At 46.7% G+C, this 71706-nt stretch overlaps 1 protein-coding gene and 4 pseudogenes across 1 annotated transcript; 4 read left to right on the top strand and 1 right to left on the bottom strand.

Moving 5' to 3' along the window:
• The first annotated feature begins 10624 nt into the window (after window positions 1-10624).
• On the top strand, window positions 10625-18158 carry LOC138444962 (UL16-binding protein 2-like). Its single transcript, XM_069598710.1, has 5 exons — window positions 10625-10750; window positions 15399-15662; window positions 15896-16168; window positions 16800-16935; window positions 18062-18158. The coding sequence occupies exons 1-5, from the start codon at window positions 10687-10689 to the stop codon at window positions 18156-18158; spliced, it is 834 nt and encodes a 277-aa protein (XP_069454811.1). The 5' UTR covers window positions 10625-10686.
• On the top strand, window positions 11852-13022 carry LOC138445159 (tyrosine-protein kinase RYK-like; annotated as a pseudogene).
• A 15919-nt stretch (window positions 18159-34077) lies between the features above and the next one.
• On the top strand, window positions 34078-36041 carry LOC138444976 (protein phosphatase 1A pseudogene; annotated as a pseudogene).
• Window positions 36042-37255: 1214 nt separating this feature from the next.
• LOC138444957 (UL16-binding protein 1-like) lies at window positions 37256-47126 on the bottom strand (annotated as a pseudogene).
• A 17449-nt stretch (window positions 47127-64575) lies between these two features.
• On the top strand, window positions 64576-67940 carry LOC138444670 (homeobox protein NANOG pseudogene; annotated as a pseudogene).
• The last annotated feature ends 3766 nt before the right edge of the window (window positions 67941-71706 follow it).

Below are 71706 nucleotides of genomic sequence, written 5' to 3'. Positions count from 1 at the left end.
TCTTTTGTTCACAGATGTGTAATAGGAAGATTTCTGTGATGAAGATCTCATAGCTCACAACTTTCAGGGAGCATCGTAGTCACCTGAACTTCAGAAGCTCAATGTCTGGCTCTAGGTGAGTGACCACACCATCATGATTATCTTAGTTGTGAAGATCTTTTTTTTTTTTGTACAGTTCTGTGTATTCTTACCACCTCTTCTTAATATCTTCTGCTTCTGTTAGGTCCATACCATTTCTGTCCTTTATCAGGCCCATCTTTGCATGAAATGTTCCCTCGGTATCTCTAACTTTCTTGAAGAAATCTCCAGTCTTTCCCATTCTGTTGTTTTCCTCTATTTCTTTGCATTGATCACTGAGGAAGGCTTTCCTATGTCTCTCTTCTTGCTATTCTTTGGAACGCTGCATTCAGATGCTTAGGTCTTTCCTTTTCTCCTTTTCTATTCACTTCTCTTCTTTTCACAGCTATTTATAAGGCCTCCCCAGTAGCCATTTTACGTTTTTGCATTTCTTTCCCATGGGGATGGTCTTGACCCCTGTCTCCTGTACAATGTCACAAGCTTCTGTCCATAGTTCATCAGGCACTCTATCTATCACATCTAGTCCCTTAAATCTATTTCTCACTTCCACTGTATAATCATAAGGGATTTGATTTAGGTCATACTTAAATGGTCTAGTGGTTTCCCCTACTTTCTTCAATTTCAGTCTGAATTTGGCAATAAGGAGATCATGATATGAGCCACAGTCAGCTCCCGGTCTTGTTTTTGCTGACTGTATAGAGCTTTTCCACCTTTGGCTGCAAAGAATATAATCAATCTGATTTCAGTGTTGACCATCTGTGATGTCCATGTATAGAGTCTTCTCTTGTGTTATTGGAAGAGGGTGTTTGCTATGACCAGTGTGTTCTCTTGGGAAAACTCTATTAGCCTTTGCCCTGCTTCATTCCGTACTCCAAGGCCAAATTTTCCTGTTACTCCAGGTGTTTCTTGACTTCCTACTTTTGAATTCCAGTCCTCCATAATGAAAAGGACATCTTCTTTAGGTGTTAGTTCTAGCAGGTCTTGTAGGTCTTCGTAGAACCGTTCACCTTCAGCTTCTTCAGCGTTCCTGGTTGGGGCATAGGCTTGCCTTACTGTGATATTGAATGTTTGCCTTGGAAATGAACAGAGATCATTCTGTCATTTTTGATATTACATCCAAGTACTGCATTTTGGACTCTTGTAGACCATGATGGCTACTTCATTTCTTCTGAGGGATTCCTGCCCATAGCAGTAGATATAATGGTCACCTGAGTTAAATTCACCCGTTCCAGTCCATTTTAGTTGCTGATTCCTAGAATGTCGATATTCACTCTTGTCATCTCCTGTTTGACCACTTCCAATTTGCCTTGATTCATGGACCTAACATTCCAGGTTCCTATGCAATATTGCTCTTTACAGCATCCAACCTTGCTTCTATCACCCGTCCACAACTGGGTGTTGTTTTTCTTTGGCTCCATCCCTTCATTCTTTCTGGAGTTATTTCTCCACTGATCTCCAGTAGCATATTGGGCACCTGTGGACCTGGGGAGTTCATCTTTCAGTGTCCTTTCCTTTTGCTTTTTCACACTGTTCATGGGGTTCTCAAGGCAAGAATACTGAAGTGGTTTGCCATTCCCTTCTCCAGTGGATCATATTCTGTCAGACCTCTCCACCGTGACCCGCCCATCTTGGGTGGCCCAACACGGCATGGCTTGGTTTCACTGAGTTAGATGAGGCTGTGGTCTGTGTGATCAGATTGGCTAGTTGTCTGTGATTGTGGTTTCCATCTGTCTGCCCTCTGACACCTTCTCTTAGTGCCTACCATCTCACTTGGGTTTCTCTTACCTTGGACATGGGGTATCTCTTCACAGCTGCTCCAGCAAAGCACAGCCATTACTCCTTACCTTGGACGTGGGGTAACTCCTCTTGGCTATTTAATCAATAGAAATTGATAAGAGGCCAGATGAGAAATTCAGGCTGGTTTTATTGGTGTTCCTGAAACTAGGGTCTGGCTGCTTCCCACTCGAAAGCCATTAAAGAGGTCATGTTGATGGAAAGGAAAGTTTGCCTTATTTTGGATGCCAGCAATGGTGGAGGGGAAGGGGGTAGGGGATTTCCATGGTGGATCAGTGGTAAAGAATCTGCCCAGAATCCACCCGTCAGTGCAGGAGGTGTGGGTTCAATCCCTGCCTCCGAAAGATTCCTTGCAGAAGGAAATAGCAACCCACCCCAGTATTCTTGCCTGGAAAATCCCATGGACAGAGGAGTCTGGCAGGCTACAGTCCATGGGGTCACAAAGAGTCACACACTTAGCGACTAAACAACAAATGGAGGTGAGGGGGGTGTGGGAAGGATGGACATTGTCCAAAGGCTGACTCCCTCCAACTGACAATCAGCGGGCAAGAACTTTTATAGACAGAGGGAGGGGGCTGCATGCAGAAACAGCACAGTCAGCTCTGACAGTCATCTCCAGATTGGTCATGGATGGTCTGACCAGAGTCATCTTGATTGTTTCAAGTACAGTTAATCTTTGGTTCCATGGCTGGTTTGTTCTCATCTCCTTGAGGACAATTCTTGGAATTGTGGCAGCTTGTATCATGGCTATAGTCTGGTCATCATGTAGCAACTGGTAGGAATTTATGTATCTATAAGACAGCTCACAGGATAGAGCTCAGAATATTATCAACAGCCCTTGAGAAGGACCTCACAGTCCTTAACTACTCTTAATGACTACATTATTGTTATTTGGTCTCCGTTGACTATTTTCCTTAGTTTTTTCATTTTCTCAGTTCTCTGATTAAACTTAGTGTGTGGCTAAATCTTTTCCACGGACAAAAGGCAGGCTGAGGACATGGCGGGGCAAGGACCATAGGGTCCCGCTCTGTTTCATCAGAATTCTTGCTACAGTTTGAGGGAAGGGAAACAAGTTCCCTTGCTCGATCCTGAGGGGGACAAGCTGGTCCCTTATGTGGGCTGAGGGTGGGGTGGATCCGTGGGTGAGGCAGAAGGCGTAGCTTAGGTGGTCTGCCCACCCCGTTGGTGGCGCTGTGTGTCGGCTTATACTCACTACCTTGCTTTTGCTCGCAACACTTCAGTAGTGGCAGTTGGGGCTTGATTATTTTGTATCTTGTTGCTCATAATTGTCCCAACTGTGCCTGCATGCAGCACTTTTTCTCCCTTTATAGTGTCTTTGCATTTTGATGCTTGATGAGACCTTAGTCCTGGTCCCAGCCTGTCTCAGGTGTGACAGAAGCAGGAGGAGAAGAGGGAATTCTGGCTGGGACTCCCCGGTCATAAACTTTCCCACAGTCTATACTCAACACCCAGAAAATGAGTTCTCAGAATAACTGAACCCCCTTCCATCTGATTTCATCAATCTAGTTAATTGGAAGAACTGTATGGAGTTAATTTCACAGTGTGCAGTGAATTAACTTCTCATCCAGACATCTAAAACTGGTTCTGGTTACATGCCATCCTTGTGAGAATAACTGAGGAAATAGTCAGTGAACTCAATTACTGTGCTCCATGGTTCAGATGAAGAGTGTGGTTGACACGGAGAGAGATCCTGGCCACACTGTGTGAGGAGATGGTCAACAGGGGCAGCTGCTGTCTCCATGCCTGCCAAGTTCCCATTTCTCAGCAAGAGTCCAATAAATATTTATTGAATGACTACATGTTCAGTAACTGCTTGTTTCTAGAGTTAATGAATATGTTATCAGTCCAGGATCATCAATAGATGGTAAAATTATGGGCTGAAATATTGTCAGGGAACAGGATATTCCTGTCTTATGATAAAGGAATATTAAAATATTCCTATTATTATTACTATTTTATAATAGAGGAATATCCCTCTATTCTAACACAGAAATGAAGTTTCAACACACATGTTTTTTGTCGGTGCAAATATCAGAATCAAACTCACCTTTTATTTTTATCATCATCATTGTGATCACTTGCTAATCTGTATCTTATTGACATTCTGGAGACTTTGGTTTGACCTCCTTTATCCTGACTATTGAGGACTTTTTCTTCCTTAGGTGAGTTGCTGTGTGGTTTACACTGGCTTTTTTTGAGAAGTGTGACCAGGGTAACCTTAATATTTCTTTTAGCTGGACTAAACTTGAGATGAAGCTTGAGCTCATTCCTGGCTCTAGGCCTCTAACTTCCCTTTTCTTAGAACATTTTATTTCAAAATCTTGTTGTCACTTTTTCTCTTACCAGTTTTACAACTCAGGCCTGTTTTCTCAAAGCTCTGGGAGCCATCTGTTTCTTTTTTTCTCTTAAGGTGACTTATTAAGGCCATTTATTACTTAAATGTGCTAGCACACTCTATGACCAAGCCCACCCAGATGAAAGGAAGAATGAGAAAGTAAGACAAGCTATACACCTAGTGGAAAAGGAATCAGTGAAGTATAATGATTTGCCAGTCTATGTGACATGAGCTTTTCTACTGGGTATTATCAAATAAGCTATTACTTCCTTTGCTGCTGTTGGTGCTGTTTAGTCCCTAAGTCATGTCCAGCTCTTTCAGACCTCATGGACTGTAGCCAGCTAGGCTCCTATATCCAAGGGATTTCACAGGGAAGAATTTTGGAGTGGCATCTATTTACAGATTTTTGTTTTTGGTTGCCCTGGGTCTATGTTTCTGCGTGCAGGCTTTCTCCTGCTGCAGCTAGCAGGGGCTCCTCTCTAGTTGCAGTGCTTGGGCTTCTTACTCAGGTGGCTTTTCTTGCTGTGGAGCACTGGCCTTAGGCACGTGGGGTTCAGTAGTCACGGAATTGGGTTTGGCAGTTATGGCCTGCAGGCTCTAGAGCGCTGGACTTGGGAGCCATCTCTTTGAATCTGAAGTATTCAAGGAGATAGTACTGGCATCTCCCAGTCACTGTAGGAGTGTAGGAGCCTATATTTGGCTCCCAAGTAGCTCAGCTGGTAAAGAATCCACCTGCAAGGCAGGAGACCCTGGTTCGATTCCTGGATTGGGAAGATCCCTTGGAGGAGGGCCTGGCAACTCACTCCAGTATTCTTGCCTGGAGAATTCCTGTGGACAGAGGAGCCTGGAGGGCTATAGTACGTGGAGTCACAAAGAGTCAGACAGGACTGAGCAACTAGGCACAGCACAGCACAGGAGCCTATACTAGTCAGCTGGTCCTGCCATACAGAGGACCACAGACTGGATGGCTTACACAACAAACACAGGCTTTTCTACAGTTCTGTAGGGAGGAAGTCCAAGATCATGGTGCTGGAGGGTTTGTATCTTCATAAGATCAATGTATCTTATTTCTTGATGCATTTCAAACTTGAAGACAATACAACATTTTCCTCAAACACTTCATCATGTAGTTCAGTAACTAATGATCTTTTCTGCCTTTGAATCTGTACTGTTTCCCCATGTCACCTTGAACTTCTAATTTAATGAATATTGCTGCATTTTCTTTAATGGACTGTATTATTTTTTTAGTTTTAATATTTAAAGGTTAAGCTTTAAAATTTAGTTTCCCCAGATAGAAATTAAGATGCATCATTTTTAGTTTCTGGCTGTGCCATGAGGCATTTAGGATCTTGTTCCTTAACCAGGGATCAAACTCCTACCCCTAGAGTCTAAGCATGGAGTCTTTACCACTGGACCACCAGGGAAGCCCCCCGATCCACCATTTATATATATATTTATATTTATAACATAGATATTATACATATATTTTATATTTACCTTTTATCTCAGTAAGAGCTACATGATCACTAAAGGGAGTCTCCCCAACTGCGTAAATAGTACAAATTGAAGAGCTCTGGTCCATGGATGGAAATGAAGAAAGAACATAAGATAAAAATAGACATCAGGAATCAAGACAACCTTCCATTACTGTCCCTTTTGATTGTTGTTGTTAGTGTTAGTCCTGTTCAGAATGATCATCTCCAATACATTTTTAGGGGATATATCAACCAGGCTCCCCTCTAATTTTCAGAAAACAATAGGGACCTCAGCTCCAGAATTCTCCCAGGGGACTCATGAACGTGATGTTAGCAAGAACACAGTCATAGGAGAGAAAAACCTCTCCGTCCACCTGGACTTGAACCTCACACCATGGCTGTCCAGGTCTGGGCTGAGGACTGATGGTGAAATTATAGGAAAGAGAGTGAGCATGTGTGAAGGCAAAACAGTGAGGGTGAGGTTGGGAGAAAAAGACCCATAGGCCTCCTCCCCCAGTTATGTGAGAGCGGAGTAGGGCTGCAGGGCTGGCTGACAGAGCAGGACAGCCCTGTCTATGCCCCCTACCCAAAACACACCCTAGTTACTGGCTGAGGAAGAGGAGGAAGCCTTGATCAGGCGAAAAAATCACATGGCCCTGGATATGCCTGTCTCCAGTGTGTTCAAAAGCTCCACACCTAGCATGAACTGACACAATTTTTTCCAGAGGTGGGCCAGGCCAGCTCAGAAGGAGAGGCCTAAACACAGAGGACTTTGAGAATGTCTCTGAGTGTCGTGAGGAGAGATGAGGAGCCTTTGGGGGCTGCTCCTGAGGAAGCAGGATCACAGTGGGGGAGAATGAGAACAGAACCCAAAGCTGGGGAAGGGAGAGTTCACAATTAGGGGGACAGGACTTAGCAAGGCCAAGGAGATGCTGCTGATCTCACACTAGGATGGGTCTTGGAAGCCTGGAGAAAGACCTGGCCCAGCTGGCATGAAACAGAAAGTCCACAACTTCTGAAGCAGGTGGGAGAGGAGGGGATCCAAGGCTCAGAGAAGTGAATCTGCCAGGGCAGACATGGTATGAAAGGGTAGAAACGTGTGCAGTCCACCAGCTCCATGGGAGAGCATGATGGACTCCATGGAGCCCGAGAGGAAAGCGCGGATGAGAAACATGTCCAACAGCACCAGTGAGATCTGCCAGGACTTGAAACCTGGGATCTGTGGACCTTTGCTCTAGTGCTTGCACCTGGACAATGATCTCCTCCAGTAACAAAATACAAAGAAATTATAAGGGACTGAAAATAACTGCATGCATGCCAAGTTGGGGTTAATTATGAATGAAAAGATAAAAAACCCAACTGGAAAAGCAGGGTACATGGTATGATCCCTGCACAGGGCACTGCCATGACGGTGGGCAGGCCACCTAAGCCATCCTTCAGGTCCTAACCCTTGGCCCGCCCCTACACTCATCCCATATAAGGGGCCAGCCTGCCCCCCCCCCACCCTTCCCCTTAAGGGAATGAGCAAGGAGACCCCTTGTGCATGCTCGCGCCCTCACACTGCACCACGTGTCCCAGGGAAGCCTCGCCTGGATTTCTTATCTGGCCTCTTATCCACTTCTATTGATTAAGGTTCTGTTTGTGCCCTCCAAGAGTCTATTTGCCCAGTCCTGTGTACGTTCTGGCAGCTCTTTGTGGGATTAATGGCGACCTCCACGAGGAGGACTTATGCCATACCCATGTCTGCAGCACCAAGCCATACCCAAGTCTGCCGAACCCAGAGCCCCTGCCCCTGTGGCATCATTGACTCAATGGGCACGAGTTTGAGTAAACACTGTGAGTTGGACATGGACAGGGAGGCCTGGCATGCTGCAGTCCATGGGGTCGCAGAGAGTCAGACATGACTGAGCGACTGAATGAACTGAACTGAATGAACTGATTGATTAAGGAAGCCAAGAAGCCTGATCGTTAACATACTCTGTGGCAACCATGAAGGGCTACTGTCCCTTTTCTGCCAGAGCATCTGGGCATCTCTGTGACCTCAGGGTGCAACTTCCCCGTGGTGACAAGTGGCCGCCTGAACCTTGGCTCAGAGTCACCAGGTTTGGTTGGTCTGCCTTCCTGGCCCCTGGGGGCCTCAGGGCCCTCATTCAGGCATCACACTCCCCCTCACCCTTTGTCCCTTTCCCTCATCTATTATCTCTCCACTTCTCCTCTCTCTTTCTTATCCTTCTGAGAGAGTGGACCTCGGCAAGGACAGCATCACTCCTCTCAACTTAGGAGACAAAGCTCCCTCTGGCTGTCAATGGCTCACTTTGATGGGTGACAAGCTGGTGGGAGAGACCCACCTCATACCCTGCAGGTCTTGGTCCAGCAGGTTCTGCCTCATAGGAGATTTGTGAGAATGATAGAGGTTCAAACCTCTTATTAGATAGTGCCTGGATGTCTGATCATACCAATATTCTCACTTCTATTTTCCTGCCGCCAAGAGAAGTCCCGTTGGGAACTCAGTGAACTGGCAGATTTCTCTATATGCTAGTTTATGCGTGGGTGAGAATCCCACCTCTGGGCTGCAGGCCCACAGCCGATGTACAAAGGGCTGGTTTCTGGGCTTGATCACCCCAGTGGGCAGTGGCCAGGGTGCTCCCTCCCTCACTGGCCCTTTCTGGAAGCCTGCAGGTTGGTTCCTGAATAAATAGACACCTGCAGAGTGCAGGGGTTGAAAAGGCAATGGCTCCCTTTCTGTTTTTCAGCCTTTTCTGTCCCTCCTCCCTTTTGCTCCCCCTTGGTCCTCATACCTCCACTCCTGTCCTTTTCCATCCAAGAGACTCCCTGCTGGGTCACCTTTTTCACCACCACTTGTTTGTTTTGTGTTCCCACCTCAGGCTTGAGGTTCCCACTGGCCCCCTTGCAGAAGGCCCAGTTGAGAGATGAGTTGCACTGGGCTGGACAAAGTGCCCCAGAGGCCGCTTCCCAGTAAGACCCTCTCTTTGTTTCTTGTTTGTTAATTTTCTGTCATTGGTAGGTTCTCTCAGTCAGTGAATTTAAAAACATCTTTGTTTTATGTACTTTTCTCTGCCCAATTGCTCCTACAAAGCTCTGCTACAATTGTGGGCATGGGTTACTTGTTGTTCAGTCACTCAGGCATGTCTGACTCTTTGCAACCCGGTGGACTGCAGCAAACCAGGCTTCCTTGTCCTTCACCATCACGTGGAGCTTGCTCACACTCATGTTGATTGAGTCAGTGATGCCATCCAACCATCTTGTCCCCTGTCATCCCCTTCTCCTCCTGCCTTCAATCTTTCCCAGCATCTTTCCCAGGTCTTTTCCAATGAATCATCTCTTCGCATCAGGTGGCCAGTGTACTGGAGCTTCAACTGCAGCATCAGTCCTTCCAATGAATATTCAGGACTGATTTCCTTTAAGATTGACTGGTTTGATTTCCTTGCTGTCCAAGGGACTCTCAAGAGTCTTCCTCAACACCACAGCTCAAAAACATCAGTCCTTCAGTTCTCAGCCTTCTTATGGTCCAACTCTCACGTTGATACATGACTACTGAAAAAATCATAGCTTTGACTATAGGGACCTTTGTTGGGAAAGTGATGTCTCTGCTTTTTAGTATGCTGTCTAGGTTTGTCATAGCTTTTCTTCCAAGGAGCAAGCATATTTCAATTTCATGGCTTCAGTCACTGTTCACAATCATTTTGGAAGGCTTTAAAAACAAAACAAACAAAAAAGGGAGCTTCCATTTCTCCTCTCCAAAATGTAAGTCTTTCGCCTGGGTTCTCAGGAACCATCTGATCCATCTGTGGTCCCCCAGAGGGAGGGGGAAAAAATAGCATTTTTTAAACCGAAGCAGTAAAACAAGGAGATTACTGGTTCTGTCTTTAAATGAAAATGATTTTGTAACTGAGCTGGATATAATTGGGTTAAGGGAAAGTAAGTACTATATAAATAAACTCTCAGAAATATCAATAAAGCTCACCAGAACACATTTCTGACACCAGGGACGACCCTGAGTCAGAAAGATTGACCATAGATGACCCAGAAACTAATTCCATCACCAAAGACCCTGAGACTACAAATCATGTGGCAGAGCAGTGCTCCTGGGTTCCCTTACTCTACTGCTTTCCACCCTGTAGCCCCTTCCCAAAAAAGCCTCTTGCCTTGTCAGCATGCGTGTCTCGTGGATCCAATAATTTCCCAATGTTAGACAAAAGCTCACTCTCAGACCCTGCAAGGAGTCCCCCTTTCTGTAACAGATGGCGACTCTGGTGGGATTTCCTCACTGCGACTGATGCCCTGACCATTCAGGTACTTAGGGACAAGCTTGTCCGCTGACTGACCCGACCCAGTGGCCCGAACAAGAATTTTCTTTTGTTCCTTGTCTCCTCCCAACTCACATGACTGGCTTGAGTGCCCCCGATCTGATAAGGAACAAGAGACAAGACTGATAAGGGAAAAGGTGAGAAACAAGAGCCTTAAGTTCAGTGGCTCAGTCGTGTCTGACTCTTTGCGACCCCATGGACTGCAAGCCCATCACCAACTCCCGGATTTTACTCAAACTCATGTCCATCGAGTCGGTGATGCCTTCCAACCATCTCATCCTCTGTCATCCCCTTCTCCTACCGACTTCAATCCTTGCCAGCATCAGGGTCTTTTCCAATGAGTCACTTCTTCTTATCAGGTGGCCAAAGTACTGGCGTTTCAGCTTCAGCAACAAGAACTAGGCGGTCTCCTATCACCATTGCAAGCTGACGCACCGCGTAAACAAGTGGGCAGAGGAGTACACAGGGAAGCCAGGATAGAAAGGGAAAGAACTGTTAGGATGCCCCGCCCAGCCCCGGCGACGCGGGGGTTCCTAGTGGTTACTGCTAGGAAACCTGGGGCGGTGCAGCTGTGGGCTAGCGGGAGAGGATCGCGGGTTCTGGCTTGGCAGCCTCGCACTCCTAAAAAATTGGGATCCAGGTGGCAAAGGGAGAGATGGGTGGCTCCAAGACCAGTGTCGTTTTGATTTCGATGATCTTGTTCAGCGGAACGTCCAGCGGTGAGTTCGGGCATGACCCTGCGCGGGGCGTGGCGGGGGAACGCGAGGAGTTTGGAAGGGTTATGAGCCGGGAAGGAGATAGGGGCGGTGTCCTGGGGTTTCGCTAAACTTTTTACAGGGTGGGGCCGCCGCCCCCACCTCTTTCCCCTCCCTGGCCCATTTAGTCCTCGGAGGCTCCTCCCGGCTTCTTGCCTGCTCTCTGGGCCAGAACAAGGGTCACCTGGATGAAGTAGTAATGCCCGGGAATTTGGGAAGTGACGCTGGGAGAAGAGGGGGCCGGGACGCGGCAGGAAATAGGATTGAAACCCCCCAAGGGTCCAGACTGCCCCTGGGAAGTGGGAGCCCTGGAGCCGGGCCGTTTGGGACCAGTCGGCCATCCCGTGGAGAAGAGACCCAGACCCGCCCCGAAAAGCACACCCTCCCGCCCCGACCTAGGCAACAGAGACCCTTCTGGTCCCTCCATCTCCCGGCCCTTGAAGGACCAGCGCTCTTTCCCGGCCGTAAGTTATAAATGCAGAGTGGACACGAGTGCCCAGGAGGCGGCGGCGGCGCACTCCCGGCCTAACCGTTCTTGAGTGCTCTTGTCTGGCCGGCAGCTGCTGACTCCACCCCCGGCCCCAGGGCTTTGCATCACGGCTCCACCCCCAGCCCCAGGGCTCCGCCCCGCCCTGCCCCAGGGCTCCACCCCCGGTCCCCGGGCTCCACCCCTGGCCCCGGGCTCCACCCCCAGCCCCCGGGCCTCACCCGCGACCCCGGGGCCAGTGCGAGCCTCTTCTTGAGCAGGGACCAGGTGCCTGGGCCCATTGGTCTAGATGCAGAACTTTTTTAGTAGAGAAGTGGCTTTGTTGGGCACCACGTCTGTCCTTTAACCCAGCAAAACAGATGTCCTGCCTTTCACTTGGTCTGCAGAGTCCAAGTTGAATACAAGCAGGTTTCCAAGTAGACAATTTCGTGGACCTGCCCCGGGTCAGCATTTCTGCTTTGTGGGGGGGGGGGGGGGGGGCGCGGCGTGCGACGGGCACGGGGTGGGGGGACTTCCACGCACTATATTGGCTCTAGCTTTCCTTTTCTGCAAAGTAGATGATGAGGTTATGAGACTAGATGCAGCTCAACTTGACAGTAAATTCTTCAAAAACTTCCCTTCTTCAGAAATTTGAAAGGAAGGAAAATGTGCTACAAAAAACTTCGGTCTTAGACAAAGCCACTAGCAGAACTGTTTATGATCCTGTTCATGCAGCTCCAGCTACTTCTACCCGTGTGTTTTATATCAGCGCAGGGGTTTGCCGTGCAGTTATATTTCCTGTAGTAATAATATTAGCTGTTTTGCACCTTCATAATATGACAAGAATTGAACTCAAAGACAGCATCAGTGTCCAGTAGTTCCCAAAGGTGGTCTCAGCCATGTCCCAGATGACTCAGTATCTGAGAGGAGACACACCCAACAGTGGAACTTCCATCCCGTTATCCTGCCTTGTGGCTGGGCAGAGGAGTGTTTTGAGAAGTGCCACTCTTTTGGGGGCCAGAGCAAAGGTGAAGGATATCGAAATGTCCAAGGAGAGGATAACTCTATCCACAGACAGAATGTACTCCAAGAAGGTAGTTTAGGGCATATTTTCCATGGGATTTATGTAGATGAAAAAGATCCAAATAAAGAACAGCGATCGATTGTAAAAACAGAGATTAAGCTTCTGAAATTCAGGTGACAATGATTCTCACTGAACATTGTAAGCTATGAGATCTTCGTTACAGAAATCTTCCTCCTATTTCCCTTGTGTATATAGAAGATAGAGAAAACCCCTGGTGATATTGCCTTACATGAATTGGGAGACTCGTAAATAGTTTTCACAGCATTGCTAATTGTGTGTCTGTGTGTGTATTAGCCAGTCAGTCCTGTCCAACTCTTGCCACCCCATGGACTGTAGCCCACCAGGCTCTTCTGTCCGAGGAATTCTTCAGGCAAGAATAATGGAGTGGGTGGCTATTCTCTTCTCCAGGTGATCTTTCCAACCCAGGGATCAAACTCAGGTCTCCTGAATTGCAGGCAGATTCTTTACTGTCTGAGCCACCAGGGGAGCCTGCAGCTCAAAGTAGTAGAGGCCAATAATCCGCAGGCAATTTCTCAACAGGACCTGGTCCACAAGGTCAGATTGCCTGTGGAATGGATTACCTGGTCAGAAGAGAAGTCCTCCACAAAGACCCAGCTGCTAGGACATTCCATGACCAGAGGCCTCATCTCTGCCAGGCCCCAGGACCATACCAGGAGCCACACTGAATGGTATGGGCTTTCTCACTGCTGGTGGTGTGTACTTTCTTCAGGACACTAGGAGTCTGTGTTGTGAGCTTCCAAGTAAAATGCCTCACACAGCATGTAGCACCTTTCCAAACACAGATAGCTATGATGTCACCGGTTCTGTTGGGTCACCTGCCCAAGAAGCAGGTCCAGCCACACTCATCATTCATCAATTGTGACTGCTTTTGTGCCAGGACAGCAGTTGCAGCAGAGACCTAGGGTCTGCGAAGCCTGAAATGTTTCATATGTACCATTAGAGGAAACCTAGAACCTCAGTGGTAATTCAGTGGAGATAAGATAGGGACCAGAGCTCTGCAGGCCTAGAGTGACTGTAGGTTGGTACTCATTTCCATGATTTCCTCCAGGAGATGATGTTGTTTACACGTAGTATCAGGGGATGGTGAGTCAGGGTCAGAAGAGTGAATGTGGAATTCACGACTATGGTACCCTCACCCATGGTAGTTTACTAACAACACAGACTGTCCATTCATGTCAGAAGTCCAGGACAAGTGCAATGGACACTGAGTAGATCTGTGGACCCAGAGATAACCACCGTTAGCAGGACCTGAGACAGGTGTCTATTAATTGCCTGGTCCTCGGAGCATCTCTTCACAGCACGGGTGCCGTGATCATGCTACTGTTCCTGTGCGTGATGTTAGTAACACACTGGGTCCCATAAGAATGTGGGAGTAGTTCTAGCTCACTTCAGTCACTCAGTGGTGTCCGACCCTTTGCAACCCCATGGACTGCAGCCTGCCAAGCTTCCCTGTCCATCACCAACTCCCAGAGCTTACTCAAACTCATGTGCATCGTGTCGGTGATGCCATCCAGCCAACTCATCCTCTGTCGTCCGCTTCTCCTCTGGCCTTCAATCTTTCCCAGCATCAGGGTCTCTTCCAGTGAGTCAGTTCTTCGCATCAGTAAGGCCAAAGTATTGGACTTACTTATCCCAGTAAATAACCATGTGGCTCATCGGGAGAGAATGGAAGGACTTCTGCACTTGCTGTGGTGATGAAAGGGCCCTCCTCACTGGGACGTGGCTTCTTTCTCTGGTGATGCCTTCTGAAAAGTAGCTCAGTTCTGGAATTTTGGTAGGGATGTTTGGGAGGGATGGCTGCTTTCAGCCTGCTGATCATCCAGTCTTGTGTTTGTCTCTCCTTGTTTTCTGTCAATCAAGCAGTTTGCATCCAGGTTCACTGACCATCTCTCTGTCTCTAGGATCACCCTGCACTCTGAGCCAGCATTGTGCTCTCTGCAATCAGGGCCTGGCTGGCATTGGGCCTCTCTAATGACTTTCAGCTTCCCTGATAGCTCAGTTGGTAAAGAATCCGCCTGCAATGCAGGAGACCTGGGTTCGATCCCTGAATTGGGAAGATCCTCTGGAGAAGGGAAAGGCTAATCACCGAAGTATTCTGGCCTGGAGAATTCCATGGACTCCATGGGGGTTACAAGAGTCAGACACAACTAGCGACTTTCACTAATCACTTTGACGATTGTACCAACTTTGCTCCTGACATACAACAATCCACCTGGAATCTGATTTTTCCCCATTTTCCATCCTGTTCCTGCCAGGAGCTGATGGGAACACGGTCTCCTACCACTATCCCTGATTTCCACAAAAGTCAGCCTTGAGCTGTTGGAGATGCTTCTCATCCACACTTTCCTCTCGGGCTCCATAGACTCCATCAGGCTTTCCCATGGCGCCTGGTGGCCTGGACACTTTCCTGCCCTTTCATACCGTGTCTGGCCTGGCAGATTCACATCTGCGAGCCTTGGATCCCCTCCTCTACCACCTGCCTCGGAAGTTCTGGACTTTCTCTTTCATGCCATGTGGGCCAGGCCTTTCTCCAGGCTCCTGAGACCCATCCTAGTGGGAGATCAGCAGTGTCTCCCCAGCCTTGCTAAGTCCTGTGACCCGTAATTATTAACTCTTCCTTCTCCAACTTGGGGTTCTGTGCTAACCCGTCACCTCTTTGCCCTTCTCCCTGTGATCCTGCTTCCTCAGGAGCATTCCCACAGGCTGCCCATCTCTCACAGAACACGGGGTTAGATTCTGACAGTCGTCTGTCATCTAGACTTTTCCTGAAGAGCAGCCTGACACGTCTCTGCAAAGGTTATGATGCTGGGAATGGACCTGGTGGACAAGGGGACACAGCCAGGATGTGTGATCTTTGCCAGGCAGGGGACTCCTCCTTCTCCACAAGGAGAGGAGGGGCACTGGCTGTATGGTGTGTGTTGTGGGATGTCATTGCTCTGTCAGCCCGCCCTGCACTTTAATCTGCTCTCACATAACTGGGGCAAGGGGCTTCACGGTCTTTTTTTCCCCAACCTCACCCTCACTGTGTTTTGCCTTCACAGACCCTCATTCTCTTTCCTATAATTTCACCATTGATCCTCAGCCCAGATATGATCAGCCATGGTGTGAAGTTCAAGGAGAAGTTGATCAAAAGGTCTTTCTCTCCTATGACTGTGGTACAGCTAAGATCAAGTACATGAGTCCATTGGGAGAGGAAGTGAAAAGTATGAATGCCTGGGAAGCACAGACTGTCACACTCAGAGACACTGGAGACTTGCTCCAGGGGCAGATGCCTGACGGTACACCGGAGAAACACACAGACAAGGGTGAGTTAGAAAATCCAAATGCAGGAGTAGACTGGGGGCTTAGCTGCATCCACTGTTTTCGGGTTAAAAAAAAAAAAATTGGATATTGTCCTTCCCTAGTAGTCCAGTGGAAAGAGCAGCTGTTGCAGGAGAGACCAGGGCCAGATTAGCTGGGCCCAGGGGAGGTGGACCCAGGTGGGTAAGAATCTGTCAAGCCCAGAGGCTGAGCTCTTTCTTTCCGTCTGTGGGATCAGGCCCTCTGACCCTGCAGGCCAGGATGACACGCTGGCGTGAAGACAATGGACACACCAGTGCATTCTGGGAGTTTGGCTTCAATGGACAACTGTGCCTCCTCTTTGATTCGGAGAATGGACATTGGACAGTGGTTCATCCTGGAGGGAGACAGATGAGAGAGAAATGGGAGAATGACAGGGCTGTGACAGACTTCTTCAAGGTCTCCATGGGAGACTGTCGGGCCTGGCTTCATGCTTTCTTGGTGCGCTGGGAGAAAATGTTCAAGACCTCGGGTAAGTGACAAGAGTAGGAGAAAGTGGTCGTCCTCTCATGGTGACATAGACCCACCCCTCTGTGTGTGTGTGTGTGTGTGTGTGTGTGTGTGTGTTTGAGAATGTGATCCGTCAGAGGTGAGTTGTTCCTGGGAGAGCAATGGCCTGGGGACGCTCTGTCACCCTCCTTCCTCTTCCACTCCTGACATCTCTCCTCACAGCACAGGCCTTGGAAGACTGAACATGGATTTTTGCTGACCCCAAACCTGTAGATATCTTTTGATTTCTGGGATTTATTTCTCACTGTACCCTCTTTCCAGAATCTTCTTCTAAATGTCACCAGTCCTTCTTCTGGAAATCTGTCAATACCACCTCTGCTGTAACTCCTGAGGACTGCATCCTCAGGTCACCGTTTCTGATGTCACAGCGGGACTGAGTGGCTATGTTGGAAACCTTGCTCCCCCATTAGCTGTCAAAGCCCTGTGAGGACTGGGCTCCTCCGTTCCCCCCATCTGGCCTGAGGACCTATCACAGGGGCCTCCATGTGATGGGTGCAAGCTGTCTGCACAGTAGGGGTACTGAGTCAGGGGGCTAGGAGGCATCTGCTGAGTATGGAGTCTGGACAAGGGCTTCACTCTTACTCTCTTTGCAGCATCACTGACCACGGGACCTTCTACAGTGCAGCCCACGGCCACAGCCAGCAACCATATCAGCTGGATCACCACCGGGGTTCTCACCAGTTTTGTCATAATGGGCATCATAATCGCCTGTATCCATTACAAGAAGAGGTACTGAGGGCAGAATTCAGAGGGAAGACAGGGGCACGGGGCCTGGTGTGAGGACGGGGAGGGAAATCCCAGCCAAGCCCTGCCCCTCACTGAACCTCCTCATCCTGGAAATGAGCAGGTGAACAAGGCCTCATATAACCTGAGAGCAAGAACTCAGACAAGCTCAGGCCTCAGTTCTGAAAGGTCCTCACTGTCAGAGGACAGTGGGAAGTGGGGGGGTAGCTGAGGGCCTGTTGGAAGTTAAAAGGGTTTAGCCAAGTCCCCTGACTGAGCACAGACTGCTGGCTGGCAGGGCCCAGGGTAGGTGGTGTGAGAACAGCAGGCACTCAGGGCGAGGGCAGGACTCACGGGGGCTGAGAGCAGTATGGGGGCTCCATGTGCTGTGTCAACGGGGAGGGGACCCACCCAGGGGCCAAGATGAGAGGGGCCGGGCTCTCATCCCAGGAGGAAGGGGCGGGAAGGCCTTTGCAGACCCAACTCCAAAGACCTGTTCTCACAGGAAGTGGCCTGCATCCAGCAGGCAAGGCAGGAGCCCCACAGGACAAACTGGGGAAAGGCCTGAGGCCAGGCCTGTGATCCTGGAGCAGCTGCAGTTGTGACTCAGCCTGCACATCAGCAGCCTCCTCTGGGGACCCAGAGCCCCATCACTGAGCGGCCCTCCCTCGAGCAGAGGTGACAGGATGGGTGGGCCTGAGCTGGCGTGGAGGCGCCCAGCCTGCCGGACCAGGAAGAGATGGGGGCAGGGATCCTGGTCCTGAGAACTGTGTGTGCTGCTGGCTCCGAGGCTAGAGGGGAACGAAGGAAAGAGGTTTGCCTGCAGTCCCCCACGGCTGTCAGGAAGCGGGGGCCCTTCTCTAGGGACCTGTTCCCTGGTCCTTTAGGCCCCCCTCGGGGAGGATCCGAACCTGAGTAAAGGGATTAATTCCTCACTGGCTCCAGTCCTGAGCCTGAGCAGAGGGTGTCAGGGCCTGGGGTGACTGTGATGCAGGAAGGAGGAGGAGGTGACAAGAAGCTGCTGGGCCTGGGGTGGGGGTGGGGGTGGAAGACATAGGAGCCCCTCAGTGAGCACGGGGCTGGAGGGGGGCTTGGGAGAGGCCGCCGCAGGAAAGTGACAGGAGTTCCTCAGCCCCCTGGACCAACACCTGTTTCTTTTCTGCAGGAGATGGTGCTCCCAGGAAGCGCAGCAGATGCTCTGTCTGCCTTTCTCCTGCTCTTCACTTTAGATCCAGGAGATCAGACCCCAAGAAGCCTCAGTGTTTTCCGGTTACGATGACACAGTAGATGAATCATCTCATGGGCTTTATCACATTTGATGAAATCCTACACAGCATCTTAAAAAAAAAAAAACCAGGAACAATTTATTTCGCCACTTTCTCCTAGTGCTAAGTGACGGTATTTCCACACTGAAATATTCAAGTACGTGAAGAAATCTCCACAAACAGGACATTTATCATCTGATTCTAATCTGTGGATAATTAGACTCAGCCTCGTGACCTCGTTCTTGCAAATGATATTGCAAGAAAAATACCATCTGCTATTACAGAACTCAGTGATTCTTTCTGTGTCCGGAGAAATCACCTCAGTCTATTTTCAATAAGGTGAAGGTTTATTTATGACTGTTTCCCTTAATAATTTATTATGTTTAAAGTGAAAGTGTTAGTCACTCAGTCGGGTCCAACTCTTTGTGACCCTGTGGACTGTAGCCTGCCAGGCTCCACTGTCCATGGGATTCTCCAGGCAAGAATACTGAAGTGGGTTGCTATTTCCTTCTCCAGGGGACCTCTCCAACTCAGGGATTGAACCCGCGTCTGCTGTGTCTCCTGTGTTGGCAGGCAGATTCTTTACCATCTGAGCCACTGAGAAAGCCCATTTATTATGCTGCTGCTGCTGTTGTGGTTATTTGGGTCATGAAGATCTTTTTTGTATAGTTCTTCTGTGTATTGTTGCCACCTCTTCTTAACATCTTCTGCTTCTGGTAGGTCCATAGCATTTCTGTCCCTTATTGAGCTTATCTTTGCATGAAATGTTCCCTTGGTATCTCTAATTTTCCTGAAGAGATCTCTAGTCTTTCCCATTCTATTGTTTTCCTCTATTTCTTTGCAATGATGAGTAAGGAAGGCTTTCTTATCTCTCTTATCTTTCTTATCTCTCCTTGCTATTCCCAAGACTTCAGTTCAGTTCAGTCGCTCAGTCGTGTCCGACTGTTTGCGACCCCATGAATCGCAGCACACCAGGCCACCCTGTGCATCACCAACTCCCGGAGTTTACTCAGACTCACGTCCATCGAGTCCGTGATGCCATCCAGCCATCTCATCCTCTGTCATCACTTCTCCTCCTGCCCCCAATCCCTCCCAGCATCAGAGTCTTTTCCAATGAGTCAACTCTTCGCATGAGGTGGCCCAAGTACTGGAGTTTCAGCTTTAGCATCATTCCTTCCAAAGAAATCCCAGGGCTGATCTTCTTCAGAATGGACTGGTTGGCTCTCCTTGCAGTTCCAGGGACACTCAAGAGTCTTCTCCAACACCACAGTTCAAAAGCATCAATTATTCTGTGCTCAGCCTTCTTCACAGTCCAACTCTCACATCCATACATGACTACTGGAAAAGCCATAGCCTTGACTAGACGGGCCTTAGTCGACAAAGTAATATCTTTGCTTTTGAATATGCTATCTAGGTTGCTCATAACTTTTCTTTCAACGAGTAAGTGTCTTTTAATTTCATGGCTGCAGTCACCATCGGCAGTGATTTTGGAGCCCCCCAAAAATAAAGTCTGACACTGTTTCCACTGTTTCCCATCTATTTCCCATGAAGTGATGGGACCGGATGCCATGATCTTCATTTTCTGAATGTTGAGCTTTAAGCCAACTTTTTCACTCTCCTCTTTCACTTTCATCAAGAGGCCTTTTAGTTCCTCTTCACTTTCTGCCATAAGGGTGGTGTCATCTGCGTATCTGAGGTGATTGATAATTCTCCTGGCAATCTTGATTCCAGCTTGTGCTTCTTCCAGCCCAGCGTTTCTCATGATGTACTCTGCATATAAGTTAAATAAGCAGGGTAACAATATATAGCCTTGATGTACTCCTTTTCCTATTTGGAACCAGTCTGTTGTTCCATGTCCAGTTCTAACTGTTGCTTCCTGACCTGTCTAGAGATTTCTCAAGAGGCAGGTCAGGTGGTCTGATATTCCCATCTCTGTCAGAATTTTCCAGTTTCTTGTGATCCACACAGTCAAAGGCTTTGGCATAGTCAATAAAGCAGAAATTGATGTTTTTTTCTGGAACTCTCTCACTTTCTCCATGATCCAGCAGATGTTGGCAATTTGATCCCTGGTTCCTCTGCCTTTTCTGAAACCAGCTTGTATATCAGGAAGCTCACGATTCACGTATTGCTGAAGCCTGGCTTGGAGAATTTTGAGCATTACTTTACTAGCATGTGAGATGAGTGCAATTGTGCGGTGGTTTGAGCATTCTTTGGCATTGCCTTTCTTTGGGATTGGAATGAAAACTGACCTTTTCCAGTCCTGTGGCCACTGCTGAGTTTTCCAAATTTGCTGTCACATTGAGTGCAGCACTTTCACAGCATAATCTTTCAGGATTTGAAATAGCTCAACTGGAATTCCATCACCTCCACTAGCTTTGTTCGTAGTGATGCTTTCCAAGGCCCACCTGACTTCACTTTCCAAGATGTCTGGCTCTAGATGAGTGATCACATCATCATGATTATCTGGGTCGTGAAGATCTTTTTTGTACAGTTCTTCTGTGTATTCTTGCCACCTCTTCTTTATATCTTCTTCTGTTAGGTCCATAGCATTTCTGTCCATTATTGAGCCCATCTTTGCATGCAATGTTCCCTTGGTATCTCTAATTTTCTTGAAGAGATCTCTAGTCTTTCCCATTCTGTTGTTTTCCTCTATTTCTTTGCATTGATTGCTGAAGAAGGCTTTCTTATCTCTCCTTGCTATTCTGTGGAACTCTGCATTCAGATGCTTTTATCTTTCCTTTTCTCTTTTGCTTTGTGCCTCTCTCCTTTTCACAGCTATTTGTAAGGCCTCCCCAAACGGCCATTTTGCTTTTTTGCATTTCTTTTCCATGGGGATGGTCTTGATCCCTGTCTCCTGTACAATGTCACGAACCTCATTCCATAGTTCATCAGGCACTCTATCTATCAGATCTAGGCCCTTAAATCTATTTCTCACTTCCACTGTATAATCATAAGGGATTTGATTTAGGTCATACCTGAATGGTCTAGCAGTTTTCCCTACTTTCTTCAATTTAAGTCTGAGTTTGGTAATAAGGAGTTCATGATCTGAGCCACAGTCATCTCCTGGTCTTGTTTTTGCTGACTGTATAGAGCTTCTCCCTCTTTGGCTGCAAAGAATATAATCAATCTGATTTCGGTGTTGACCATCTGGTGATGTCCATGTGTAGAGTCTTCTCTTTTGTTGGAAGAAGGTGTTTGCTATGACCAGTGCATTTTCTTGGCAAAACTCTATTAGCCGTTGCCCTGCCTCATTCTGTATTCCAAGACCAAATTTTCCTGTTACTCCAGGTGTTTCTTGACTTCCTACTTTTGCATTCCAGTCCTCCATAATGAAAAGGACGTCTTTTTTGAGATTTATGACTAAATATCAGTCCCCAGCCTCTATTTCACTCCTTTTCCTTCTTTGAAGGTAACTTTTCAACTTCTTAATTTTTTTGATGTCTATTCTTTTTTAACTTGTAGGAATTATCTAATTATTTTTTCACTATCCTAAGTCAAGACTTAGCTCTTTTAGATCTCTTCACCCTCACCACACAAGTGAACATTTCATAAACACTCATTTTCCCACTATAATTTCATTATAACTCTAGTTAGCTGAATAATTTCACTGTATAAATACTAGTCATGGCTGAGCCAAGTTGAGTCATTATGATAAGACATAATTAAAGAAATAGGGAATTAGAACATAGATTTAAATATTTCACCAGAATTTAGCTAGAGAAATTGTGAAATACAGGTTAAAGGAAAGTGAAGGAGAGTAAGAATGCTCAGCATATGCTAATGTGAAATTTGGAAGGAGAAAATTTAAAGGTTGAGGGGGAATTAAGAGTCAGATAATGTAGACAAAGGAAGAACAATCAAATGACTGGCAGGAAAATTTAAAAAATCATACTACTATCTATTGAGACTGAAGGTGAAATAAAGATTTTTTTCCAACAAAATCTGAAAGAGTTGACTATTCACAAACCCTTAATATTAAAAGATGCTATGTGTGATTCAGGTTGATGTTTGGCAGAAGCTAACACAATACTATAAAGTGGTTATCCTTCCTTTAAAAAATAAATAAATTTTAAATTTTAAAAATTAAAAGATGCACTTCTGTAAGAAGGAAACCTAGCAAGAAGAATCGGTATCTAAGAAGTCACATTGAACAAAGAAATTGGCAAACAGGTTGCTAATTTTAAAGAACCAATGACTGTCTGAAAATAACCCCATAATAATAAGAGCAATTATGACAGTAGAGGGGGGCATAAAGTGGTATAAAGTATAAATAAAATGGAATTAAATATTATATGACCTATCTTGGAGCACTGCAGATATATATCTTGAGTTACAGAATTCTGAGTACTTTGCTTTGTCAGGAGGAATCTAAGCGAGTGATTACACTCAAAATATTAAAGTCAGGTAGGTATATTAAATCTTTCTACTAAAATAATTGAAATAAGATGTATATTTCCCAAGTAAATGTAAAATAGAAAAAGAGGGGGGGGAAGAAGCAAAGAAAAATTGAAGTATCTAGAACACTCAAAATAATGAAAATGAATCCACATATATTTGTAGTAATCATAAATATGAATGGTTCAACATTCCTCATTAAGTGTAGACCTTCCTGGATTAGATAAAACCCCAAATCCAAACTATGTGCCATTTATAAGACATATAAAGCATAAAAACATGGAAAGATGGAGTGTAAAAGAATAGAAAAAGGAAACCCAAGCAACTATTTGTTAAACAAATGATAAAAATTCCTAGATGGCAGAAACTGTTTTTCTCCTCTTATTGACAGACTTCATTTTTAGAGCACTTGTAGGTTCAGTTGTAGCTTCACAGTGAAATCGAACAAGTACAGTGAAGTTCCCATTTATCCCCTCCCTCCATTCCCACAGCCCCTCCAACCATCAGCATGCACCTCCAGAGTGGTACATTTTTGTAAATCAGGGAACCAACATTAGCACATCATTATCACCCGAAGCCCATAGTTTGCATTAGGTGTCACTCTTGATGTTGTGTATTCTATGGATGTTAATGAAAGTATAGTGACAAGTATCCACCATTACAGTATCACATAGAACAATTTCACTTCCCTAAAAAAATCCCCTCTGCTTCACCTATTCATTAAGAGTGTATTTTCTATTTATCTGTCTTACTTGCTACAGTGCCATGATTATCTTAGGGCTTTGAAGTCTATGGTAGGATTTAACTCTTTTTCTTAGTCTCTTCTGATTGAATTCATGATAATCAGAGAAAATGAAAACAATTTTGGCATTTCCAAATATTAAATCTTTAGTGACAATGCTACTGCCACCACCACCAAGTAACGAGGTCTTTTCCAGACGATTCTCAGAAAATGATATTTCTTCCACAAACAGAAAATAAACATTTTCAATATTATCTACTAGAATTAGGAATTCTTAGCCTGCCTGGAAATGTCTCTCTAATGTTATTCAAATAATTTGAATGTTCTGTAAAGGATTATCAAATAGTCTTATTGTTTTTTGAGTTTGTGATTATTATTAGACAAACTATCACAAGTCACAGCCCTATGTGACAACCATCAAACATCTTTGGACAGAAAGAGTGTCATCCATCAAGTTAACCATTTATCAATTGATTTTAGCAAAAGACTTCTATAATATTTATAGACCTAAATTATATTGAAATTCTCTGTATTAGTTTTTTATTATGCATAATAAATCACTCTAAAACCTAGTGGCTTAAAACAATTTATTATGCTACTGATATTTAAATCAACATCTCTGTACTCCAGAAAACTTGAAATATTTAATATTTTTGTTTTCTAACCCACAAGAGAGGTCATGATGTTTCACCATTTCTCCGTCTTATGGGATTCAGTGCACCTGGACATTCTGAGGAAACAGGGTCTGAGAGGGCACCCTGTGTTCACGACAGCGCTGCTCACAGTAGCCGGGACCTGGAAGCCACCTAAACGTCCACCCACAGGTGAATGGATAAAGAAGATGTGGGACATATACACACGGTAGTATTACTCAGCCGTCAGAAAGAATGAAATAATGCCATATGCAGCAATGTGGATGGACCTGGAGATTGTCATATTGAACAACATAAGTCAGACAGGGAAGCAGAAGCACCTTCTGACGGCCCTTATATGTGGAATCCAAAAAGTCGTGATACAAGTGCTCTTACTTACAAAACAGAAAGAGACTCACAGACTTAGAGAATGAATTTATGGTTGCCAGGGGGAAAGGATGAGGGGAAAGGGATAGTTAGGGAGTCTGGGATCAACATGTACACACTGATTTATTTAAAATGGATAACCAGCAAGGACCTACTGTATAGCACATAGAACTCTGCTCAATGTTATGTGGCAGCCTGGGTGGGGATGGGAGGGGAGCTGGGGAAGAATAGATGAGTGTATGGAAGTGAAAGTGAAAGAAGGTTAGTTACACAGTCATGTCTGACTCTTTGGGATCCCATGGACTGTCAGCTGCCAGCTCCTCTTTCACGGAAATCTCCAGGCAAGGGAGTTCTGGAATGGGTTGCCATTTTCTTCTCCAGGAGATCTTCACGACCCGGGATTGAACCTGGGTCTCTTGCATTGCAGGCAAATTCTTTAGCAACTGAGCCACCAGGGAAGATAGAGACATGTAAGTGAGTAAGTGTTCGTCGCTCAGTCGTGCCCGACTCTTTGCAACCCCATGGACTACAGCCCACCAGACTCCTCTGTCCATGAGATTTTCCAGGCAAGGATACTGGAGTGGGTTGCCATTTCCTTCTCCAGGGGATCTCCCCAAACCAGGATCGAGCCCTGGTTTCCTGCACTGCAGGGAGATTCTTTACTGACTGAGCTACAAGGGAAGCCCTGTATGTGTGTGTTAAATCCCTAGCCTAGCTTCTTTGTGCTGCTCATTCGGGATGCCTGCACTCCTCTCTGGGTTATATTTCCTCCTTGCTTCCGTCTTAAATAAACAAACTGTTTTTCTGTATATCTTCAGTAATAACGTTGGTACCTATTTTTACAGTTTTTGCCTCTTTGAAACATTCTTGCTTTCAAAGATGGTAAGAGCCAAGAGAACTTTGCATCTTGCCCCTGGTGTTTAGTGTCTAGAACTCCTCATTTTATGCCAAGCTCCCCAGGTTCAATTCCTGGGCAGGGAACTAAGCTCCCTCTTTAGCACTGCTCACTGTGGTCCCTCTAGATCAATATTAAGGAAATAGACAACTTATACTACTACGCCTTATATTAAGGTGTAAATATGCACCTTTATACAGGTAGAGGGACGACACAATTGTGTCATGGGAGATTTTGCCTCTGCTAAGAGTTTTAAAAAAGAAAGTCTTCTAAAAGTTGACCTGTTTTTTCCTTTCTAGTCCTTGTTTATTTAACCTTTTGATTGACTTTGTGTCTGTAGGATCTACCAGTTTGAAATAACACTCATGGTGGCTCAAGGAATACAGCCCGTTCCAGTGGAGGGTGGCCCAGATCCATGTAGGTACTTGTGAGGGACTTCTGCACCTTGAGGGGAGGCTTAGTTCAGTGATCCCTGTCCAGCAGGGAGTTTTGATAGAAGAAAGCTTTGGCCCCTTAACTGTTAAGAATAAGGGTGTAGAACCCTTCAGTAGGTAACGAGACAGGCTGGGACAGTTTGCTACAGTGAGTGTACCTGGACAAAAGTCACATCAAGCATCACAATACAAAGAAATTATAAGGGGCTAAAAATAATTGCATACATGTGCAGCTGGAGAGAATAATCAACAACAAGATACAAATAGACCAAAAACCCAAGGGGATTTCAGAGCAGCCAGGAGCAAAAGCAGGGTACTGGTCATGATTCCTGCACACAGCACCACCAAGGGGGAACAAACACCCAGCTCACCCTCTCTGGCCTGAACCCAGGACCCTCCCCCACCCTCATCTCATATGCAGGACTGGCTCCCCCATCCTCTGGAGCCAGCAACGGAACATGTTACTTGTTTTTGCTCCCTCATGAGCCCCAATAAAGCTTTTTTCCCCCCTGAATTTGTGTCTGGCCTTTTACCAACTTCTATTGATCGAGTCCAGGAGCCCTGGTCAGTAACACAGGAGGGCTTTTGCTGAAGGTCAGGATGCTGCTCGGAGATGGTGTCTCCAATGGGCTTCGAGCAGAAACAGGTGTTGAACATATGCAGATTCTAGGTGGGGATGCGCCGTGTCAGGAACAAAGCAGGCACAATGGTTGATATGAGTAGAGAGATGGGAAGGCCAGCCAGGTCCTGACTGCAGAGAGTATGATGCTGGTTCCCAGAACAGGGCGATCCTAGAGGCAAACACCCGGATGGGCGGCCAACCTGGACACAAACTGCACGACTGAAAGGAATGAGACAGGGAATGCCCTGGGGCTCCACTGGTTAGGACTTCGGGCTTTCACTGCCAGGTGCCCGGTTTGATCACTGGTCAGGGAGCTAAGATCCCAAAACCCAGGCAGCCGACCAAAAAACAAAAAACCCAAGAAACGAAAAGAAAATAGAACACAAGCCGGATGATCAGGACTCAAAACAGCCATCGCAATAGCTTGTCTGGATACTTTGCCCAGTTTCTAGAACTGAGCCAGTTATCAGAACCGAGAACCCGTTACCTGAGAGAGATGCAGTTTCCAGCAGGCGGGCCCACATCACTATGGCAAGCGCAGTGCTGCGGTTCTCTGGCCTTCCCCATCCCTGGGAGTCATGTGGCCATTGACTCCGCTAAGTGCTCACTGGGAAGCAGAAGCCACCCCACATTCCTATGGACTCAGGGTGTGACTCACATCATGTCCAGGGATCTGAAGCATCATCACGGCCCCGCAGTTGTTAATGTGATGCACGAGATGCAGGGTACTGAGTACATAACCGCCCTGCATCCTGCTTACAGGGGTCTCACGGTGTGTGAAGACCCACACAGTGGTTATTTCACATTCTCCAGATTTGAACCAGTGATGGAAAAGTCTCTGTAGTTAGGAATGGGGTGAAGGCTGCCATAGTTGAGAAGTACGAGTACATTCTCATATTGCCTTTCCTTTGCTACAAACAGAATGTTGCGAGACCACCCTTTTCTGGGTAAAATGACAGAGATTAGTGAACAATCATAACCTGAAAGCATGCAGGGCTGTGATCCCTTCACATCTCCTTTTTACATCTGCCTGGTCTAAAGCATTTCTATCAATGGCCGGACACTAAATATTTCAGGATTTGCTGACCAGAGGCCTCTGCAACTGCGCAACTCAGCTGTGGAAGGTGTTCATGGAAAGGACATGAAGGAAGGAGTGTGGCGGGATCTGCCACTGGGACCCTAGGACCCTGCAGCACCCATGACACAGAAGTCCATCAGTGGGGAAAATGTGCCAGAGGTAGCCTGCCTGCCTGCTAGGTCACTTCAGTCATGTCTGACTCTTTGCGACCCCATGGACTGTAGCCCACCAGGTCCCTCTGTCCATGGGATTCTCCGGGTAAGAATACCAGTGTGGGTTGCCATGCCCTCCCCCAGAGACAGCTTGTGACATTCTAATCAGAGCATCACAACCCAGCCCCACAGGGTCAGAGGCACGACCACGCCACTTGAGTGAGGAAAGCCTAACATTTAACCATGGCTACTGATATGGTCCTGAGTCTGGTAGAGAAGGGACCTCTGGTCTTGATGAACTGGGCTCATCCACTTGGTAATCGTTACTGAGAGGTCAGCTGTCATAGGATAGAAGTGATCGTGTGGTTTGGCATAAGCAGGGCCACAGGGGACATGTAAGATGACCAGCAGGGGACCAAGACCTGACACCAGAACTGTGGCACCTCCCAATCCTTTGCTCACCTCTGTGGTTACACAGGGTCCCCATGGCCCCTTGGACCCAGGAAGCCACTCTACAGCAGAGGAGGGGGGCATTAGCCTGTAACTGCAGGACCCACCCTCCTATCACATTCCCACCACCAGAGGCTACAAGGCAGACAGGGCAGAGTTGGGATTCATAAACAGGCAGCCGAGGCAGCTGCTGGATAATTCCCCAGGTGATGAGTCACCCAGTGCTGGGGTTTGCAAACCAGGGCCGTGGTCAGAGGGGTTCCTTTGGTTTTTCACGTTGTCTTTGCCTGTTGTCCCACCACAAACCTGGACGTGCACAGAGACAGACGCCAAAAGGCCTGAAGAGACGAATAGCTTTGTCTTCTGTAGAAGAGTTCCCCAGCTCCTGTCTTAATCAATAGCCATTATAGGCTGCCATCTCCACAGTCTGTGGACGATATGAATGTGGGACCAAAGGGCAGAAGTGGGGGTGCTCCTCCTCATCCTCAAGCCCCATGTCACACTTTGGAAGAATGGGCTCCCGTCGCTCCTGGGGACCAGGCTGGGAGGCTTTTGTTAGGGTGAATCCTCAGGCAAGGGGATAAGATGTCAGTGATGGAGAATGTGATTCATGTCCCTTCACAGGTGGGAAGGTATTGGAGGCCCTGGGCTTCTCCAGATGCAGAGATGTGGAATGAATTTAGTGAGCTGCGGGGGAGGGGCTGTGGCCACTAAGAGGATGTGTCTGGGGAAGGGAGAGCCCGGGAAGGCATCGGTGTTTCATGGCTGGTAAAGAGGCCTGGGAGTCAAGGGCAGGGGGTCGTGTGGAGGAGAAGGGTTTGTGTGGACAGATGAGATGAGTGGTGTGTGCTTTTCAGGGGGTGTCTGGGTTCCTCCCCTCAGGAAGGTCTCCTGTCCCAGCCTTGCCACGGGGGCTCCCACTCCTGGAGGCATGGCTGAGGGGCTGGGAGCTTAGGGATGGCCGTGTTTCCTGCCATGCTCTCCTTGTCCTCTCGCCTCCCCACCTCCCATTGTCTGAGCATTGCTATTTCAACCAGTTTGCCCTTTCGCTGGCCTGAAAGTGGCCAACCAGCCCAGCAGCTGCCAACAAGGAAAGGAGCTGACCTACGGATTGAGGAGGAGGAGGTGGAGGCTACACCATGCCCGTGGGCTCTCTAATCAAGGCAGCTTGGTCCTGCTCTCTGGTTATAATGCATCATCCCCGCCCTCTCCCAGCAGGTTCACCAGGAGCTCACCACCCTTGCTTCGTGGGCACAGTTGGCCTGCAGAAGCAGGACCAGGAAGCATGACTGAAGTTGGTGCCAGCACCCCTTGCCACCTGGAGCCCCGGGGTGACCCACCCTTGGGGAGGAGCCTGGTTGGCCAGTGGAGAAGGGAATCAGTCCTCAGAGTCCTCCCACTGGAGTCTCTCCTGGGGGCTCCCCACACCCTCTGTGGGACTGGTGTTCCTCAAAATTTCAATGATCTGTCCCTCACCTTTCTTCTATCCAGCCCCTTCTCTGGATCCCCATGTTCCCTGTGTTTCTTTTAGCGACAAAAACACCTGTTAAGGGGCTTCCTAGGTGGCTCAGTGGTGAAGAGTCTGCCTGTCAATGTGGGAGATGTCTGTTCCATCCCTGGATGGGGAAGATCCCCTGGAGGAGGAAATGGCAACACACTCCAATATTCTTGCCTGAGAAAATCCCATGGACAGAGGAGGCTAGAGGCATACAGTCCACATGATCACAGAGATACGACTTAGTGACTAAACAACAACAACTCCTGAGACAGGGGTTGGTGAGTCCTCAGCATATACACACTCGGGGCCACCTGCATAATCTCCTCAGGTCCTAAATGAATGTTCAGCCTCTGTTCATTCCTGTAGGTAGCATTTCCCATTGACAAATGTGTAAGTTGAGGCATGGCAAGATGAAGAATCTAGCACAGTCAGAATTTTGTCCCGATTCCTGTTTCTGGAGGTATCTATAGTCCACATCCATGAAACTGCCTCAGGTACTAATTGCAACCTCCCCAGCCCTCCACCTCTGATCTCACGCCTGGGGATGTGGAGTAAGCCCGGGGGTCAGGGGTATGCATGGGGTGAGTCTGGGTGCCCAGGTCCCTGGAGCCTGTGCTCCTCACCCGGGGCCGACCCGGCCCATCTGTGGCGGCAGCCTCTGACTTCCTCCTGTTCTCCCAGTCCTTCCTCCCTGTGGTCTGAGTCTACCAGGGGCTTCCAGGTTGCCTCCTCTGGGGGATTCAACCCAGGCTGTTGCCCCCAGCCCTTCATAAGGGAGTCTCTTCCCACGCAGCTCACCTGGCCCCACCAAGCTCTTGCCCCACCCAACCCTGAGTCCAGCGCACCCTTGTGGGTCTCTTGTCCTCCAACCAGCCTCCTAGCACAGGTCCGTCCCACACAGAGACTCTAGTGAGTCCATTGAGAACCTTCTTGTCTCCTTTGCACCTGCTGATTCACGAGGTTGGAGCTCTCCGTGGGCGGCAGCTGGGTGACCCCAAGGTAGAGCCTGGTGCCAGACTGGGTGTGAGTCAGGGCTTCAGATAAGCGTGCGTGTGGCAATGCAGTCACACAACTCATCAGGATCCCAGGGACCTGCAGTGATTGTCTTAGCCTGGGCTGGCGTCACATGGAGGTGGGGCAGAGCTGAGAGATTGACTAGAGCCAAGCTTTGGCCTCTCCCTGTGTGTCTGTGTGTGTGTTGGTGGGGGGATGGTTTGCCAGGAGGCTCCTGTCTGGAACTCTTTTGGCTGTGAGCCCCAGCCAATGCTAGGCATGGTCTCCAAATGCTGGCCAGAGCACCAGACACTTTGCAATCTGCTGACTGCTGGGGCCGGAAGCAAGTAATTCTGTGCCCGTGGTCTCTAAGAGTGGAGTCTCCATTTCCCACAGTCCTCCAGTGCTCCAGATCATAAACCCTCTTGGTTTCTAAAACAGGAGTGAGGGAGTAGGGATGTGGTGCTGGTTCTCCCAGCGCAGCCCCAGGGCTGGGGTGCCTGATGTAGGGCCAAAACCTCCTGCTCCTTAGGCAGAATGCTCCAGTTTGTGATGACCCCTCTGTTGGAGAGTACCTGGCCAAAGGGTCCTGACTAGATGCCTTCTTTTCTGCTCCTGCCCTTCTCAGCGTGGTTCTTTCTCTATGCTGGTTGTAGAGGGGATGTTCTGCTGGTTTTAGGTCATTTTCTCAAAAAGAGAGCTGTTCTGTATGTGGTGGCAGTTTTGGTGTGTTCATGGGAGAGTGGAGCTCAGGGCGTCCTTCTTGGCCATCTTGATTTTGCCTTTGTGTGATCAATGATCTTTCATGTTAGTATTGCAATTGTTTTGAGCTGCCAGGATCCATGGGCACATTGCCATCCGATATGTGTGTGTGTCCTGACTGCTCCGTTGACCCGTCCATCTCTCTCTTGAGACTCCTGAGTCCCTGAGACACAGCCTATCGAAATTGGGCCAATTAATAACATTACCTCTACATGTCCCATTGACAGGAAGAATCACGCCTCTCTCACTTTAAATCCAAAGATAGAAATGGTTAAGCTTTTGAAGAAGGCATGTCAAAGCCAAGATGGGGGGCCAGAAACGAGGCCTCTTCCCCCTAATAGTCAAGTTGTCAAGGCAAAGGAAATGTTCTTAAAGGAAATCAAAAATGCTCCTCCAGTGACCACACAAAGGAGAAGATAGCAAAACAGCCTTCCTGCTGATACGGAGAATCTTTCAGTGGACTGGAGGAAAGATCACAACACTGCCTTAGGCCAAAGCCTAATCCAGAGCAAGGCCCTAGCTTGCTTCAAGTCTATGAAGCCTGAAAGAGGTGAGGAAGCTGCAGGAAAAAAGAGTTGAAAGCCAGTAGAGGTTGGTTCATGAGTTTTAAGGAAAGAAGCCATCTTCGTAATTTAAGCACAGAGTGGAAGAGAGAGAGTTGATGCCGAAGCTGCAGCAAGTCATCCAGAGGAGCTAATAAAATAATCCTGAAGATGGCTGTCCTAAATTAGAGCTTTCCAGTGTAGAGAAAAGAGTGTTCTATTGGAAGAAGATGCCCCCGAGGATTTGCATGGCTAGCAAGGAGAACTCAGTGCCTGGCTTCAAAGATTCAAAGGCTAGGCTGACTCTCTTGTTAGGGCCTAATGCAGCTGGTGACTTGAAGCCAAGCCTCACTTACCTTCTGAAAATCCTAGTGACTTTCAGAATTCTGCTAAATCTGCTCTGCCTGTGCTCTGCAAATGGAACAACAAAGTCGAGATGACAGCATCTCTGTTTACAACACCGATTACCAAAAATAGTAAATCTGCAGTGGAGACCTAGTGCTCCCAAAAAAGGATTCCCTTCAAGATATCACTGCTCATTGAGAAAGCACCCAAGGGCCCTGATGGAGAAGTGCAATGAGATTCACATTGTTTTCACACCTGGTAACACATCATCTGTTCTGCAGCCCATGAATCAAGGAGTAGTCATGATGTTCAGGTCGTGGCATTTAGGAAACAGTTTCTGTAAGGCTATAGCTGCCACAAATAGTGATTCCTCTGATGGATCTGGGCAAAGTCAATTGAAAACTTTCTCAAGCGAAATCAGGATTATAAGTTCCACCCAAAACATTCGTGATTCATGAACAGAGGTTGAGATTTCAACATTAATAGAAATTTAGAAGAAGTTGATTTTAACCTTCTTAGATGACTTTGAGGGATTCAAGAGTTCACTGTTGAAGAAGTAGCTACAGATGTGGTGAAAATAGCAAGAGAGCTAGAATTAAAGTGGAGCCTAATGTAAAGATGGGACTGACTGTTGCAATCTAATGATAAAATTGGAATAAATGAGAGTTGACTCTAATGGATGAGCAAACAAAGTGGTTTCTTGATATAAAATCTACTCCCAGTGAAGATTCTGTGAAGATTGTTGAAATGACAACAAAGGACTTAGAATCTTTTAAGTTTAGAATAAATTGAGTTGAAAAGGCAGGAGGAGGATTTGAGAGGATTACCTCCAATTTTGGAAGAAGTTCTGCTATGGGTAAAACGCTGTCAAAGAGCATTGCTGCTCAGAGAATCCTTCTGTGAAAGGAAGAGTCAAATGATGTGGCAAACTTCACTGTTGTCCTATTTTCAGAAATTGTGCCACCCACCAGCACCCTCAGCAACCGCCACCCTGATTAGTCAGTAGCTACAGACCCTGAGACAGGACCCTCCACCAGCAAAAACATGGTGACTCACTGGAGGCTCAGATGATGCTCAACATATTTTATTTTAGAAACAAAGTGTTGTGTATTAAGGTCTGGACATTGTTTATTTAGACATGAAGGTATTGCACACTTAACAGACTTCCATGTCAACACAATATTATGTGCAGTGGAAATGAAAAAGTTTGTGTGATTCCCTTTATTGTGAAATTTACTTTATTTCCCTGGTCTGGAACCCAGCCCACAGTATCTCTGAGGTTGGCCTCTATCTACATGGCTTTTAGTCTACGTTTCCCAGCCTGGAACTAACACTTGGATGGCTGCATAGTAGGGTGAACACATGACCTACTATTGGGATATGGTGAAATATACATTTAAAAATCCAGAAAATTTAAGCATCACTTCACAGCTGGACTGCATGTTACTTTAGGAATGATCCTTAAATTCTTTTTCCACAAGAAATAAAGCATTACCATTGGTTTTATTTATAGAATGTGGAGGAATGGGAAATACCATGACACCACCTTATGGCAGAAAGTGAAGAGCAACTAAAAAGCCTCTTGATGAAAGTAAAAGAGGAGAGTGAAAAAGTTGGCTTAAAGCTCAACGTTCAGAAAGCAAAGATCAGCTGTGGTCTCGGTGCCCGCCCGGCTTGCAGCTTCGGGTGCTCCGGCGGCTGCAGCTCGGGAACCGGTGGTTGGGGAGGGGGGGGTGGGGGGCGCCAGGCAGGTGGGGCGCGAAAGCTATGACTCTTCGGCTCTTCCTCCTCCCGGACCCGCTCTCCGCCTCCCGCTCCAACGCCCGGATGATCTGAGCCGCGAGGGCGCAGAGAGCCGGGGGCCCGGACGCAGCCCGGCTTCTCCCCTCCTCCGCCCCCTCCCCGGCCTGACCTGGCCGGCCGCCGCCGCGGTGACCCCCCTCCCGCCCCCTCCCCGGCCGCCGTCGCCGCCGCCGCCGCCTCGGCGGACCAGGGACTTGCCCGTCCGCGGCTGCTCCGCACCTAGAGAATCAAGACATAATGGGAGCATTTTTAGACAAACCAAAGATGGAAAAACATAATGCCCAGGGGCAGGGTAATGGGTTGCGATATGGGCTAAGCAGCATGCAAGGCTGGCGAGTTGAAATGGAGGATGCACATACTGCTGTGATCGGTTTGCCGAGTGGACTTGAAACATGGTCGTTCTTTGCTGTGTATGATGGGCATGCTGGTTCTCAGGTTGCCAAATACTGCTGTGAGCATTTGTTAGATCACATCACCAATAACCAGGATTTTAAAGGGTCTGCAGGAGCACCTTCTGTGGAAAATGTGAAGAATGGAATCAGAACAGGTTTCCTGGAGATTGATGAACATATGAGAGTTATGTCGGAGAAGAAACACGGTGCTGACAGAAGTGGGTCAACAGCTGTGGGTGTCCTCATTTCTCCTCAACACACCTACTTCATTAACTGTGGAGACTCAAGAGGGTTACTGCGTAGGAACAGGAAAGTTTACTTCTTCACACAAGATCACAAACCAAGTAATCCGCTGGAAAAAGAACGAATTCAGAATGCAGGTGGTTCTGTAATGATTCAGCGGGTGAATGGCTCTCTGGCTGTGTCGAGGGCCCTTGGGGACTTTGATTACAAATGTGTCCATGGAAAAGGTCACAGAGAGCAGCTTGCAATGAAGTAGTCGACACCTGTTTGTATAAGGGAAGTCGAGACAACATGAGTGTGATATTGATCTGTTTTCCAAATGCGCCCAAAGTATCACCAGAAGCAGTGAAGAAGGAGGAAGAGTTGGACAAATACCTGGAAAGCAGAGTAGAAGAAATCATAAAGAAGCAGGGGGAAGGCGTCCCTGACTTAGTCCATGTGATGCGCACATTAGCGAGTGAGAACATACCCAGCCTCCCACCAGGGGGTGAACTGGCAAGCAAGCGGAATGTAATTGAAGCCGTTTACAATAGACTGAATCCATATAAAAATGATGACACCGACTCTACATCAACTGATGATATGTGGTAAAACTGCTCATCTAGCCACGGAGTTTACCTTCACCTCCAAAGGAGAGTGCAGCTCAACTTCATTGAACCTTTTAAACATACATCCTCAACTTTAAAGAAGGGCATATATGACGTGGGTGAGAGTGATGACACCAGAGAACTTCAGCAGTACAACAGCTAGGCCAGAACTGATTTTTTGTTGTTGTTGTAAATTTGAGACTTATGTAAACGTGATTTCAAACCATAATTCATATGTTGTAAATCAGACTCCAGCAATTTTTGTTGTATGATTTTGTTTTTTGTAAAGTGTAATTGTCCTTGTACAAAATGCTCATATTTAATTATGAACTGCTTTAAATCACTATCGAAGTTATAAGAAATATTTGGCTTATTGTGTGATGCAACAGATATATAGCCCTTTCAGGTCATGTTGTGTTTGGACTTGGGGTTGGGACAGGAAGAGCAGCAGCCGTGTCAGCTAGACACTCACATGTGCACCTGATTATGGAGAATTATTCCAAAATATTACTACAAAGCTGAATATCCAGGGAGTTAATTGAAAACTCTTTTAATGTTCTTGGCAGTGGGATTGGAATTGTTGATAAAGTTGATCCCTTCATTTAACTGTCTTTTAGGTTCTCTCCTTGTTGCCATGAGTATTGCAGGTAATAGAGTATATTCATAAGAATATCAATCTTGGGGCTAAAATGCCTTGATTCTTTGCACCTCTTTTACAAGTCCTTACATTTAATTACTAATTGATAAGCAGCAGCTTCCTACAAATAGTAGGAGACTGCCACATTTTTGCTATCATGATTGGCTGGGCCTGCTGCTGTTCCTAGTAAGATATTCTGAATTCCATTTTATCAATAAAGCTTGATTTAACAAACAAGAAAAAAAAAAAGAAAACAAAGATCATGGCATCCAGTCGCATCACTTCATGGGAAATAGACGGGAAAACAGTGGAAACAGTGTCAGACTTTATTTCTTTGGGCTCCAAAATCACTGCAGATGGTCACTGCAGCCAGGAAATGAAAAGGCGCTTACTCCTTGGAAGAAAAGTTATGACCAACCTAGATAGTATATTGAAAAGCAGAGACATTACTTTGCCGACTAAGGTCCATCTAGTCAAGGCTATGGTTTTTCCAGTAGTCATGTATGGATGTGAGAGTTGGGACTGTGAAGAAGGCTGAGTGCCATAGAATTGATGCTTTTGAACTGTGGTGTTGGAGAAGACTCTTTGAGAGTCCCTTGGACTGCAAGGAGATCCAACCAGTCCATTCTGAAGGAGATCAGCCCTGGGATTTCCTTGGAAGGAATGATGCTAAAGCTGAAACTCCAGTACTTTGGCCACCTCATGCGAAGAGTTGACTCATTGGAAAAGACTCTGATGCTGGGAGGGATTGGGGGCAGGAGGAGAAGGGGACAACAGTGGATGAGATGGCTGGATGGCATCACTGACTCGATGGACGTGAGTCTGAGTGAACTCTGGTAGTTGGTAATGGACAGGGAGGCCTGGCGTGCTGCGATTCATGGGGTTGCAAACAGTCGGAGACGACTGAAAGACTGAACTGAACTGATGACTTTTCTCCTGGATTAGGAAACAGGCATGAAGTCTTAACTTTTCTGCAATATAGAGATGTTGATTTAAGAATCACTATAAAGGCTTCCCAGGTGGTGCTTGTGGTAAAGAATCAGCCTGCCAACGAATGAGGTACAGGAGACACAGGTGACATGAGTTTGATCCCTGGATCAGGAAAATGCCCTGGAGACGGAAATAGCAACCCACTCCAGTATTCTTGCTTGGGAAATCCCATGGACAGAGGAGCCTGGTGGCCTCCAGTCTATGGGGTCGCAAAGAGTCGAACACGACTCAGCACCAATAGGGTAATAAATTATGAAGAGAACCAGTCAATGTAAAATTTTATGCCTTTGAAAATATAATGAAGTTGTTTCTCTGGATAAAGAAACAAAACCCTGAGTCCTGCAAGAGCAGATGTATTTTTCCACCAATATCATCATTTTTAAGAATAAGGTCACGATGCAGGGAAAAGTCTAATTTTCCAAAAACAAGAAGATTGAAAGTGTTATGTTTGTGGTGATCTCTTGTACAAGTAGTTGAAGTATCAGTGCAGAGACTGCATCACTCAACACCAAGAGAACGTGGGAAAGGAGATTTGAAAAAAATAAAGATGTTAAGGAGGATGCTCATCAGATGCGACAAGAGACTCGAGATGGTGCAGCCACCGTGTCGTCATAACTGGTAGACACACTTGGGATTCCTAAGGTCTGGTCCCTTGGCTCTAAAGTGAACGCAGGAGAAGAGCAGCCAAGCAGAGAGTGAGTCCTCAGGCCGACAGAGCCCCTTTTGGGCTTCCTGGGAGCACCACCTCCTGCAGAAAAGAGACAGGTGTTGGTCCAGGGGGCTGAGGAACTCCTGTCACTTTCCTGGGGCTGCCCCTCCCCAACCCCTCCTCCAGCCCCACCCTCACTGAGGGGCTCCTATGTCCTCAACCCCCACCCCCATCCCAGGCCCAGCTGCTTCTTGTCACCTCCTCCTTCCTTCCTGCATCACAGAGTCACCCCAGGCCTTGAACCCCCTGCTCAGGCTCAGGACTGGAGCCAGTGAGGAATCAATCTGCTCCCTTTACTCAGGTCTGGATCCTCCCCGAGGGGAGCCTAAAAGACCAGGGAGCAGGTCCCCAGAGGAGGGGCCTTGCTTCCTGACAGCCTTGGGAGGCTGCAGGGAAACCTCCTTCCTTTGTGCCCCTCCAGACTCTGAGCAGCACACACAGCTCTAAGGACCAGGGTCCCTGCCTCCCATCTCTTCCTGGTCCCCCCAGCTGGGCGCCTCTACCCCAGCTCAGGCCCACCACCCCCAGGCACCTCTGCTGAAGGCTGGGCCACTCAGTGATGGAGGCTCTGGGTCCCCAGGAGGCTGCTGACATGGAGATGACAGGCTGAACCACAACTACAGCTGCTCCAGGAGCACATGCCTGGCCTCAGCCCTTCCCCCAGTCTCTGCTGTGGGGCTCCTGGCTTGCCTGCTTGACCCACGCCACTTCCTGTGAGAACAGGTCTTTGGAGCTGGGTCTGCAAAGGCCTTCCCACCCCTTCCTCCTGGGATGGAAGCCCGGCCCCTCTCATCTTGGGCCCTGGGGGGGTCCCCTCCCCGCTGACACATCATGTGGAGCCCCCATGCTGCTCTCAACTCCCCTTAGTCCTGCCCTTCCCCTGAGTGCCTGCTGTTCTCACACCACCTACCCTGGGCCCTGCCAGCCAGCAGTCTGTGCTCAGCCAGGGGACTTGGCTAAACCCTTTTAACTTCCAACAGGCCCCCAGCCACCCCCCCCCCTCCCACTTTCCACTGTCATCTGACAGTGAGGACCTTTCAGTACTGAGGCCTGAGCTTGTCTGAGTTCTTGCTCTCAGGTTATATGAGGCCTTGTTCGCCTGCTCATTTCCAGGATGAGGAGGTTCAGTGAGGGGCAGGGGTTGGCTGGGATTTCCCTCCCCGCCTTCACGCCAGGCCCCGTGCTCCTGCTTTCCCTCTGAATTCTGCCCTCAGTACCTCTTCTTGTAAAGGATCCAGGCTACGATGTTTATTATGACGAAAACGGCGAGAACCACAAGGACGATCTTGGTTATGTGGTTGCTGGCTGGGGCCGCGGGCTGCACTGTAGCGTGGACTGTGGTTGGTGGTGCTGCAAGGAGAGTAAGAGTGAAGCCCTTGTCCAGACCCTAAACTCAGCAGATGCCTCCTCGCCCCCCTGACTCAGTACCCCTACTGTGCAGACAGCTTGCACCCATCACATGGAGGCCCCTGTGATAGATCCTCAGGCGAGATGGGGGGAGGGGAGGAGCCCAGTCCTCACGAGGCTCTGACAGCTAATGGGGGAGCAAGGTTTCCAACACAGCCACTCAGTCCTGCTGTGACATCAGAGATGGAGACCTGAGGATGCAGTCCTCAGGAGCTACAGCAGAGGCGGTATTGACAGATTTCCCGAAGTAGTATAGGTGACATTTGAAAGAAGATTCTGGAAAGAGGGTACAGTGAGAAATAAATCCCAGAAATCAAAGAGATGTCTACAGGTTTGGGGTCAGCAAAAATCCATGTTCAGTCATCCAAAGGCCTGTGCTGTGAGGAGAGACGTCAGGAGTGGAAGAGGAAGGAGGATGACAGAGCATCCCCGGGCCATTGCTCTCCCAGGAACAACTCACCTCTGACAGATCACATTCTCAAACACACACACACACACACGGGAGTGGGTCCATGTCACCATGAGAGGACGACCACTTTCTCCTACTCTTCTCACTTACCCGAGGTCTTCAGCATTTTCTCCCAGCGCACCAAGAAAGCCTGAAGCCAGGCCCGACAGTCTCCCATGGAGACCTTCTTGAAGAAGTCGGTCACAGCCCTGTCATTCTCCCATTTCTCTTTCATCTGTCTCCCTCCAGGATGAACCATTGTCCAGTGCCCATTCTCCGAATCAAAGAGGAGGCACAGTTGTCCATTGAAGCCAAACTCCCAGGATGCATTGGTGTGTCCATTGTCTTCACGCCAGCATGTCATCCTGGCCTGCAGTGTCAGAGGGCCTGATCCCACTAAAGGAAAGAAAGAGCTCAGCCTCTGGGCTTGACAGATTCTTACCCACCTGGGTCCACCTTCCCTGGGCCCAGCTAATCTGGCCCTGGTCTCTCCTGCAACAGCTGCTGTTTCCACTGGACTACTAGGGAAGGACAATATTCAATTTTTTTTTTTTAACCTGAAAACAGTGGATGCAGCTAAGCTCCCAGTCTACTCCTCCTGCATTTGGATTTTCTAACTCACCCTTGTCTGTGTGTTTCTCCGGTGTAACGTCAGGCATCTGCCCCTTGAGCAAGTCTCCAGTGTCTCTGAGTGTGTCAGTCTGTGTTTCCCAGGCGCTCATACTTTTCACTTCCTCTCCCAGTGGACCAAGGTACTTGATCTGAGCTCTACCACAGTCATAGGAGACAAAGACCTTTTGATCAACTTCTCCTTGAACCTCACACCATGGCTGATCATCTCTGGGCTGAGGATCAATGGTGACATTATAGGAAAGAGAATGAGCGTCTGTGAAGGCAAAACACAGTGAGGGTGAGATTGGGGAAAATAAGACCCTGAGGCCCCTTCCCCCAGTTATGTGAGAGGGGAGTAAAGTGCAGGGCGGGCTGACAGAGCAATGACATCCCACAACACACACCATACAGCCAGTGCCCCTCCTCTCCTTGTGGAGAAGGAGGAGTCTCCTGCCTGGCAAATTTCACACATCCTGGCTGTGTCCCCTTGTCCACCAGGTCCGTTCCCAGCATCATAACCTTTGCAGAGACGTGCCAGGCTGCTCTGCAGGAAAAGTCTAGATGACAGAGCACTGTCAGAATCTAACTCCAGGTCCTGTGAGAGATGGGGAGCCTGTGGGGATTCCCCTGAGGAAGCAGGATCACAGGGAGAAGGGCAAAGAGGCAACGGGTGAGCACGGAACCCCAAGTTGCAGAAGGAAGAGTTAATAATTACGGGTCATAGGACTTAGTAAGGCTGGTGAGATTTTGCTGCTCTCCCACTAGGATGGGTCTCGGGAGCCTGGAGAAAGGCCTGGCCCACGTGGCATGAAAGAGAAAGTCCATAACTTCCGAGGCAGGTGGTAGAGGAGGGCATCCAAGGCTCAGAGAAGTGAATGTGCCAGGGCAGACACGGAATGAAAGGGCAGGAAAGTGTCCAGGCCACCAGGCACCATGGGAAAGCCTGATGGAGTCTATGGAGCCCGAGAGGAAAGCGTGGATGAGAAGCATCTCCAACAGCTCAAGGATGACTTTTGTGGAAATCAGGGATAGTGGTAGGAGACCGTGTTGCCGTGGGCTTCCAGCAGGAACAGGATGGAAAATGGGGAAAAAAAAAGATTCCAGGTGGAGTGTTGTATGTTAGGAGCAAAGTTGGTACAATGGTCAAAGTGATTAGTGAAAGTCGCTAGTCGTGTCTGACTCTTGTGACCCCCATGGACTATACAGTCCATGGAATTCTCTAGGCCAGAATACTTTGGTGATTAGCCTTTCCCTTCTCCAGAGGATCTTCCCAATTCAGGGATCGAACCCAGGTCTCTCGCATTGCAGGTGGATTCTTTACCTACTGAGCTATCAGGGAAGCTGAAAGTGATTAGAGAGTCCCAATGCCAGCCAGGGCCTGACTGCCGAGAGCACAATGCTGGCTCAGAGCACGGGGTGATCTAGAGGCAGAGAGATGGCCAGTGAACCTGGATGCAAACTGCTTGATTGAGAGACAGAAACCAGGGAGAGACAAACAGAAGACTGGATGATCAGCAGGCTGAAAGCAGCCATCCCTCCCAAACACCCCTACCAAAATTCCCAGAACTGAGCTACTTCTCAGAAGGCATCACCAGAGAGAGAAGCCACGTCCCAGTGAGGAGGGCCCTTTCATCACCACAGCAAGTGCAGAAGTCCTTCCATTCTCTCCCGATGAGCCACATGGTTATTTACTGGGGTAAGTCAGTCCAATGCTCTGGCCACCTGATGCGAAGAACTGACTCATTGGAAAAGACCCTGATGCTGGGAAGGATTGAGGGCAGGAGGAGAAGCAGACGACAGAGGATGAGATGGTTGGATGGCATCATCAACTCGATGGACATGGGTTTGGGTGGACTCCGGGAGTTGGTGATGGACAGGGAGGCCTGGCGTGCTGCGGTTCATGGGGACGCAAAGAGTCAGACACCACTGAGTGACTGAAGGGAGCTGGAACCACTCCCACATTCACATAGGACCCAGTGTGTTACTAACATCATGCACAGGACTGTAGCATGATCATGGCCTCCGTGCTGTGAGGTGATGCTCCGAGGACCAGGCAATTAATAGACACCTGTCCCAGGTCCTGCTGACGGTGGTTATCTCTGGGTCCACAGATCCATTCAGTGTCCACTGCACATGTCCTGGACTTCTGATATGAATGGACAGTCTGTGTTGTTAGTAAACTACCATGGGTGAGGGGACCATAGTCGTGAATTCCACATTCACTCTTCTGACCCTGACTCCCCATCGCCTGATACTACGTGTAAACAACATCATCTCCTGGAGGAAATCATGGAAACGAGTACCAACCTACAGTCACCCTAGGCCTGCAGAGCTGTGGTCCCTATCGTATCTCCACTGAATTACCACTGAGGTCCTAGGTTCCCTCTAATGGTACATATGAAACATTTCAGGCTTCGCAGACCCTAGGTCTCTGCTGCAACTGCTGTCCTGGCACAAAAGTAGTCACAACTGATGAATGATGAGTGTGGCTGGACCTGCTTCTTGGGCAGGTGACCCAACAGAACCGGTGACATCACAGCTATCTGTGTTTGGAAAGGTGCTACATGCTGTATGAGGCATTTTACTTGGAGGCTCACAACACAGACTCCTAGTGTCCTGAAGAAAGGACACACCACCAGCAGTGAGAAAGCCCATACCATTCAGCGTGGCTCCTGGTATGGCCCTGGGGCCTGGCAGAGATGAGGCCTCTGGTCATGGAATGTCAGAGTTGCCCAGCATGATCTGGGTTCACCAACCCCTAACCATTAGTTCAGATAGGCCATCCGTCATAGGATAGAAGTGATTATGTGGCTTGGCATAACCAGGGCCACAGGGAACAAAGAAGATGTACCAGCAAGGGGACCTAGGCCTGACACCAGAGTTGATACAGGGCCACTATCCCCTGATCACATCTGTGACTTCATGTAGTGTCCCCTACCGCTCCTTGAACCAAGGAAGCCAGTCTACAGCAGGTGAAGGTGAAGTCGCTCAGTCGTGTCCAACTCTTTGGGATCCCGTGGACTGTAGCCTACCAGGCTTCTCCATCCACGGGATTCTCCAGGCAAGAATACTGGAGTGGTTTAACACTTCCTTCTCCAGGGGATCTTCCCAACCCAGGGATCGAACCCGGGTCTACTCGCATTGGAGGCAGATGCTTTAACCTCTGAGCCACCAGGGAAGCCATCTACAGCAAGGGGGTGCATTAGCCCATAACAGGCAGATCCACACTCCTATCACAGTCCCACCACCAGGAGCTACAAGGCAGGACAGGGTACGTTTCTGGTTCATAAACAGACAACTGAGGCAGCTCTTGGATGATTCTCTAGGGAATGGGTCACTCATTACTGGCGTGCGAAACCAGGACCATGCACAATCTGGTTCTCAGTTGATTTACACATTATATTTGGCTCCTGCTGCTCCACAAATGCAGAAGCTCCTTTTGCACCCAGACACAGATACCAAATTGCCTAATGAGACCTTGAGATTCACTTTCTTCTGTAGAAAAAAAAATCTGTCAACTCCTACCTTAATCAATAACCATTATAGGCTGATGCTGTCCCAATTCCTAGACACTATGAATGTGGGAGCAAAGGGTAGAAGTGGGGATGCCCAGCCTCACCCTCGAGCCCTGTGTCACACTCTGGGAAACCCTGTTCCCGTCCCTCCTAAGTTAGGTCCTGGGGGCCAGGTCGGGGGGTTTTGCTGGGTGAGTTAACAGACAAAGGGATAAGATGCCAGTTGAGAGAGGGCATGTCTAGACTCTCTTGAAGAGATAGGAAGCTGTTGGAGGCCCTGAGCTTCTTGGGATCATGGAAAAATGGGTAATAAATGGTCTTGTAACCAAAAGGGCCCTAGGGCACCTTAGTGGGAAAGACCCGTCCCCCATGGTCTCTGTCTGCCTCTTGTTTGTAGAAAAGGTTTAGTCAGCCAGGCCTCCTGTGAGTCTCAAAATGGTGGTTTCAGAGTTAAGGATTAGAACATGTGAAGATGGAGAAAGGAATACTCCTTAGGCTGGGAAACTGGTAACAATTTAGACTGTGAGCAGCCACAGAGCAGTGTCATGAAATTCCCAGTTCCCTGAAAGACAACAAAGAGCTGACACAAGCCTCAAGATGTTTCTACAGGAAGCAGACCCCCAGCACATCAAAACTGCTGGCTGCAAGCACGCAGACCCCCAGACTGGTTGAAACCATAAGTTAGGTGGTGCTCAAACGTTCGCCTTGTGCCAACCAACCTGACCGTGCTCAAGATGCTGATGCGCCCTGCAGCAGCCACCTCTGCCCCCTTTCTAACCTGGAAACTTGGAGGCAGTCTGAGGACATTAGGTCACTATTTTCCCGGGGCTCCTGAGCAAACCAACTTGTCCTTTTCAACCACTTGTTACCTTCATAGGTGGTAGGATGTGGGTCATAACCAGCTTCAGCTAGTAACAGCCTGAGCTGTCTGGGAGGAGCTTTGACTCCAGGGCTAGGCATTGAGCGCCTTCCTCATGATGCATATGTAATTTAAAAAAATAAATAAATTGAATTCTTTAATTTTTTCAAGTGTTTTAAAAAATCCATTTTCTACTTAAGCCAGCCTTGAAGATAAGCACAAAATCTGTTTACTTTTTGTTTTTTTCTACGCAACACAACTCAGGCACCCATTCTGTGCATAGTAAAAGGGATTATTTACTATTGACCTGACCCAAACCCACTTCTGGCACTGAGAAATGCTAGGGTCTGCCAAATTTAAGATGTTTCAGTAAATTCCTCTCCTACTTTCCCCAAAGTAAGACAGCAGAACTCCTCTGTATTAAAAAAAATTTTTTAAGGCAACTTTCCATGAAAGAGCAGTTTCTGTTTCTATTGCATTTTTCTCCTTTTTTTTCCTTCTGGCTTTTAAGTTTTCTTCCTCCAACACTGCTTTTTCTTGTACAAGGCTAGAGCATTTTTTCATTTTCTTTTCCTAAGACAAAGTATTTCATCTTATAGACAAATAATTCCCAACTAGTGATAAATATTAAAAAAAAAAAAAAAGAAAGAAAGAAACTTAAGGGTTTCCCTGGTGGCTCAGCAGGTAATGAATCCACCTGCAATGCAGGAGACCCCAGCTCAGTTCCTGGGTCAGAAAGATCCCCTGGAAAATGGAGAGGCTACCCACTCCAGTATTCGTGAGCTTCCCTGGTGCCTTAGATGGTAAAGAATCCACCTGCAATGTGGAAGACCTGGGTTCAGTCCCTGGGTTGGGACGATCCCCTAGAGATGGGAAAGGCTATCCGATCCAGTATTCAATCCTGGAGAATTCCACGAACTGTATAGTCCATGGGGTTCCAAAGAGTCAGACAGGAGTGAGCAACTACTCATGGCACATTCAAGGATGAATCAAGTACATTACTCTGATGAAGTAGAAACTAAAAAGCACTTGGCCCTAAGCTAGTCCAAGTATTTGTGTTGAAACAATCTTAAAAACTATTTATTTTATAACATTGTTTAAAAATTTCTTGGTCACAAAAGTTATACAAACACTTTCAGTTCAACCTAATGAAGGTGATATCTAGAAAATATTCCACATTATTAAGTCTGTCTTAGAAAGTTCAGATGCTATGGCTTTCCTAAGGCACAGTGTTCTGGAAGACAATATGCTTCTGCGGTGCTGGGTGATGTATGTGGCTGCCTGGCTCCAAGCGGGCTTCAGCAGGCACCTTCCCCCTGACGCTGGGGGACTGTGAGAGGACAGTCAGACACAGGCCCCCAGGGCTGCATGGAGCCCTGTGAGACACTCAGCCAGCTGCTGGAACTGGGCTTCTCCTCTGAATCTGAGGCCCAGCACAAGCCATCACATTTCGTAGCACATTTTCCTTCCTTTCAAATTTTTGAAGCAGGGAAGTTTTTGAAGAACTTACTGTCAATACTAATACTGACAATTGACAGACTAATCCTGTCAGTGTAACACGGCATTTAGTATCATAACCTCATCATCTACTTTGCAGAGAAGGAAAGCTAGAGCCAAATCACTGATACAGGGCCTGGAAATCCCCTCCCCGTGCCCCTCGCACCCCCACCCCCACCAAGCAGAAATGCTGGCCTGGGGAAGGTCCACGAAACTGTCCACTTGGAAACCTGCTTATACTCAACTTGGACTCTGCAGGCCACGTGAAACGCAGGACATCTGTTTCGCTGGGTACTAACAGGTTAAAGGATAGACGTGGTGCCCAACAAGATCAATTCTCTAATTAAAAAAGTTCTGCATATAGACCAATGGGCCAGCGCACGTGGTCCCTGCACAGGTAGAGGCTCGCACCCGCCCCGGGTCCGAGGTGGAGCCGCGCAGGGGAGCCCAGGAACGGGGAAGGAACTGCGCCGCAGAGCCCGGGGATCACCAGGGGAGCCGCGCAGCGGAGCTTCGGGGTCCTGGGCTGGAGCCCGGGGACCGGGGTGGAACCAGCAGCCGCGGCTCGGACAACAGCAACTCAAGCACGTTTAAGCCGGGAGTGCGCCGCCGCCGCCGCCGCCTGGGCACCCGGGTCGGCTCTGCGTTTATAACTTACCGCCGGGAAAGAGCGCGGGTCCTTCAAGGGCCAGGAGATGGAGGGACCAGAAGGGTCTCTGTTGCACAGGTCGGGGCGGGAGGGTGTGCTTTGTGGGGTGGATCTGGGTCCCTTCTCCCCGGGAAGGCCGACTGGTCCCAAACCGCCCGGCTCCAGGGCTCCCACTTTGCAGGGGCGGGCTGGACCCTTGGGGGTGGGGGTGGGGGCGGTTCACCGCATTTCCTGCCGCGTCCCGGCCGCCCGCTTCTCCCAGCGTCACCTCCCAAACTCCTGGCATCACTACTTCACCCAAGGCGCCCCTGTTCTGGCCCGGAGAGCCGGCAAGAAGCCGGGAGGAGCCTCCGAGGAGAAAAGGGGCCGAGGGAAGGGAAAGAGGAGGCGGCGGCGGCGACACCATGCAAGAAGTTTCGCGAACCCCGCGGACACCACCCCCATCCCCTTTTCGGGTCAGAACCCATCCAACCTCCTCGCGTTCCCCCGCAGGTTCATCCGGAACTCACCGCTGGACGTCCCGCTGAACAACACAATCCGAAGCAAAACGAGGAAGCTAAGACCGCTCTTGGAGTCACCCATCTCTCCCTTTGCCACCTGGATCCCAGTTTTGCAAGAGTGCGAGGCTGCCAAGTCAGAACCTGAGATCCTCTTCAGCTAGCCGGCAGCTGCGGTCTGGACCTCCGCCTCGGCGCTGACTGCCTGGGCGGTCCCTCCGCCGACGGGCCCCGCCCCGGTTTCCCCTTGGAGGCTTCGCGCCTGAGTCTGGGCTGGGCACTCTTGCTGGGCTCGGGGGTGGGGCAGGTGGGGCCGTCCTGCTGTCCGCCCAGCCCTGCAGCCCTACTCCGCTCTCACATAACTGGGGGAGGAGGCCTATGGGTCTTTTTCTCCCAGCCTCACCCTCACTGTTTTGCCTTCACACATGCTCATTCTCTTTCCTATAATTTCACCATCAGTCCTCAGCCCAGACCTGGACAGCCGTGGTGTGAGGTTCAAGGCCAGGTGGACGGAGAGGTTTTTCTCTCCTATGACTGTGATCTTGCTAACATCACGTTCATGAATCCTCTGGGAGAACTCTGGAGCTGAGGTCCCTATCGTTTTCTGAGAGTTAGAGGGGAGCCTGGTTGATATATCCCCTAAAAATGTATTGGAGATGATCATTCTGAACAGGACTAACACAACAACAACCAAAAGGGACGGTAATGAAAGGCTGTCTTGATTCCTGATGTCTATTTTTATCTTATGTTCTTTCTTCATTTCCATCCATGGACCAGAGCTCTTCAATTTGTACTATTTATGCAGCTGGGGAGGCTCCCTTTAGCGATCATTTATCTCTTACTGAGATAAAAGGTAAATATAAAATATATTTATAATATCTATATTATAAATATATATAAAAACATATATATATATTAAAATGGTGGATTGGGGGGCTTCCCTGGTGGTCCAGTGGTAAAGACTCCATGCTTAGACTCTAGGGGTAGGGTTTCAATCCCTGGTTAAGGAACAAGACCCTACATGCCTCATGGCACAGCCAGAAAATAAAAATGATGCATCTTAATTTCTATCCGGGGAAACTAAATTTTAAACCTTAACCTTTAAATATTAAAACTAAAAAATTAATACAGTCCATTAAAGAAAATGCACAATATTCATTAAATTAGAAGTTCAAGGTGACATGGGGAAACAGAGTACAGATTCAAAGGAAGAAAAGATCATTAGTTACTGAACTACATGATGAAGTGTTTGAGGCAAATGTTGTATTGTCTTCAAGTTTGAAATGCATCAAGAAATAAGATACATTACTCTTATGAAGATACAAACACTGCAGCACCACGATCTTGGACTTCCTCCCTACAGAACTGTAGAAAAACCTGTGTTTGCTGTGTAAGCCATCCAGTCTGTGGTCCTCTGTATGGCAGGACCAGCTGACTAGTATAGGCTCCTGTGCTGTGCTGTGCCTAGTTGCTCAGTCCTGTCTGACTCTTTGTGACTCCACATACTATAGCCCTCCAGGCTCCTCTGTCCACAGGGATCCTCCAGGCAAGAATACTGGAGTGAGTTGCTAGGCCCTCCTCCAAGGGATCTTCCCAACCCAGGAACCGAACCAGGGTCTCCTGCCTTGCAGGTGGATTCTTTACCAGCTGAGCTACTTGGGAGCCAAATATAGGCTCCTACACTCCTACAGAGACTGGGAGATGCCAGTACTATCTCCTTTAAAACTTCAGATTCAAAGAGATGGCTCCCAAGGCCAGCGCTCTAGAGCCTGCAGGCCATAACTGCCGAACCCAATACCATGACCACTGAACCCCATATGCCTCAGGCCAGTGCTCCACAGCAAGAAAAGCCACCTCAGTGAGAAGCCCAAGCACTGCAACTAGAGAGGAGCCCCTGCCAGCTGCAGCAGGAGAAAGCCTGCATGCAGAAACATAGGACCAGGGCAACAAAAAAGAAAAATCTGTCACAGATGCCACTCCAGTATTCTTCCCTGGGGAATCCCTTGGACATAGGAGCCTAGCTGGCTACAGTCCATGAGGTCTCAAAGAGTTGGACATGACTTAGGGACTAAACAGCAGCAAGGGAAGTTATACATTATCAGATAATACCCAGTAGGAAAGCTCATGTCACATAGACTGGCAAATCAGTATCCTTCACTGATTCCTTTTCCACTAGGTGTATAGCTTGTCTTACTTTCTCATTCTTCCTTTCATCTGGGTGGGCTTGGTTATAGAGTGTGCTAGCGCATTTAAGTAATAAATGGCCTTAGTAAGTCACCTTAAGAGAAAGAAAGAAAGAGATGGCGCCCAGGGCTTTGAGAAAACAGTCCTGAGTTGTAAAACTGGTAAGAGAAAAAGTGACAACAAGATTTTGAAATAAAATATTCTAAGAAAAGGGAAGTTAGAGGCCTAGAGCTGGGAATGAGCTCAAGCTTCATCTCAAGTTTAGTCCAGCTAAAAGAAATATTAAGTTTATCCTAGTCACACTTCTCAAAAAAAGCCAGTGGAAACCACACAGCAACTCACCTAAGGAAGAAAAAGTCCTCAATAGTGAGGATAAAGGAGGTCAAACCAAAGTCTCCAGAATGTCAATAAGATACAGACTAGCAAGTGATCACGATGACGATGATGATAAAAACAAAAGATGAATTTGATTCTGATATTTGCACAGACCAAAAAAAAAACATGTGGGTTGAAACTTCATTTCTGTGTTAGAATAGAGGGATATTCCTCTATTATAAAACAGTAATAATAATAGGAATATTGTAATATTCCTCTATTATAAAACAGGAATATCCTGTCCCCTGACAATATTTCAGCACATAATTTTACCATCTATTGATGATCCTGGACTGATAACATATTCATTAACACTAGAGAACAAGCAGTAACTGAACTTGTAGTCATTCAATATATATTTATTGGACTCTTGCTGAGAAATGGGAACTGGGCAGGAACAGAGACAGCAGCTGCCCCTGTTGACCATCTCCTCACACAGTGTGGCCAGGATCTCTCTCCGTGTCAACCACACTCTTCATCTGAACCATGGAGCACAGTAAATGAGTTCAGTGACTATTTCCTTAGTTCATCCCACAAGGATGGCATGTAGCCAGAACCACTTTTAGATGTCTGGATGAGAAGTTAATTCACTACACACTGTGAAATTAACTCCATACAGCGGTTCTTCCAATTAACCAGATTGATGAAATCAGATGGAAGGGGGTTCAGTTATTCTGAGAACTCATTTTCTGGGTGTTGAGTATAGACCGTGGGAAAGTTTATGACCGGGGAGTCCAAGCCAGAATTCCCTCTTCTCCTCCTGCTTCTGTCACACCTGAGACAGGCTGGGACCTGGACTAAGGTCTCATCAAGCATCAAAATGCAAAGACACTATAAAGGGAGAAAAAGTGCTGCATGCAGGCACAGTTGGGACAATTATGAGCAACAAGATACAAAATGATCAAGCCCCAACTGCCAGTACTGAGGTGTTGGGAGCAAAAGCAAGGTAGTGAGTATAAGCCGACACACAGCACCACCAATGGGGTGGGCAGACCGCCTAAGCCATGCCTTGTGCCTCACCCACGGATCCACCCCACCCTCACCCCACATAAGGGACCAGCTTGTCCCCCTTGGGATCAAGCGAGGGAACTTGTTTCCCTTCCCTCAAACTGTAGTAAGAATTCCAATGAAACAGAGTGGGACCCTACGGTCCTTGCCCCACCATGTCCTCAGCCTGCCTTTTGTCTGTGGAAAAGATTTAGCCACACACTAAGCTTAATCAGAGAAGTGAGAAAATGAAGAAACTAAGGAAAATAGTCAACAGAGACCAAATAAGAATAATGTAGTCGTTAAGGATAGTCAAGGACTGTGAGGTCCTTCTCAAGGGCTGTTGATAATATTCTGAGCTCTATCCTGTGAGCTGTCTTATAGATGCATAAATTCCCACCAGTTGGAAGAAATTAGCTACATGATGACCAGACTGCAGCCATGATATAAGCTGCCACAATTCTAAGACTTGTCCTCAAGGAGATGAAAACAAGCCAACCATGGAACAAAAGATTAATTGAACTTGAAACAATCAAGATGACTCTGGTCAGACCATCCATGACCAATTTAGAGATGACTGTCAGAGCTGACTGTGCTGTTTCTGCATGCAGCCCCCTCCCTCTGTCTATAAAAGTTCTTGCCCACTGATTGTCAGTTGGATGGAGTCAGCCTTTGGACAGATGGAGATGCCCTCACCTTCATTTGTTGTTTAGTTGCTAAGCGCATCACTCTTTGTGACCCCATGGACTGTAGCCTGCCAGACTCCTCTGTCCATGGGATTTTCCAGGCAAGAATACTGGGGTGGGTTGCTATTTCCTTCTGCAAGAAGTCTTTCTGAGGCAGGGATTGAACCCACACCTCCTGCACTGATGGGTGGATTCTGGGCAGATTCTTTACCACTGATCCACCATGGAAATCCCCTACCCGCTTCCCCTCCACCATTCCTGGCATCCAAAATAAGGCAAACTTTCCTTTCCATCAACATGACCTCTTTAATGGCTTTTGAGCGGGAAGCAGCCAGACCCTAGTTACAGGAACACCAATAAAACCTAGCCTGAATTTCTCGTCTGGCCTCTTATCAATTTCTATTGATTACATAGCCAAGAGGAGGTACCCACATCCAAGGTAAGGAGCAGCGGCTGTGTTTTCCTGGAGCAGCTGTGAAGAGATACCCCACTTCCAAGGTAAGAGAAACCCAAGTGAGACGGTAGACACTAAGAGAGGGCGTCAGAGGGCAGACAGACGGAAACCACAATCACAGACAACTAGTCAATCTGATCTCACAGACCACAGCCTACTCTAACTCAGTGAAACCAAGCCATGCCCGTGTGGGGCCACCCAAGATGGGCAGGTCATAGTGGAGAGGTCTGACAGAATGTTGTCCACTGGAGAAGGGTATGGCAAGCCACTTCAGTATCCTTGCCTTGAGAAACCCATGAACAGTATGAAAAGGCAAAAAGACAGCACACTGAAAGATGAACTCCCCAGGTCCGTAGGTGCCCTACATGCTACTGGAGATCAGTGGAGAAATAACTCGAGAAAGAAGGAAGGGATGGAGCCAAAGCAAAAACAGCACCCAGTTGGGCATGCGACTGGTGATAGAAGCAAGGTTTGATGCTGTAAACAGCAATATTGCATAGGAACCTGGAATGTCAGGTCCATGAATCAAGGCAAATTGAAAGTGGTCAAACAGGAGATGACAAGAGTGAACATCTCTCATTCTTGGAATCAGCAAACTAAAATGGACTGGAATGGGTGAGTTTAACTCAGATGACCTTTATATCTACTACTGTGGGCAGGAATCCCTCAGAAGAAATGGAGTAGCCATCATAGTCAACAAAAGAGTCCAAAATGCAGTACTTGGATGCAGTCCCAAAAATGACAGAATGATCTCTATTTATTTCCAAGGCAAACTATTCAATATCATGGTAATCCAAGTCTATGCCCCGACCAGGAACACTGAAGAAGCTGAACAGTTCTATGAAGACCTACAAGACCTTTTAGAACTAACACCCAAAAAAGATGTCCTTTTCATTATAGGGGACTGGAATGCAAAAGTAGGAAATCAAGAAACACCTGGAGTATCAGGCAAATTGGCCTTAGAGTACAGAATGAAGCAGGGCAAAGGCTAATAGAGTTCTACCAAGAGAATGCACTGCTCATAGCAAACACCCTCTTCCAACAACACAAGAGAAGACTCTACACAAGGACATCACCAGGTGGTCGACACTGAAATCAGATTGATTATATTCCTTGCAGCCAAAATGGAGAAGCTCTATACAGTCAGCAAAAACAAGACAAGGAGCTGACTGTGGCTCAGATCATGAACTCCTTATTGCCAAATTCAGACTGAAATTGAAGAAAGTAGGGAAAACCACTAGACCATTCAGGTATGACCTAAATCAAATCCCTTATGATTATACAGTGGAAGTGAGAAATAGATCTAAGGGACTAAATGTGATAGACAGAGTGCCTGATGAACTATGGATGGAGGTTCGTGACTTTGTACAGGAGACAAGAATCAAGACCATCCCCAAGAAAAAGAAATGCAAAAAAGCAAAATGGCTGTCTGAGGAGGCCTTACAAATAGCTGTGAAAAGAAGAGAAGCGAAAAGCAAAGGAGAAAAGGAAAGATATACCCATTTGAATGAAGAGTTTTGAAGAATAGCAAGAAGAAATAAAAAAGCCTTCTTCAGTGATCAATGCAAAGAAATAGAGGAAAACAACAGAATGGGAAAGACTAGAGATCTCTTCAAGAAAATTAGAGATACCAAGGGAACATTTCATGCAAAGATGGGCTTGATAAAGGACAGAAATGGTATGGACCTAACAGAAGCAGAAGATATTAAGAAGTGGCAAAAATACACAGAAGAACTGTACAACAAAGATCCTCATGACCAAGATAATCACAATGGTGTGATCACTCACCTAGGGCCAGACATCCTGGAATGTGATGTCAAGTGGGCCTTAGGAAGCATCACTGTGAACAAAGCTAGTGGAGGTGATGGAATTCCAGTTGAGCTTTTTTCAAATCCTCTAAGATGATGCTGTGAAAGTGCTACACTCGATATGCCATCAAATTTGGAAAACTCAGCAGTGGCCACAGGACTGGAAAAGGTCAGTTTTCATTCCAATCCCAAAGAAAGGGAAGGCCATAGAATGCTCAAACTACTGCATGATTGCACTCATCTCACATGCTAGTAAAGTGATGCTTAAAATTCTCCAAGCCAGGCTTCAGCAGTACATAAGCCGTGAACTTCCAGATGTTCAAGCTGGTTTTAGAAAAGGCAGAGGAACCAGAGATCAAATTGCCAATATCCGCTGCACTGTGGAAAAAGCAAGAGAGTTCCAGAAAAACATCTATTTCTGCTTTATTGACTATGCCAAAGCCTTTGACTGTGTGGATCACAATAAACTGTGGAAAGTTCTGAAAGAGATGGGAATACCAGAGCACCTGACCTGCTTCTTGAGAAACCTGTATGCAGGTCAGGAAGCAGCAGTTAGAACTGGACATGGAACAACAGACTGGTTCCAAATAGGAAAAGGAGTATGTCAGGCTGTATATTGTCACCCTGCTTATTTAACTTCTATGCAGAGTACATCATGAGAAACGCTGGGCTGGAAGAAGCACAAGCTGGAATCAAGATTTCTGGGAGACATATCAATAACCTCAGATATGCAGATGACACCACCCTTGTGGCAGAAAGTGAAGAAGAACTAAAGAGCCTCTTGAGAGTAAAAAAGGGGAGTGAAAAAGTTGACTTAAAGCTCAACATTCTGAAAACAAAGATCATGGCATCTGGTCCCATCACTTCATGGCAAATAGATGGGGAAACACTGTCAGACTTTATTTTTGGGGGCTCCAAAATCACTGCAGATGGTGATTGCAGCCATGAAATTCAAAGACGCTTACTCCTTGGAAGGAAAGTTATGACCAACCAAGACAGCATATTAAAAAGCAGAGACAGAGAGAGGAACTGTAAAGATGGTGGAGGAATAGGACAGGAAGACCACTTTCTCCCTCACAAATTCCTCAAAAGAACATTTCAACGTGGAGCAAACTCCACAAAACAACTTCTGTAGGCTGGCAGAGGACATCAGGCAACCAGAAAAGCAGACCATTGTCTTCAAAAACAGGTAGGAAAAAATACAAAAGACAAAAAAGGAGACTAAGGACGTGGGGAGGGAGCTCCGTCCCGGGAAGGGAATTTTAAGAAGAGAGGTTTCCAAACACCAGGAAACACTCTCCCTGCCGAGTCTGTGGCGGCCTTGGAAACACAGAGGGCAACATAACAGGAAGGGAAAAATAAATAAATAATTAAAACCAACAGATTACAAGCCCAACAGTAACTCCCCCAGCCGAAAAGCAGCACAGACGCCTACATCTGCCACAAGCAAGTGGGGGCAGGGCAGGGAAGCGCGGGAGGCGCGGGCTGAAGTGCTTCGTAAGAATCGGGCAGGAACGCCCCACACGCAACCAGAACGATCTAACTTGGGCTAGCAAACCAGACTGTGGGATAGCTACCGCATGAAAAGCTCGAACATAGGACACCTCCAGGACCGAGCACAGAACAAAGGACGGAAAGGAAAAAGCCGGCTGCAGACCATCCCCCGCCGGGGACAGGCAGCCAGAGCCGTAAGGACTGGAAAGGGGCAATTGCAGACCCGGAGAGACTTCACTTACCTAACTGCAAGCAGGCTCCTTTGCTAAGACTTCTGGGGGTGCTGGACAGTCACCATCTGCCTCACAAGGGGCGCCAGTGGTCCACCCAGAACACTGAGCAGCAGAGGCAGAAAAGGCAACAAGTTGCAGCGTTGGCGCTCACCAAACTCCTGAGCTACTCGGACCCGGGAAGGGCACAAAACGCAGTCCCAACCGAATCTGTGCCTCTGAGGGCTACCTGAGCGCCGAACCTGAGCGGCTTAGACCAGGTAAGTGCACGCAGCCTAGGGCCGGCCTCAGACGGTTCCCGGCTGAGCATCATAGAGCCGGAGCGGTTTCTGTGCCGCGAGAAGGGACAGGTCCAGCGGGGCTGAGACACTGTGTGCACACGACAGCGCTATTTGTTTGCAGCATCCCCCCTCCCCACAGAGCGACTGAACTAGTGAGCCTAAAAAACCAGCAAACAGAAGAAGCTAAACACAGGGAACCGCCTTGGAAGTGACCCCACACTGCCCACAACATCAGAGAAGGGCCAGATATTTTTACTATTTTTAAAATCATTCCTTTTTTTTTCTAACCTTTTTTTTTAATTGTTAAGTCTTCTATCTCTCCTCTAATTTTTATTTCTATAACCTACTATTACTATTTTTTTAAAAAACTCTTTTTTTTTTAAGGCAAACACCATATATAGTCTCTGGGTGGTTGTTGGTGGTTTTTTTGTTTGTTTGTTTGTTTTTTAATAATTCTTGTGGTTTTTTCTCTCTCTCTCTTTTTTTTTTCTTTCTTCCTTTTTCCTTCTGCTTCTTTTCTTTAATATTGTATTTTTGAAAATCCAACCTCTACTCTAGATTTTTAATATTTGCTCTTTGGTTTTTGTTGTCAATTTTGTACATTTAAAAACCAAAACTTCACTACCCAATTTTACCTGAGAGCAAGATTACTGGCTTGACCACTCTCTCCTCCTTTGAACTCTCCTTTTTCTCCACCAGGTGGCCTCTGTCTCTTTTCTCCCCCATCTCTTCTCTGTCCAACTCTGTGAATCTCTGTGTGTTCCAGAGGGTGGAGAACTGGTTACTGGCAGGATTTGTCTCTCTCCTTCTCATTCCTCTCTCTTATCCTCCTGGCCACCTCTGTTTACTTCCTCCCTCTCCTCTTCCCTATATAACTCCATAAATACCTCTGAGCTGTCCAGACTATAGAGCGCACATAAGGAAGTGACTACTGGCTAGCTTGCTCTCTCCTCTTTTGATCTCACCGCATCTCATTCCAGTCAACTCTAACTACCCCCTCCCTCTTCTCTTCTCCTGTAACTCAGTGAACCTCTCTGAGTGTCCCTCAATGTGGAGAAACTTTTCATCTTTAACCTAGATGTTTTATCATCAGTGCTGTATAGATGGAGAAGTGTAGAGGCTACTGTAAAAATAAAACTGAAAACCAGAAGCAGGAGGCTTAAGTCCAAAGCCTGAAAACATTAGAGAACTCTTGAATTCAGGGAACATTAAGCAATAGGGGCTCATCAAATGCCTCCATATCTACACTGAAACCAAGCTCCACCCAAGGACCAACAAGTTCCAGAACAAGACATACCATGCAAATTCTCCAGCAACACAGGAACACTCCCCTGAGCTTCAGTATACAGGCAGCTCAAAGTTATTCCAAAACCTTTGATGTCTCATAACCCATTACTGGTCACTCCACTGCACTCCAGAGAGAAGAAACCCAGCTCCACCCACCAGAACTCCAACACAAGCCTCCCTAACCAGGAAACCTTGACAAGCCACTGATACAACCCCACCCACAGTGAGGAAGCTCCATAATAAAGAGAACTCCACAAATTACCAGAATATAAAAAAGCCACCCCAAACGCAGCAATATAACCAAGATGAAGAGACAGAGGAATACTCAGCAGGTAAAGGAACAGGAGAGTTGCCCACCAAACCAAACAAAAGAGGAAGAGGTAGGGAATCTACCTGAGAAAGAATTCCGAATATTGATAGTGAAAATGATCCAAAATCTTGAAATCAAAATGGAATCACAGATAAATAGCCTAGAGACAAGGATTGAGAAGATGCAAGAAAGGTTTAACAAGGACCTAGAAGAAATAAAAAAGAGTCAATATATAATGAATAATGCAATAAATGAGATCAGAAACACTCTGGAGGCAACAAATAGTAGAATAACGGAGGCAGAAGATAGGATTAGTGAAATAGAAGATAGAATGGTAGAAATAAATGAATCAGAGAGGAAACAAGAGAAACGAATTAAAAGAAATGAGGACAATCTCAGAGACCTACAGGACAATATGAAATGCTCCAACATTTGAATTATAGGAGTCCCAGAAGAAGAAGACAAAAAGAAAGACCATGAGAAAATCCTTGAGGAGGTAATAGTTGAAAACTTCCCTAAAATGGGGAAGGAAATAATCACCCAAGTCCAAGAAACACAGAGAGTTCCAAATAGGACAAACCCAAGGCGGAACACCCCAAGACACATATTAATCAAATTAACAAAGATCAAACACAAAGAACAAATATTAAAAGCAGCAAGGGAAAAACAACAAATAACACACATGGGGATTCCCATAAGGATAACAGCTGATCCTTCAATAGAAACACTTCAGGCCAGGAGGGAATGGCAAGACATACTTAAAGTGATGAAAGAAAATAACCTACAGCCCAGATTACTGTACCCAGCAAGGATCTCATTCAAATACTAAGGAGAAATCAAAAGCTTTACAGACAAGCAAAAGCTGAGAGAATTCAGCACCACCAAACCAGCTCTCCAACAAATTCTAAAGGATATTCTCTAGACAGGAAACACAAAAAGGGTGTATAAGCCCGAACCCCAAACAATAAAGTAAATGGTAACAGGATCATACTTATCAATAATTACCTTAAACGTAAATGGGTTGAATGCCCCAACCAAAAGGCAAAGACTTGCCGAATGGATACAAAAACAAGACCCCTCTATATGCTGCTTACAAGAGACCCACCTCAAAACAAGGGACATATACAGACTGAAAGTGAAGGGCTGGAAAAAGATATACCATGCAAATAGAGACCAAAAGAAAGCAGGAGTGGCAATACTCATATCTGATAAAATAGACTTTAAAACAAAGGCTGTGAAAAGAGACAAAGAAGACCACTACATAATGATCAAAGGATCAATCCAAGAAGAAGATATAACAATTATAAATATATATGCACCCAATATAGGAGCACCACAATATGTAAGACAAATGCTAACAAGTATGAAAGGGGAAATCAACAATAACACAATAATAGTGGGAGACTTTAACACCCCACTCATACCTATGGACAGATCAACTAAACAGAAAATTAGCAAAGAAATGCAAACTTTAAATGATACATTAGATCAGTTAGACCTAATTGATATCTATAGGACATTTCACCCCAAAACAATGAATTTCACCTTTTTCTCAAGTGCTCATGGAACATTCTCCAGGATAGATCACATCCTGGGCCATAAATCTAAACTTGATAAATTCAAAAAAATCGAAATCATTCCAAGCATCTTTTCTGACCATAATGCATTAAGATTAGATCTCAATTACGGGAGGAAAAACTATTAAAAATTCCAACATATGGAGGTTGAACAACACACTTCTGAATAACCAACAAATCACAGAAGAAATCAAAAAAGAAATCAAAATATGCATAGAAACTAATGAAAATGAAAACACAACAACCCAAAACCTGTGGGACACTATAAAAGCAGTGCTAAGAGGAAAGTTTATAGCAATACAGGCCTATCTCAAGAAACAAGAAAAAAGTCAAATAAATAACCTAACTCTACAAATAAAGCAACTAGAAAAGGAAGAACTGGAGAACCCCAGAGTTAGTAGAAGGAAAGAAATCTTTAAAATTAGGGTAGAAATAAATGCAAATGAAACAAAAGAGACCATAGCAAAAATCAACAAAGCCAAAAGCTGGTTCTTTGAAAGGATAAATAAAATTGACAAACCATTAGCCAGACTCATCAAGAAGCAAAGAGAGAAAAATCAAATCAATAAAATTAGAAATGAAAATGGAGAGACAGACAACACAGAAATACAAAGGATCATAAGAGACTACTATCAGCAGTTATATGCCAATAAAATGAACAACGTGGAAGAAATAGAATTCTTAGAAGAGTACAATTTTCAAAAACTGAACCAGGAAGAAATAGAAAATCTTAACAGACCCATTACAAGCACGGAAATTGAAACTGTAATGAGAAATCTTCCAGCAAACAAAAGCCCAGGTCCAGACAGCTTCACAGCTGAATTCTACCAAAAATTTCGAGACGAGCTAATACCTATCCTACTCAAAGTCTTCCAGAAAATTGCAGAGGAAGGTAAACTTCCAAACTCATTCTATGAGGCCACCATCACCCTAATACCAAAACCTGACAAAGATGCCACAAAAAAAGAAAACTACAGGCCAATATCACTGATTAAAATAGATGCAAAAATCCTCAACAAAATTCTAGCAATCAGAATCCAACAACACATTAAAAAGATCATACACCATGATCAAGTGGGCTTTATCCCAGGGATGTAAGGATTCTTCAATATCTGCAAATCAATCAATGTAATTCACCACATTAACAAATTGAAAAATAAAAGCCATATGATTAGCTCAATAGATGCAGAGAAGGTTTTGACAAAATTCAACATCCATTTATGATAAAAACTCTCCAGAAAGCAGGAATAGAAGGAACATACCTCAACATAATAAAAGCTATCTATGACAAACCCACAGCAAACATTATCCTCAATGGTGAAAAATTGAAAGCATTTCCCCTAAAGTCAGGAACAAGACAAGGGTGCCCACTTTCACCGCTACTATTCAACATTGTTCTGGAAGTTTTGGCCACAGCAATCAGAGCAGAAAAAGAAATAAAAGGAATCCAAATTGGAAAAGAAGAAGTAAAATTTTCACTGTTTGCAGATGACATGATCCTCTACATAGAAAACCCTAAAGACTCCACCAGAAAATTATTAGAGCTAATCAATGAATATAGTAAAGTTGCAGGATATAAAATCAACACACAGAAATCCCTTGCATTCCTATATACTAATAATGAGAAAGTGGAAAAAGAAATTAAGGAAACAATTCCATTCACCATTGCAACGAAAAGAATAAAATACTTAGGAATATATCTACCTAAAGAAATTAAGACCTACATATAGAAAACTATAAAACACTGATGAAAGAAATCAAAGAGGACACAAATAGATGGAGAAATATGCCATGTTCATGGATCGGAAGAATCAATATAGTGAAAATGAGTATACTACCCAAAGCAATTTACAAATTCAACGCAATCCCTATCAAGCTACCAGCCATAGTTTTCACAGAACTAGAACAAATAATTTCAAGATTTGTATGGAAATACAAAAAACCTCGAATAGCCAAAGCAATCTTGAGAAAGAAGAATGGAACTGGAGGAATTAACTTGCCTGACTTCAGGCTCTACTACAAAGCCACAGTCATCAAAACAGTACGGTACTGGCACAAGGACAGACATATAGATCAATGGAACAAAATAGAAAGCCCAGAGATGAATCCACACACATATGGACACCTTATCTTTGATAAAGGAGGCAAGAATATACAATGGAGTAAAGACAATCTCTTTAACAAGTGGTGCTGGGAAAACTGGTCAACCACTTGTAAAAGAATGAAACTAGATCACTTTCTAACACCGCACACAAAAATAAACTCAAAATGGATTAAAGATCTAAATGTAAGACCAGAAACTATAAAACTCCTGGAGGAGAATGTAGGCAAAACACTCTCCGACATAAATCACAGCAGGATCCTCTATGATCCACCTCCCAGAATTCTGGAAATAAAAGCAAAAATAAACAAATGGGATCTAAATAAAATTAAAAGCTTCTGCACAACAAAGGAAACTATAAGCAAGGTGAAAAGACAGCCTTCTGAATGGGAGAAAATAATAGCAAATGAAGCAACTGACAAACAACTAATCTCAAAAATATACAAGCAACATATGCAGCTCAATACCAGAAAAATAAACGACCCAATCAAAAAATGGGCCAAAGAACTAAATAGACATTTCTCCAAAGAAGACATACGGATGGCTAACAGACACATGATAAGATGCTCAACATTACTCATTATTAGAGAAATGCAAATCAAAACCACAATGAGGTACCACTTCACACCAGTCAGAATGGCTGCGATCCAAACATCTGCAAGCAATAAATGCTGGAGAGGGTGTGGAGAAAAGGGAACCCTCCTACACTGTTGTTGGAAATGCAAACTAGTACAGCCACTTTGGAGAACAGTGTGGAGTTTCCTTAAAAAATTGCAAATAGAACTACCTTATGACCCAGCAATCCCACTGCTGGGCATACACACCGAGGAAACCAGAATTGAAAGAGACACATGTATCCCAATGTTCATCACAGCACTGTTTATAATAGCCAGGACATGGAAACAACCTAGATGTCCATCAGCAGATGAATGGATAAGAAAGCTGTGGTACATATACACAATGGAGTATTACTCAGCTGTTAAAAAGAATACATTTGAATCAGTTCTGATGAGATGGATGAAACTGGAGCCAATTATACAGAGTGAAGTAAGCCAGAAAGAAAAACACCAATACAGTATACTAACACACATATATGGAATTTAGAAAGATGGCAATGACGACCCTGTATGCAAGACAGCAAAAAAGACACAGAGGTGTATAACGGACTTTTGGACTCAGAGGGAGAGGGAGAGGGTGGGGTGATTTGGGAAAATGGCATTGTAACATGTATACTATCATGTAAGAATCGAATCGCCAGTCTATGTCCAACGCAGGATACAGCATGCTTGGGGCTGGTGCATGGGGATGACCCAGAGAGATGTTATGGGGAGGGAGGTGGGAGGGGGGTTCATGTCTGGGAACGCATGTACACCCATGGTGGATTCATGTCAATGTATGGCAAAACCAATACAGTATTGCAAAGTAAAATAAAAATAAAAAATAAAATAAAATAAAACTTTACATTAAAAAAAAAAATAAAAGCAGAGACATTACTTTGTCAACAAAGTCCATCTAGTCAAGGCTATGGTTTTTCCAGTGGTCATGTATAGATGTGAGAGCTGGACTATAAAGAAAGCTGAGCGCTGAAGAATTGATGCTTTTGAACTGTGGTGTTGGAGAAGACTCTTGAGAGTCCCTTGGACTGCAAGGAGATCCAACCAGTCCACCCTAAAGGAGATCAGTCCTGGGTGTTCATTGGGAGGACTGATGTTGAAGCTGAAACTCCAATACTTTGGCCACCTGATGCAAAGAGCTGACTCATTAGAAAAGAGAAGGAAAAGGGGATGCCAGAGGATGAGATGGTTGGATGGCATCACAGACTCAATGGACATGAGTTTGGGTGAACTCCGGGAGTTGGTGATGGACAGGGAGGCCTGGCGTGCTGCAGTCCATGGGGTCACAAAGAGTCAGACATGACTGAGCAACTGAACTGACTGACTGGCCATTTGTTGAGATTTGTGCACTAAACTGTAGGGGTGTCACATTTCAACAAAAAATTAATATCTCAGCTTTCACTAATATCTAGACAAATTGGAAGTTTTCTCCTGTCTGGAATAAAATCAGTTAACTCGGTTATGAAGATGCTGTACATTTTTCTTTTCGGATGAGAATCACATGTTTTTATTAAAACTCCTGTAATCAAGGACACAAATTATTTCAGACTTCTATTTTCCACAGCTGCAAAAGAATAAATTTTGATTGTTTTCAGCTGTTGAGTCTGGTAATTTTTATGAAAGGACTTCACTTCCAACCCAGCCGGCATCTTCTTGAGCTGCATTCCCAACACCAAATGGTAGTAGGTGAGTTATAATGCAGACAGGAGACCAGTTTTAGAAAACAGCAAAGAAATTGACCCAGGGATGTCTAGAAACTTGACATCTAGTAGGTGTGGCAAGAAATAGCAGTGAAGGGTGTGCTGATCAGTACACAGGAACGGGATAACTGGTTAATAATGTAGATAAGAAGGAATTTCTATTTGGCACAATATACAAAAATTAATTTTAGGTTGATTAATACATGAATGTGACTATTCCTGGGGTCTCAGGGCTGTACGCTAGTAAGAGTACATTTGGTGAGTTCCTTTAGGTGTGGGGCTGGAGCAGTAAAAAGGAGAAAGCACCGTTTTGGGTAGGATCCAGGTTGTTGTTGGGTCACTAAGTCACGTCCGACTCTTTGTGACCCCATGGACTGCAGCACGCCAGCCTTCCCTGTCCTCCGCTATCTTCTGGAGTTTGCTCAGACTCATGTCCATTGAGTCAGTGATGCCATCCAGCCATCTCATCCTCTGTTGCCCCACCCTCAATCTTTCCCAGCATCAGGGTCTTTTGCAATGAGTCAGTTCTTTGTATCAGGTGGCCAAAGTATTGGAGCTTCAGCTTCAGCGTCAGTCCTTACAATGAATATCCAAGGTTGATTTAGTTTAGGACTGACTGGTAGAGACCTAAAATTCCTGGCTCAGCCTTGGGGCAGAGTCCTGGCAGCCAGCTTTTCCCCAGAACCACCCCAAGCTCTGTGTGGGCTCTGAGACTGCTGCAGGGCCCCCTGTCTTGGGAGAGGACTCATCAGATTATGAGTGTGTGTGTGTGTGTGTGTGTGTGTGTGTGAGATAGAAAGGGGGTTGTGCCTGAGAGAAGGGCAGAAGAGAGGAGTGTGTGTGGCAGTGACAAACTTATTTGTGATGAGGAAGGTAAGTGTGAAGAGAGTGAGGGACCACTGGGGAGAGTGTGTTGGGTGTGAGGGGAGCAACTACAACTCATTAGTATGTCAGGACGTTGGGTGTTTCATGGTGTGTGTGTGTGTGTGTGTGTGTGTGTGTGACTGTGGACAGCTGAGCCTGGGACAGAAGGGGAGTGGACAGTATGCGTATGCAGAGGGCCCGGAGGTGGGTGCCCTGGGGGCCCCAGAGAGGAGAGAGACAGTGAAGGGAAATGCCTGTGAGGGGGAATTTTCTGGATGGCAGTGGGCGTAGATGGGAGCCTTCTGTGTGGAATTTGTGTGAAGCGGTGTGTACAGACAGTGTGAGGAAGCCAGGGTCCCTGTGGGAGGGGAGCCCAGTGTGTCTTGGCAGAGAGTGGAGAGTGTGGAGGGCAGGCAAGCAGGCACTTGTGTGTGAAGGAGAGTGTGTGGTGGGAGAGGGTGTGAGGAGACCTGCATGGGAAATTTCTCGAGGGCTTCTGTGCACAAGGGTGGAAGGAGTATAAGTGAGAAGCACGGAGTGTAAGAGGGGTGTACGAGTGGGTGGAGCTGGAGAGTCAGGGTGGAGTGTGGGTGACGGAGGGCAGTGTGCAGTATGAGGGGGCTGGTGTCTGTGAGGGTGGGGGCTGGGAGAAGAAACATGGATGGGGAGTATGGGGCCAAGGCGGGTGATGGCTGCTGTTGGAGCGGTTGCCATAACAACTGACTTCCTATGACTTGCCTTTCCTTGGCCTGGACTTTGGAATAAATTAACAGGCTTATTCCTGGCCTGGACCTGGAACTGAAGTTGTAAGGGAGCCAAAATGGGCAGGGATAGTAAAGAAACTGACACCCCCATGTCACTTCCTTTCAATCTTTTTTTCTTTTAGCTTGGAAATGCCACACAAGAATAGCTGCCTGGGGACAGGTGTCAGCTGGGGTCACCAGCCTTCACCTGCTGATGCCTCCCCCAGGCCCAGGAGCTGAGCTGCATTCCCTCCTTCAGTTTCCAATCAGCCTGGAGCCTCTGAGCAATTGTCTTCCCTTCAGTCCCCTCCTGCCTACAAAGCTCACAGGGAGGGACTCCTGGGGGTGCAACAGGTGGGAGTGGGGAAGGGAAGTGGTTTTTTGTGTGAGAAGAGTGTGTAAAAAAAAAAAAAAAGAAGAGTGTGAGACACTGAACGGAGGTGGGGAGGTCTAGAGGGGTTTGTGGCAAGGGATGGGCAGTGTGGGGCAAAGACGGGAGGTGGAAATGACACAGAAGGAAGTGGGGGGGGCACGGCGGGGAGGGGCGGGGCGCAAACCCTCTACCAGGAGCACTCTGCTGTGCCCCTCTCCAGGCTGGGTCCCCCTCACTGTCCCCTAATCGCTCCCTTGTCCTTTTTTCTCCCTTCACCTTCCTCCTCCCCTTCCTGTCTTTCCTCTTACCAACCCCCATCCCAGATTTTCCAAGCTCTCTGCCAGCTCTGTCCAGCAGCTCAGGCAGGGAGCAAGGAACCTGCAGAGAGAGACTCACCGCCCCCCACCAGCCCCACCCTTAGATACTCATGGCCACATGTGTCCTGAACTCTTTCTAGCAGCAGCGGAAGCAGTTTCAGGGGAAACAGGGCTCAGGAGCCTGAGCCAAGTTCCTTGGGAAACACTCCACCCCACCCACAGCATTGACTCCAGGAATTCTCTACTTCCAGAGTCTTCTACTCCTGGCATCCTCCCAGGCCCCATACAAGGACTTTATCTTGACAAGAGGCCACCCTACAACTGATCATATCATGTTTACTTCCCACCAGAAGGTTTTTGTTTTTTCAGCTCAGTGGTTAACTGCAGGACTCAGGATCATGTGCTTTCTGTCTCTTGAGTCACTTGGCACTCTCCTCTTCACACAGCTGACCCCCTCCCCAATATGTGTTAGGGTTACTGTAGTGGCATCAGCATGTTCCCTGGGGAAGTCCTCAGCCACCCATGTGGATGTGTCTACAGCACATCAGGGGTTAAATGGACACACCAGTGAGGATGGGGGAAGGGGAGGGAGGTTGTAAGGGAACCAAAAAAGGGCAGGGACAGGGAAGAAACTGACACCCTCTGTCATTTCCTGTCAATCTTTTTCTTCTTTTAGCCTGGAAATACCACACAAGAATAGCTGCCTGGGGACAGGTGCCAGCTGGGGTCACCTGCCTTTACCTACTGATGCCTCCCCCAGGCCCAGGGGCTGAACTGCTTCTCTCCCTCAGTTTCTAGTCAGAAAATAGTGGCTACTTGTGGTGGAGGAGCAGTACATTTGCAAAGAACTAATATTTTTATTAATACCTGATGCTGGGAAAGATGGAGGGCAGAAACAGAAGAAGGCATCAGAGGATGAGATGGCTGGATGGCACCATCGATGCAATGGACATGAACTTGGGCAAACTTCAGGAGATGAGGGACAAGGAGGCCTGGCTGCAGTCCATGGCGTCACAAAGAGTCAGTCATGACTGAGTGACTTAACAACAACAGTATTTTTATTGGTGGTTTGGCAGTAAAGAATCCGCCTACTATGCAGGAGACAGGTGTATGAGACACTGGTTCAATCCCTGGGTCAGGAAGATCCCCTGGAGAAGGAAATGTCAACCCACTGCAGTATTCTTGCTGGGGAATCCCGTGGACAGAGGAACCTGGTGGACTGTAGTCCTTGGGGTCACAAAGAGTCAGACACCACTTAGTGGCTAAACAACAACAAAATATTTTTATTAAACTGAAGACAACAGCATCTGGGAACAACATCTGCTCAGAATAGAGGCGAAGACGAGGATTTTTATCTTCTATTTCTTTTTCAACAATATCACACACCTCCACCATCCACTTCATGGTGGAGTCATAAACTCCACTGGATCATCTCAGCAAGCCTCTCTCACCTGATTTCAATTTGGTCACAGTCATTATTAGGCGGGCAGCAGGTACTCTGGGTGAAGACAGGGGGGCAGGCAAGGGAGGGACCCCTGCCTGCTGGAGAGTATGACCTCATTTAAGAATCAAGACTTTTTTTTCCATTCTCTAGATTGGGCTGGTTGGCTCCTGTTATCTGACAGTTGATTCCATTCATTCCATCTTCTTAATTCTTTTACACCTGGAGGTCTTCACCTTTCTCTAAGCTCTTCTACCTAGGTTCTTAAGCCTGAACTCTTCCTACCATCTAGCTCACAGGTTTTTTCTCTCTCTGCTTCAACTCCCCAGCATGAGTGTGGACCCAGCCTGCTTGGCCCCAAAGCATCCAATTCCAGGGACTCTTCACCAATGTCTGAAATTTCTGGGCCTGAAGGAAACCAGGTGTCCTTGCAAGGGTCATCTGCTGAGACCCTCGACAAGGAGACTGGACAGTCCTGATTCTTCCTCAAACCCCAGAGTAAAACTATTGCCCATACCTGCCAAGAAAAGTGCAGCAAAGAAAGAAGAGAAGATCCCAGGTAAGAAAGAGAAGATCAGAACCATGTTCACTCAGACCCAGGTGTCTGTGCTCAACGACAGACTTCAGAGGCAGGAATCAGCCTCCAGCAGATGCAAGAACTTTCCAATATCCTGAAACTTAGCTACAAACAGGTAAGCCCTGGTTCCAGAACCAGAAAAACAAGTGACTCTGTGACTCAGGGCCATAGAATTCCTGGGTTTCTATTTTTGGCACAGGACTGCTTGGTGACCTCTTCTGGAAACCTGCCTATACGGAGTGAACGTACCGAGGATATCCCACCTGGGAGCAGCCAGAGCTGGAACAGTTGGTCTTGAGGCAACCACCCCAGAAAGAGTCTGATCAGGTATCCCCAAGCTTGGAAGAGCCAGACTTGGAACAATCAGTTCAACAAACATATCGAGGAATTCCTGCTGCCCCAGATCCAGGGCCAGCAAAACTGTCCTGTCAGCGATTTGGAAGGCACTTTGGAGACTGCTGAAGAAAGCTATAATGTAATATAGCAAACTGCTAAGCATTTGAGTTCCCAGCAGCAAATCATGGATTTATCCCCATATTACTCTATAAATGCAGAGTCAGGATTTTTATAGATAGCTATATTATTATATCTTTAATATGAGCAGTGACTGTATTCTCTAGAATTTTTCTTCTTTTAGAATTTTGTACCTTTCTACCTTGGAGCTTCCCAGGTGACTCAGTGGTAAAGGACCCATCTGCCAGTGCAGGAGACACCAGTTCAAGCCCTCGGTTGGGAAGATCCCCTGAAGAGAGAAATGGCAACCCACTCCAGTGTTCTTGCCTGGAAAATCCCATGGACAGAGGAGCCTGGCAGACTACAGTCCATGCAGTCGCAAAAGAGTTGGACGGGACTTAATAATTAATGTGCACAAGAGACAACTCTACACATGGACATCACCAGATGGTCAACACCAAAATCAGATTGATTATATTCTTTGCAGCTGAAGATGGAGAAGCTCTATACAGTCAGCAAAAACAACACCAGGAGCTGATTGTCGCTCAGATCATGAACTTCTTACTGCAAAATTCAGACTGAAACTGAAGAAAGTAGGAAAAACCACTAGACCATTCATGTATGACCTAAATCAAATCCCTTACGATCATACAGTGGAAGTGACAAATAGATTCAAGGGATTAGATCTGATAGACAGAGTGCCTGAAGAACTGTGGACGGAAGTTCAAGACATTGTATAGGAGGCAGGGATCAAATCCATCCCCAAGAAGAAGAAATCCAAAAAGGCAAAATGGTTGTCTGAGGAGGCCTTACAAATAGCTGAGGAAAGAAATGAAAGGCAAAGAAGAAAATAAAAGATATATCCACCTGAGTGCAGAGTTCCAAAAAATAGCAAGGAGAGATAAGAAAGCCTTCGTAAGTGACCAATGCAAAGAAATAGAGGAAAACAATAGAATGGGAAAGACTAGAGATGTCTTTAAGAAAAGTAGAGATACCAAGGAAACATTTCATGTAAAGATAGGCACAATAAAGTACAGAAATTGTATGTACCTAACAGAAGCAGAAGATATTAAGGAGAGGTGGCAAGAATACACAGAAGAAATATACAAAAAAGATCTTCATGACCCAGATAACCACGATGGTGTGATCACTCACCTAGAGCCAGACATCCTGGAATGTGAAGTCAAGTGGGCCTTAGGAAGCATCACTACAAACAAAGCTAGTGGAGGTGACAGAATTCCAGATGAGATATTTCAAATCTAAAAGAGGATGTTGTCAAAGTCAGCTCAGTTCAGTTCAGTCGCACAGTCGTGTCCAACTCTTTGCAACCCCATGGACCACAGCACTCCAGGCCTCCCTGCTGCTGCTAAGTCACTTCAGTTGTGTCCAACTCTGTGTGACCCCACAGACGGCAGCCCACCAGGCTCCCCCATCCCTGGGATTCTCCAGGCAAGAATACTGGAGTGGGTTGCCATTTCTTTCTCCAACGGATGAAAGTGAAAAGTGAAAGGGAAGTCGCTCAATCGTGTCTGACTCTTAGCGACCCCATGGACTGCAGCCTACCAGGCTCCTCCATCCAATGGGATTTTCTAGGCAAGAGTACTGAAGTGGGATGATATCGCCTTCTCTGCCAGGCCTCCCTATCCATCACCAACTCCCAGAGTTTACTCCAACTCATGTCCATTGAGTCGGTGATACCATTCAACCATCTCATCCTCTGTCATCCCCTTCTCCTCCTGCCTTCAATCTTTCCCAGCATCAGGGTCTTTTCTGATGAGTTAGTTCTTTGCATCAGGTGGCCAAATTATTGGAGTTGTCAAAGTACTGAACTCAATATGCCAGCAAATTTGGGAAACTCAGCCATGGCCACAGGACTGGAAAAGGTCAGTTTTCATTCCAATCCCAAAGAAAGACAGTGCTAAAGAATATTCAAACTATCACACCATTGCGCTCATTTCACACGCTAGCAAAGTAATGCTCAAAATTCTCCAAGCCAGGCTTCAATGGTACGTGAACTGCGAACTCCCAGATGTTCAAACTGGATTTAGAAAAGGCAGAGGAACCAGAGATTAAATTGCCAACATCTGCTGGATTATAGAAAAATGAAGAAAGTTCCAGAAAAACATCTACTTGTGCTTCACTGACTATACCAAAGCCTTTGACTGTGTGGATCACAACAAACTGTGGAAAATTTTTAAACAGATGGGAATACCAGACCACTTGACCTGCCTCATGAGAAATCTGTAACTGTTTCTCAAGAAGAAACAGTTAGAACCATACATGGAACAATCGACAGGTTCCAGATTGGGAAAGGAGTTAGCCAAGGATGTATATTGTCACCCTGCTTATTTAACTTATATGCAGAGTACATCATGCAAAATACTGGGCTCAGTGAAGCACAAGCTGGAATCAAGATTTCCGGGGAAAATAACAATAACCTCAGATATGCAGATGACACCACCCTTATGGCAGAAAGTGAAGAACTAAGAAGCCTCTTGATGAAAGTGAAAGAGGAGAGTGAAAAAGCTGTCTTAAAACTAAGCATTCAGAAAACGAAGATCATGGCATCTGGTCCCATCACTTCATGGCAAATAGATGGGGAAGCAATGGAAACAGTATCAGACTTTATTTTTCTGGGCTCCAAAATCACTGCAGATGGTGATTGCAGCCATGAAGTTAAAAGACTCTTGCTCCTTGAAGCAAGAATCTTGAAGAAAAGCTCCTTGAAGAAAAGCTATAACCAACTTAGACAGCATATTAAAACACAGAGACATTACTTTGCCAACAAAGGCCCATCTAGTCAAAGCTATGGTTTTTCTAGTAGTCATGTATGGATGTAAGAGTTCAACCATGAAGAAAGCTGAATGTGGAAGAATTGATGCTTTTGAACTGTGGTGTTGGAGAAGACTCTTGAGAGTCCCTTGGACTCCAAGGAGATCAAACCACTCAATCCTGAAGGAAATCAGTCCTGAATATTCGTTGGAAGGACTGATGGTGAAGCTGAACCTCCAGTACTTTGTCCACCTGATTCAAAGAACTGATTCATTGGAAAAGACCCTGATGCTGGGAAAGATTGAACGCAGGAGGAAAAGGGGATGACAGAGGATGAGATGATCAGATGGCTTCACCGACTCAGTAGACATGAGTTTGAGCAAGCTCTGGGAGTTGGTGATAGACAGGGAAGCCTGGCATGCTGCAGTCCATGGGGTCGCAAAGAGTCGGACATGACTGAACGACTGAACTGAACTGAACCAGCAAGTAAACAAAAACAACCTCTCTATCTTGTGTGCCAATTGTGTGCCTTTTGTATCAATTTGGGAGGGGTGGGAATTGTGGGGAGGGTATGACTGGAGTCCAATCAAAGGGATTTCAGAAGCTTTCAGACATGATAAAAAGTGTCTGGCTATGGATAGCTAAATTATAACACCATCTTTGAGTATCTCTAGGATCTAGAATCTAACCTCAAGAACAGGGAGCAAAAGAACAAAGATGTGTGACAAAGGATTATTCATATTTTCTGAGAGTGAGAGGCTTTCCTTGTTAAGAATTTCAGTTGTTAAGATGAAGGGTTAAGCTACCATGTGCTTCACTGATGTTTCCTCTGTCCTGTTTGGCTATTTTACTACAACCTCTTATTTGTTCATTACTAATTTTTATAGAAAGAAGTTTTGTATTTTGCCACATCATAATAGATGTTTAACTAAAGAGGAAGTCAGGGATTGTTAATTTGTGCCAAGACCTAAGTTCAAAGCAATATTCATTCTGACCAGCAGATACATGGATTTTGTGCCAAGCATCATGTTTAATGAAGCAGATAATCGAAACAGAAAGCACTGATTGATTGTACCACATGAAATCACTGAGCCAGCACTGTTTAGTCTTGT

This window comes from Ovis canadensis, chromosome 8 (genome assembly GCF_042477335.2).
Source record: "Ovis canadensis isolate MfBH-ARS-UI-01 breed Bighorn chromosome 8, ARS-UI_OviCan_v2, whole genome shotgun sequence".
NCBI classification, from domain to species: Eukaryota; Metazoa; Chordata; class Mammalia; order Artiodactyla; family Bovidae; genus Ovis; species Ovis canadensis.
Note: the sequence above shows the minus strand (reverse complement) of the source record. Positions and strands in the feature narration are given on the sequence as shown.

Bases quoted from the DNA above. Each gene is read 5' to 3' on its own strand.
- LOC138444962 (XM_069598710.1), top strand. From the start codon at position 10,687: ATGGGTGGCTCCAAGACCAGTGTCGTTTTGATTTCGATGATCTTGTTC. The intron at 10,751-15,398 runs GTGAGTTCGGGC...TTGCCTTCACAG, and splicing joins GTTCAGCGGAACGTCCAGCG to ACCCTCATTCTCTTTCCTAT. The intron at 16,169-16,799 runs GTAAGTGACAAG...CTCTCTTTGCAG, and splicing joins GAAAATGTTCAAGACCTCGG to CATCACTGACCACGGGACCT.